Source organism: Apium graveolens, chromosome 7 (assembly GCF_009905375.1).
Source record: "Apium graveolens cultivar Ventura chromosome 7, ASM990537v1, whole genome shotgun sequence".
In the NCBI taxonomy this organism is placed as follows: domain Eukaryota; kingdom Viridiplantae; phylum Streptophyta; class Magnoliopsida; order Apiales; family Apiaceae; genus Apium; species Apium graveolens.
Genome location: NC_133653.1, coordinates 182,669,152 through 182,741,240, shown reverse-complemented (window position 1 = coordinate 182,741,240; position 72,089 = coordinate 182,669,152). Strand labels below are relative to the sequence as shown.

General features: G+C 37.5%; 2 protein-coding genes across 2 annotated transcripts; one reads left to right on the top strand and one right to left on the bottom strand.

Annotated features, from left to right (window-relative positions):
- Window positions 1-15,379: 15,379 nt before the first annotated feature.
- LOC141670744 (kinase-interacting protein 1) lies at window positions 15,380-19,349 on the top strand. The gene is made up of 2 exons (XM_074476730.1): window positions 15,380-15,710; window positions 16,320-19,349. The coding sequence occupies exons 1-2, from the start codon at window positions 15,617-15,619 to the stop codon at window positions 19,217-19,219; spliced, it is 2,994 nt and encodes a 997-aa protein (XP_074332831.1). The 5' UTR covers window positions 15,380-15,616; the 3' UTR covers window positions 19,220-19,349.
- Window positions 19,350-23,939: 4,590 nt separating this feature from the next.
- On the bottom strand, window positions 23,940-33,205 carry LOC141675289 (uncharacterized). Its single transcript, XM_074482002.1, has 2 exons — window positions 33,061-33,205; window positions 23,940-25,239 (listed from the first exon to the last, which is right to left on the bottom strand). The coding sequence occupies exon 2, from the start codon at window positions 24,526-24,528 to the stop codon at window positions 24,010-24,012; it is 519 nt and encodes a 172-aa protein (XP_074338103.1). The 5' UTR covers window positions 24,529-25,239; window positions 33,061-33,205; the 3' UTR covers window positions 23,940-24,009.
- Between the last annotated feature and the right edge of the window lie 38,884 nt (window positions 33,206-72,089).

Genomic DNA, 72,089 nt, shown 5'->3' with positions numbered 1-72,089 from the left:
TTTACATTCAACCCCCCTTCTGTAAATCTCATTGTTAGTTCATTAGGAATAACAGATGATGAAATTGTGTGCTCTTATGGTAAAGGGTATCACAAAGATAGCCTACAGGAAATTCAGAAAAGGCAAGAAGTTTTTCAGGAAAAGTGGAAGTTCTGATAAGAAAGGGTTCAGAATGTCTGAAGGCAAGGGAGGAAAGTCTGACAGAGGAGACAACTCAAATGTCAAATGCTACAACTGTGGTGAAAGAGGCCACATATCTCCTGACTGCAAGAAAGGAAAAAGTGACAAAGGAAAGGCACTTGTCACAAAGAAGAAAAGCTGGACATACACTTTAGATTCTGAAGATGAGAAGAACTATGCCTTGATGGCAAATGCTGATAGCAGCCCTGAGACTGCTGAATTGAAGGTACCTCAAACAACTTATGCCTTTCATACTGATGATATTACTAAGTTGAGATTATATCTTAAAACCATGTTTATTAGTTATAGAGATCAGACTTTAACATGTGAAAGATTAACATATGAAAATTCTGCTAATAAAAAGAGAAATGATTATTTAGAAAAGGAGTTAGTTGTTCTTCATCAAACTAAGAAAGAAAAAGATGATGCTTTATATGTTAGAGATGAAGTGTAAAAATTGAATGAATCTCTAAAAGCTGACTTAGAAAATGAAAGAGAGATTATCAGAACTTGGACTAACTCTGGCAGATCAACTCAAAATTTATTAAGTAGTGGAAATTGGAAAGAGGGCTTAGGTTATGGAGATGATAAAAGTGAAAAAGGAACTGAACAAATTGAGCCAATTGTTGGTAAACAGACTGCTAAGCAAAAGGTAAATCCTGTTAAGTTTGTAGCAAAAACTGTAAAGTCTGATTCTGAAAAGATGAAAGAGTCTAGGACAGAAGTCAAAGAAAAGTCAAATCTGACAAATTAAAACAGGATAAACCTACAGAAGTCAAAATAGGCTTAATGACAAAGAAGCAGCTTAAGCATAAGCTGAAAGAGATTAGGAATGTCAACAAGGTAAAGGAAGCTAGGAAAAATAGGAATGGAAAGGAAGGTGTGAATAAAAGTATTAACTATATGCCTGTTCCTAATGCTCCTAGAAAGAAATGTTATAACTGTGAAAAATCTAACCATCTTGCTTCTTTTTGCAGGAAAAATAAAGATATAAACTCTTTACCTTCTAAATCAGGAGTTAAGAGTCAGTCTGTTAGGTTTAAGCCACAAAATCCTTGTTTTCATTGTGGTAGTTTATGGCATTCCATTTATACTTGTAAGGAATATCATAGTTTTTACTATGATTATTATCAAATAAAACCTTTTTCGAAGAAAGTTAGTATTATTCCTTCTAGTGTAAAGTCTGATGCAAAGTCTGATATAAATTCTGATAAACAACATGTTAGCATAAACTCTGAAATTAAATCCACTGCAAATGCTAACAAACTTAAAAAGGCCAAAGGATCCAAGCAAGTCTGGGTCCTTTAAACTAACCATTAGTGATCTTTGTGATTACAGGGCAATATGAAAAACATCCTAGTTCTGGACAGTGGATGTTCAGGACATATGACTGGAAATAAAGCCCTGCTATTAGACTTTGTAGAGAAAGTTGGCCCAGGAGTTTCTTATGGAGATGGCAACATGGGAAAAACTCTGGGATATGGCAATATCAATCTTGGGAATGTCATCATTGAAACAGTAGCTCTTGTCTCAGGACTTAAATACAATCTGCTAAGTGTGAGTCAAATATGTGGCATAGGTTATCATGTGGATTTCTTTGAAGAACACTGTGAAGTTATAAGCAATTCTACAGGCAAAGTGGTTCTGAAAGGTTATATGCATGGTAACATTTATGAAGCCAGACTTTCAACAAGTACTGATGGTTCTGCAATCTGTCTGTTGAGTAGAGCATCAATTGAAGAAAGCTGGAATTGGCACAAAAGACTCTCTCATTTAAATTTCAACATAAATGAGCTTGTAAGGAAAGATCTTGTGAGGGGACTGCCAAAATCAGTATTTGCTCCTAATGGCCTTTGTGATTCATGTCAAAAGGCAAAACAAAGAAAATTTTCATTCAAGAGTAAAACTGAATCATCAATTCATGAGCCTTATCACCTACTACATGTTGATCTATTTGGTCCAATCAATGTCATGTCTATTATAAAGAAGAAATATGCTATGGTTATAGTGGATGAGTTCACCAGGTACACTTGGGTGTATTTCCTGCACAAGAAGAATGAAACTACATCTATTCTAACTGATCATGTCAAACAGCTGGATAAATTGGTCAAAGATTGTGTCAAAATTATAAGAAATGATAATGGCACTGAGTTCAAGAATTCAATTATGGAAGAGTTCTGCAAAGAGCATGGAATCAAACAGGAATTTTTTGCACCTGGAACTCCACAGCAAAATGGAGTTGTAGAAAGGAAGAACATGAATCTCATTGAAGCTGCATGAACTATGCTTGATGAAGCAAAGCTGCCAACCTACTTTTGGGTTGAAGCTGTGCAGACTGCTTGTTTTACACAGAATGCTACACTCATAAACAAGCATAGAAAAACACCATATGAGATGGTGAAGAAAAAAAGCCAAATCTGAAATACTTTCATGTATTTGGATGTAAGTGTTTTGTTCTTAAGACTCATCATGAACAGCTGTCAAAATTTGATCTAAAAGCTGATGAAGGAATTTTTGTTGGATATCCACTTTTCACAAAAGCCTTCAGAGTCTACAATTTAAGAACAAGGATTGTCATGGAATCTATCAATGTATCTTTTGATGATAAGAAGAAAACTGGATTTAAAGATTTCAATGATCATGATCAGCTGAGATTTGAAAATGAAGATTTAAACTCTGATACTGTAAATTCCGATGACTTAAACTCTAATCCTGTAAGTTCTGACGGGTTAAATTATGATGTCATTGAAACTGTGGTAACTACTCCAAGGGAAAATGCACCTGTCTAGGGGGAGCAAGCTGAAGATTCTACCACAACTCAAGACTCACAAGAAGCATCAGAACCTGTCATTGGCTCTTCAAATTCCGATTCATCAAGTTCTGATAAGCCAAGTTCTAATAATTCTGGAAACTCTGATACTTCAAATCCGGAAGGATCCAACTCAAATTCTGAAGTTTCAGAGATCATAAATACAGGGGAGCATCAGAAAATACTGATGGAGACAACATGGATCATGGGGGAGGATCCAGTTCTAGAAATCAACTTCCATCTGCAAGAAAGTGGACCAAATCACATACACCTGACTTAATAATTGGAGATCCTGAAGCAGGTGTCAGAACTAGAACTGCAACATCAAATGAATGTCTCTATCATTCTTTTCTATCACAGACTGAACCAAAGAAAGTGGAAGAAACTCTTCAAGATGCTGATTGGGTGCAAGAAATGCAGGAAGAGTTAAATGAATTTGAAAGAAATAAAGTCTGGACCCTAGTGTCAAGACCAAAGAACAGATCAATTGTTGACACAAAATGGGTGTTCAGATGCAAAAATGACAGTGATGGCATAATTACAAGAAACAAAGTAAGGCTGGTTGCTAAAGTTTACTCTCAACAGAAGGGTATTGATTATGATGAAACATTTGCACCAGTTGCTAGATTGGAAGCCATAAGAATCTTTTTGGCTTATGCTGCTCACAAAAAGTTTAAAGTCTTTCAAATGGATGAGAAAAGTGTTTTTCTCAATGGAGAATTGGAAGAAGAGGTATATTTTGAACAACCTCCAGGATTTGAAGATTCAAAATTTCCAAATCATGTCTACAGATTAGACAAAGCACTTTATGGCCTTAAGCAAGCTCCTAGAGCATGGTATGAGACTTTAGCTCAATTCCTTCTGGAAAGTGGATTTCACAGAGGCACAATTGATAAAACACTGTTCTACCTCAACCATGGAAAGGACTTACTTTTGGTACAGATATATGTTGATGATATCATATTTGGTTCTACTAATGCCAAACTTTGTGAAAGGTTTTCAAAGCTAATGCAGTCAAGATATCAAATGAGTATGATGGGAGAACTTAGCTATTTTCTGGGACTTCAAGTCAAGCAAAATGAAGAAGGTACTTTTATCTATCAATCTAAGTACACCAGAAATTTACTGAAGAAATTTGGAACGCAAGATTGTTCAACTGCATCCACTCCCATGGCCACTGCAACCAAGTTAGATAAAGATACTGGTTCATCAGTAGATATTACTAACTACAGAGGTATGATTGGCTATTTACTCTATTTAACTGCAAGTAGACCTGATATCATGTATGCTACCTGTCTTTGTGCAAGATCTCAGGTTGATCCAAGAGAACCTCATCTAATAGCTGTGAAAAGAATTTTCAAGTACCTCAAGGGTACAGCTGATCTAGGATTGTGGTATCCCAGAGAACCAGATTTTAAGATAAAAGGTTACTCAGATGCAGAGTTTGCAGGATGCAAAATAGACTGGAAAAGCACTAGTGGAAGCTGCCAATTTCTTGGAGGCAGATTGGTTTCTTGGTTTAGCATGAAACATAAATCAATTTCCACATCAACTGCAGAAGTAGAATATATTGTTGTAGAAAGTTGTTGTGCACAGATTCTTTGGATGAAGAATCAGTTACTGGATTATGGGTTAGAATTTTCTAAAATACCTATTTACTGTGATAATCAAAGTGCTATTGCTATGACAGGTAATCCAGTTCAACACTCGATGATAAAGCACATCAGCATTAGGTACCATTTCATAAGGGAACATGTGATGGAAGGTACAGTAGAATTGCATTTTGTTCCAACAGATCAACAACTAGAAGATATCTTCACAAAACCACTATGTGAAGCTACTTTTACAAGACTGGTAAATGAACTTGTAATGGTTTCAGGTTCTTTCTCTAAATCTGCTTAGTTTTTGTTCTCATGCATCAGACTTTATGATCAGTGTTTACAAATTGTCTTATCTTCATGTAATCTGTGCTTAAATTGTAATACATTAAATGCTGATTGTTATCTGATGTGGATCTATATACTCTAATAGTGATTTGAATGTTCTGTGACTATTCAATCCAATGAGGATACATGTGCTAGATGCTGACCTAGTAGTCTTTAACATACTAGAAATCCCATGTTTGAATTAGTTGTTTATATGGAAACTCATTAACACAAGCAAATTTTGATGTTGAGCTTAGTCAAATTTACTCTGTGTATCTTATTACTAAGTCACAAACTAGATTCTTGCTTCTTATCTGTCAAATTCTGATGTCAGTAAATCTTAAGGATGAACTAAATGCTGATAAGCCTCACTTATCTGAAGAAAAGAAAAGAAAATTAAAGTCAGGTACTCCTTTGAGATCTAGAGTAAATATGTGGAAGGGAAGACCCAAGTGCATTGCTGGTATTAAGTTATATGCATTAGAAAAACAAATAAATTTTTCTTGGTGACTTTTCACATTCTCCGATTACTGGAGAAATACTCTGATAATAACATAAATTCTGATAGCAGTTGTGACTCATTTACACTGAGAAGCCACTGTGAAAAAGAATTCTAAAAGATGCATAAAATGAGCACAAACAGTTGAGGTGGACTCATGCACAAATTTATCCTATAGTAGACTTCAAAATTAATGACAGATTTTAAGCATTTTTCTTGGTTATGCCTTATTTCTAAGATATACTGAAGTTTATCAGACTTTAATCTTTATATGATATTTTTCTAAATGCACACACTTTCACTCCATATGAATGATGAAAATTACTGTGGTGATTAAGTTGTTTTTAACAAACAGTTAAGTGTCATTTGTATAAATTCTGAGGACAAGTTCTGATGGAAGTTTTGATGATTAAACTCTGAAGAAACAAGTCAGTATTTGTATGAAGAATCACAAATACAAACATTAACTTTTTGAGTACAAAAGCCATGTTCTGGTGACTGTTAAAATCTGATAATGGTCAAGTTCTGATATTAAATTCTGATGGAAACACTGATGCTTACGTGGCATTATTTTTTACTTGACTTATTTATGGTAAATACTGTAACAGTCATATTTAATCAGAATATAATTAGGCGAGATAAAAATAGTCATAATCATTTGGGTTAGTGGTAAACGTGTTTGTCTTGAACAACTGCATGTGCGCAGTAATTATTACTTATTTCCCGTGCCCACTAACTCATGCTTTAACTATTGACTATTCATGTATTGCCAGGTGTAACTGTCTGCCATATTTCACGTGGGTTGTATAAATAAGAAAGTTAAAAGATTTTACAATCTTTTACCTACATCTCTCATTCTCTTATCTCTCTTATTTTCTCTCACCCACTAATATTCTCTGAATCTCTTTTTCATACAAGCATTTTATCAAACACCTTGCAAACACTCTTTTTCTCACTTGATTTTTGACAGAAATGGCACCAAAAGATATTATTTTCAATGGAGCTAAGTTTGTTCCTAACAATTACTTAGCTATTCTCAGCAAGGATAAAGCCCCAACAGATCTTCATTTCATCTAGGATTTCCTTGCTAACAGTGAGATTGGGTATGCTTTGACCCAACCTCAATCTATCTCAGGGACTCAAATGCTGGAGTTCTGGAGGTCAGGAGTTTATGATGATGGTGGTGCCAATGGGTCTCCAAGTATAGTATTTACAACTAGGGAGAATGCCCATGTGGTGACTTTGGCCACAGTTCGATAAGCACTCCATCTGCCAGAAAACTATACATATTCAACAGTTGAAGAGCCAGTTCTTCAACAGCTAATGGCCAATCTTGGCTATGAGAAAACTCTGGCAAAGCTGGATCAATTGAAGAGACCTCACATAAGGAGAGAATGGAGTTTCTTCTTTGACTGCATCACAAAGGCCTTCGCCAACAAATGTTCTAATTTTGATGCAATCCCAATTCTCAGTCAAGAAATCGGGTATGCTCTCATAAATCAAACTCATTTTGATTATGCAAGTGCTATTTTAGGCTTTATTGGGGATAGGATGACAGAAGATAGAAACACTGTATATTTTGCTAGATTCTGTCAACTTATTTACAGTTTTTGTAACTTTGATGCACCCCAATTAGCAAGTGGGTTAATTGAACCTTTTAAACTTGCTAAGAGAGCACCTACCACAACTACACAAACACCTCAACCTTCTCAACCCACAATCAGAACTTACTTCCAACCATCAGCTCAATCCCAACAACAACAACAACAACCATCAGCTCAATCCCAACAACAACAAGAACCATCAGCACATACCATCAGACCTTCATCTTCCAAACCTAAGAGGACAAACTCTGTTCCTCAGCCTCCATAAAAGAGAAGGAAAATGATTCTCAGGGATGAATCTGATAGTGAAGAGGATGCACAGGCTCATGCATCAGAACCTGTGACAGTTGAAGCTGAGAATGTCACTTCTCATAAAGAAACTACAGCTCAAGATTTTGATACTTTGAAGAGAAAGAGAACTGCTAGTTCTGATGCTCACGCAACTCCTTCACTAGCAAGGATATTGAAGAAAATGAGGGCTAAGAGGAATTTGGCTAAGCCTCCATCAGAAGATACTAAAGAAGCCGAGGAAGGAGATCAGGAATCTCTGATCTCAAAAGAGCCAATTATCATTGAATCTCTGCCACCTCCGGCTAAAGACCAAGACACTGTTCCTGATATAGTGGTTATAATTCCAGTCTCTCCTCTTCATGAAAATGTTACAGTTGAAGATTCAGGCTTAAGTCCTAAAATTGACATCAATAGGCTGCACATTCCTACTATTCTTTATTTGGAAGCTCCTACAGCAGCTCAGCCATCTACTGATAATTCTCCAATCTTAAATGCTGACGCTGAGATACCATCTACACCAATTCTAGATCAAGAACCTGAAGATCATAATTTAGATGAAATTGAATCAGAAACTCCTATAGCCTCACACACTGCTGTGTTATCAGAGGATAATGAGTCTTCTTCTAGCTCTGGAGACAGTGTTTCTGTACTTACTCCAGCTCCTGTACTTGGAAAGGAAGCATTGGTCAAGAAATTTGTTGAACAGGATGATCCTGTACCTTGGGATGAAACTAATAGAGGAGTAGAGTGGATCGAGAAGTGGAATGATTCTGATTTCATTCCAAGCTCTAAAGTTCTGACAGAGCACATTGCTAAGGCTGATGAGCTGATGACTAGTACTGATTTCAAGACTCAACTTTAAATCACAGCTCTAACTACCAAAAGCCTTCAAGGTCTACATTCTGAAACTCAAGCAAATATTGATACACTACAGGAATCAGCTAATATGCTAGATATGCAGATCAAGCTTGACAAGACAAGGATTATCAGACCTACACTTGAGAAAGTAGAAGCAATTGAAAAAGCTCAAGAGAAGCAACAGGCCCCAATCTCTGAGGTCCTGGCTAATCAAGCTTCTCAACAGGCTTAATTGAATGATATTCAATCTTCAGTGAAACTTCTTCTCTCACTCCTACTATCAGATGATGCCAAAAAGGGGGAGAAGATAGTTAAGTCTAAATGCTTTAATGATCAAATACTGAAGAAGAAAGATGATGAAGCTGATGACCAGGGAAACCCTAGCAAGGGTAGAGGTCAAGTTCAAAGTAAAGGGTAGAGCAGCAAGGTTTCTTCAAGGAAACTAATTACTGATGCAAGCCAATCTTCTATTCAAAAGAAGACAAGTTCTGAAGCTGCTCAAACTCAAAATCTGATAGCAAGTACTGAAATTCAAAATCTGATATCAAGTTCTGATGAACAAAGTCTGATGACAAAGCCTGATGTTCTGATACAAGGTGGAAGTCAAGATTCTCAAAATTTCATGCAAACTCTGAAGCTCAAGGGGACACAGACTACAGTCTACTACAAAGATCCCAAGATTCAGACACTTGATGAGGAAATTGCTAGAAGATTGTTTTTGAAACATAATCCAGGAATGGATTTAGAAAATCTCAAGGAGGATGAAGCTAGATTTAAAGCTGAAAAGAAAAATCTAAAGCCAAAAGTTTATGTTGCAAAGAAACCTCCAAGGCCTAAGGAAAAAGGCATTGTGATCAAGGAGAAATTAAATACTGAGGCATTAAAGCCCAAAACAAGATCACAGATTGAGATTGATCCCAAAGACAAAGGGAAAGGAAAAGTTGATGAACCAATCAAGCCACAGGAGATGAAAATTCCTCAAATTCTGATAAAACCAGTGTGCAAAATGGTTCAAGTTACTGATGATATTCTTGCCGAAGATGCAGATGTTCAAATGCTGAAAAGAAAGAAGATTTCTGAAGAATCAAAGACAACCTCTGACAAAGCTCAAGTTGTTCAGAGTGAAGAATTGCAAGCAACAACAGAAACAACAAGTTCTGATAAAGTCATCAAGACATCAACCTCTGACAGTGCTCAAGTTGATTTAGACAAAATGGAAGTAGCTGATAAAAAGAAACTTTTGTGGAAAAATGTCAAACCATCAGATCTAAAGAAAAGCCAATTGTTTTCTACCTTCATGACTATTGGGTTAAATGCTAGAGAACCAAGAGACAGGGCTGGACTAGGTTCTGATGAAGCTAAGATCATGATATGACATGAAGTTGCTACTAGAGATCCATTTCTTTTGACTGACAGACCTCTTGAAGATTTTACACAGAAACACCTTGATAAGGTTATCTTTGTTCAAGTGGTACTGGATGTTCATGACAAGCACAATGTCAAGGAAAATCTGTTTCTATTTCTAGAAGATGGAAGGACATATCAGATGTCAGAATCAGATGTGCTAAACAAATTACTGAAAGAACTTCAATTCTTTCATTACCTTTTAGAGGTAAAGTCTGATATTACCAGGAGATGGTCAAACTTCATATTGAAGACCATCAGAGATAAAGCAAGAATTTCTGGTTCAAGAGTTACATAATTCATTCCTAGTATTGTTGAAGATGATGGAAGTGAAACTCCAATGAGGAAGGATTCTGCTAAGCTTGAAGTGTTACTGAATGATAAATGTTTATGCTACAATGAAGATTCTTCTCATCCAAGGGTAATTAGACTGAATGATGGTTTAGAAAGAAACCATATCTCTGCTTTAAGGACTGCAATCTATCAGATTAGAAGTCAGAATGAAGAGATGAAGCAAGTCAAGACTACAATAACTCAAGTCCTGAGGAGTAAAGAAGAAAAGCTGATATCAAACTTTGTCAAGAATCATTTTGGATTCAGATTGACTCAGTGAGATTGGTAAAAGCTACGAGAACTGTAAGTTGTAGTTAGTTATCTAGTTAAACTCTTATTTACATTTGTACTTAAATGTTTTTGACATCATCAAATCTATTAACTTGTATATTTTGCATAATTTACAAGTTGGGGGAGATTGTTAGATATATTTGAGATGTCATGTCTAATATGATTTGTGTTTAGTTTTCAGAACTTAACAACAGAACAAATCAGGACTTACTGAAATCAGGACTTACTGGAAGTCAGAACTTAATATCAGAACTTAAGGTCATATCAGAACTTAAATGTGAGAGGACTTACAGTTAATGAAGGAAGATGATTTACAGTAGAAGATCGAGACTAAAACAAAAGAAGATATGCATGAAAAGAGTTAGAAGACTGGAAGACTTGTAGAATATATCTGATTGATAAATTTTAGGAGACATAATTATATTTCATATCAATTAGAAATTATCTTGTAACTGTGTAGTATATAAACACAGACTTAGAGTTTACACTATATGTGTTATCATTATCGAGAAAATTATACATTATAACCTAGCAGCTCTTAGTGATATTTGTTCATCACTGAGAGAGAACAATAGTTCTTATTGTAACAGAGTTTATTCAATATACTTGATCTTTGTTACATACTTGTGTTAAATCGATTTGATTGTATTAACACTGTATTCAACCCCCTTCTACAGTGTTGTGTGACCTTACATATCAGACATCCACAAAAGAGATAGAAGCAGAATAAACACCAATTATATTGAGACCCTATATGTTTATAGAATTTGACAACATAACGGTTTAAGCAGAAGTTATCTATCTTGATTACACAGGCCAAGTAAGATGGTTAAAATTACCTGCGAATCATGCATATCAAATACATGAACTATGCTAGCATGGCAAGTTCTAAATCCTTAAGTTCACTTTCGCTTCATTAAGAATTACCACACTATCTTATAAGTTCGCGACGCTCATAAGACGAATACGCACAACCAACACTAGGATATCATACAATCATCACATACTAAGGCATCAAACAATTTAACTAAAGAAATCCATAAATAAATCCGCTAGAACCCTACGATAACGATTAGCCCATAATCAGACTCATCATCAATTTGGGTTCCGATGAAAGCATGGTATATAAAATGTAGTCTTTATAACGAATAAATAAAACCAAGTACAAAACAAGATTAAGGTTCATAAATAAGAAAACTAGCATCCAAATAAACTTAAAACAAAGGTTCACAAGTAAAAATAAGATCTTCTTCGTCTTTGTTGAATCGTGCTAAAAACGGTCTTCTTATGCTCCCTTGATATGTCTCTGGCTTGATTACCTATTAAAAATGACCTAGAGTTGTTTATATAGCAGCCCCATGAAGCATAAAAGTCTCCCAATTCGAATTAGAATAGAATCATAATTCTGCATCCCGACACGGCGCGGCCGCGCGCTTGATCAACGTGGGCGCGCTGACATTCTGTACTTCGGCGCGGCCGCATGCTTGATCAGCGCGGGCGCACTGGGCTTCTACCAAAACTGACTTCTTTATTTTTCTTGCAGCTTCGAGCCGGATTTCAACGAGAACACCACCTTGACACCAAATTAGCACCAAAATAATGCTAATGTACCTGATTACCTAGCTAATGCCTGAAATGCAAAAATACTCGAAAACACGTTAAAACACTTAACAACTTGAGTACAAAGGCATCAATTCAGAGCTTATTAGATCATTATAAAATGTCATAAATGCCACTCAACAACGGGCAACAAACTGCGTCACCAGATCTCGTTGAATCGCAAAATATAATCATAGAAATACGTATTCAGCCGACACTGCTGTCATTACATTCTTGTTCATGACTTTCTTGACTCTTCTCAGAAATTCAACTACATCAGAAGCCAAAAATCCAAATGTATCAAAAGCAAACAGTATAAAACTATGTTGATTATCCTTACACGTCTGATCATGCTTGTTAACCTTTTCTTAAGCTGCCTTAGTTGCCACCTAGCGAACTATAAAACCCCATTACCAAAATTGTTGAGCCGGGAAACTCCTTTAAGATCGATACAAGTATGTTTTCTTGCATTCCAGCTGTATACCAAAACATCGGTCGATCTAAGAGTTGATCTAAAGTCCCCGGAGGGGTAAGAAAGTTCACAAGTGCCTCTTTCTTAGCTGGAATCCATGCTCTCCAAAAAATATCATACAAAACATATCTGAACATGTCATGAAGTTACTTGAAAACTTGGGTGTTTTTTTACAGTGAACGACATGTTCTCCAAATACATTCATGTGAGATAAGCATAAAGGACAATGTGCACCTTCTGAAAATAAGGGGATCATAAATCTGTAGCACAGATCATCTGATCTCAGCTGGGGTCATAGTTGTCCTAAATCTTCTATAGGAGTTGCCAGTAGAAAGTCCTGCACATTTTTAGCCCCTACGCACTTAAATATTGTTGTTTGTCGGTCTGAAAAGTTAAATACAGTATGTAAATTCTTACAAACGCCGCTAAAGTAACAATCTGCCAAATAATGCATTGATTTTGGGGGGACAGACCATTTAGTAGTTAAATTTGTCAAATCTACATCTGTGAGTATAAGCTGTAGAGAGTCATTTACAGAAATAAACTGTTCCCTAATGGGGACCTCATTACATTTCCGCAATATATGATTCTGCAAATTAACATACTGTATTCGAGAGGCAACAAATGTAAATAGACTAGCATCACATGCAGTATACACACCTAACCCACCTACATGAATCAGTAAGGTAGCTAACCTCCACTGAAGAGAACCAAAACTAGGTCCTTCAGATGTCACAATTTTATCCAAACCTTTTCTCAAAGAAGCATCGAACCGAGCAAAAGTCGCTATAAAAAATTATGCGGAAAAGTATGTAAAACATAATAAAGTTTACTTAATCCCATACATGCCCTAAGAAGCACTAACTCACATTGGGGGTCATTAAGTTGCTTTAAGGCACCCATAATTTCTACGGACTTGGACACTATTTTATCAACAAATTTTTTAATCAACCCATCATCCATGCTTATAGCTCTCCCAAGGAGTCTACCACCATCTTCAGGTTGACCAATATTAGAAGGAAATAGCCCATCTTGAGAAATACACGGATCAATAACCGGCAAGAAAATCCCTGTCTTCCTGATGTTCAACTTTAATCCAAATTGAGGTCATTTTGATTGAATGATAGACAAAGCCTTAGAGGCTTCAATTGAATCCCCAATCATTGTGTCGTCATTCAAGTACGAATCATGAATAGAAAGATTGCAATTATCACGTATCTTTAGAATCAACGAATGCAATGTAAGGGCAAAAAGGAGATGACCCAATAGGTTTCCTTGTTATATTTCACAAGCCGACCAGATGAATCCCGGTCCCAAAAATAGTCTAGCTGGTTGTCCATAAAGAAATTCTACCTAAGGAGAGATAGACGGACATCTGAATCTAGCCTCTTATAACATCTTTCCCTTATCAATCGTATTAAATACATTTTTAAAATCCACCAAAAACATAGAGATTATTTTGACCCATGAGCTTAACAAATCGACCAACCGCATGCAAAACAGCCTCAACACCTCTGGAAACACCAACCCCAAACTAAAAATCTTCTAAACAAGCAACCACTTTGAAAACAAGACGTCTTTATATATATAATATTTAATAAATCAATCAAATCTATAATATATATACAATATATATCTATACAATTACAATACAACAATGCATGCATAGAATATTATAATAAATAAAATATTAAATGTTATTATATGATAGTACACAATTTTTTTGAATTATTCTTATTTATTGCTCAGTTGTTTATTTAGTTACCCTTAAGTGTTTTTTACATAAATACCCTTATTTAACTATTCTTAATATATATATATATATATATATATATATATATTAAGAGTCTAGGTTAAAATAAAAGTAAACCTCCATATATTAAAATAAATATATTACTCATTAGTCGGTTTAATGGACATATCGGAATAAAATGAAATACATATATATTTTAGGTATTAGCTAAAGTATATAATGAAACTAAAAATAATACATTTCATTGGTCGGTATAATAAATTGGCTGATATAATGAGCATAGAAGGCTAAAAAAATTGATGTATAACATGAATCTCGGCCAATATATTGAGCATAGAAGGCCAAAAAAAATTGATATATAACATGGATCTCGGCAACAACAAATTATAGTCAAACTGAATAATTCATTAAATAGTATAATGAGTTTAGAGATTTAAAATATAACTAATGTATTCACTGGAATTAGGTACTTAAATTACAATCCTCTAATTTTATATTTTAACTAAATTATGAATTACTATTTAATCAATTTTAACAAGAATATTTATTATAAAAATTTATCAAAAATAAATATTAAAAATACCTGTGCATCGTACGGGATATAAATTAGTTATTAATATAAAACACGGGTAATGTAAACCAAAATCCATATTGGACCAAAATTTTATATATATTTTTTTTTCAAATCATAATTTTGAGTAAAAGTAATAAATTGTATTAGGACCTGATTAACATTTTTTTATGGGTGAAATATGAAATCTCGAATATAGATTGTACCCAGATACAAAACAGAAAAAAAGGAGTTTTCTTCCCACAATAAAATTTATCATGGTCATGCATGATGACCTAACTTAGACAATAATGCCTGTGAAGAGAGAACACTAAAAAGTAGAATAAAATAAAATACTATTAGTTATCTGAAATCTTTAACGTTTAAATATTAGCTAAAACGTAAGTTTTTTACCTTCCATTATTTTGAGCTCCTATTTCCGACATTAGTAAATCACCTGTAATGTTCACATTTCAAATAATTAGATATCACAAATATGATCAATTATGATAAATATTGAAATCTCTAATGTATAGAAATATCATAATTATCGGCAATCAATTATGATAAATATTGAAATCTCTAATTTATAGAAATGTCATAATTATTGGCAATAATAGACATTTGTTCTTGTATTGAAATTAATAAGGAAATTACGAAATAAAAATATAAGAAAAAAAGTAAGGCAATAGGATTTTGAATTCTACTATACCTCAAAAAAAATGATTTTGAGTTATATTCGACTTTGTGGAGTTGTGTTTGACAAAGGTATAACGCAGGTCCTACGTTAGTTTCGTAGGAAAATAAAACAGCCAACCATCAACTTTATGATGGTGATGTAGTGGCCTCCACATTCGTTTTCTCATTCTTGATACAAGCCCTTTTTTTGCTTAGCTTAACCCCAGCTTTGCTGTATGTTCATCTACCTTACCAAAGTAACCTTTTTTTCTAATATTTTTGTAACCTTGCTTTATCAGATTGGATCTCCCTAACTAATTATACATACTTTGCATAGCCTAACAGAGTTTTTCTTGTACACATTCAAGAGATGTTGCAAAGAGCTGCAAGCAATGCATATTCATGGTGGTGGGCTGGTCATATTAGAACTAAGCAGTCTAAATGGCTGGAACAAAGCATGCAAGGTTACCATCTTTTCCATCTCTTTAAATTGAGGTTATTGATTACAAATTTGAGTTAAGATTAAGTTTTTTGTTTTGTTTTGATGCCCTACGTAGTGTGTAGTGATCTTGATTCATAACAAATGGTTAATATGACTATTTAATGTAAAGAATTGAAGGGATTTTGGTTAAGGTCTTGATTTTAAATTTTAATCTAAAGAAACTGGTTGAAGCGTGTGTTGAAAGATAACTGGTAGGTTAAGATATGCAGACAAGTCCATTGTTCAGTTCTACAGTACCAAACAAGCTACTTGATGAAAAGAAAATGCAGCTTACTAAGTTGTATTTTAGACGGTAAATCCAAGCATTAAAATGAACTCAGGTTCAATCCTCGTATGATCTGTTCCATGACATAGAGGATGAGAGCTGTGCTGTACTTCCTATTACCTTTGAATCTAGTCGTATATAATTCTAACTGACATCGATCTATAATAAATTTTATCATATCAAAAACAAGTACAAAAAGCTCCACAACCCTCGGATATAAGAGTGACCATATATATGAGACTGTTATTTAGTCGCTGTAAGGGCTGAGGTTACAATCTAACTTGTTCGTAATCGTTGGTATTGTAGACATGGAGGAGAAGGTGGATTATGCACTCAAGCTAATCCAAGAAGATGGAGACACCTTTGCCAAGAGGGCGGAAATGTACTACAAAAAAAGACCAGAACTGATAAACTTTGTTGAAGAGGCATTTCGTGCTTTCCGCGCCTTGGCTGAAAGATATGACAGCTTATCCACAGACTTACAAAAGGCCAACACCACCATTGCTACCTGCTTGCCGGAACAAGTCCAGTTTGCGATGGATGAGGAAGATGATATTTATGCGGCCAAGCATGCCAAGTCTAGTCATTTACAACAGGGGTCGCCAGCTCCAAATCTACCAAAAGTTCCCAGAGTTCCAAATCGACCTATGAAGAGTGTGATAAATGACGCCTCAAAGAAACTTGAAGCAAAGACATTATCTAAAGAAGCAACCACCAATACTAAACCTGCTAAATCTGGCTTGACCAAAAGTGAAGCGCTTGAGGAGATTGACAAGCTTCAGAAAGATATTCTTGCTTCACAGACAATGAAGGAGTATGTGAAGAGCTCATATGAAAAAGGGTTATCCAACTTTTGGAGACTTGAGAATGAGATCATGGAGAAGCAAGATAAGGTTATCAGGTTACAAGATGAGTTTGGTGTTAGCACTCTGATTGATGACAAGGATGCTCGGACTTTGATGGCAGAAGCAGCGATCAAGTCCTGCCAGGACACGTTGGCTCAATTGCAGCATAAGCAAGAGAAGGCTGCTGAAGAAGCAGAAGTTGAAAACAGGAAAATTGAGGATGCTCGTCAAAGACTGAAGTCACTCAAACAGGAGTTTTTCTCTCATGAGGCAGATGAGGTTGAAAGAGCAGACCAGGGTACTGATCACGGACTAGAAGAGTTGCAAATTCCGAAGCAAGACGTGGTTGGTCCTGAGAGACAGAAATTAGAAGCCCTGCGTAAGAAGATCAAAGAGCAATTTAGAGCAGGCACTGATGAGTCTCTTACAGTGTCAGAACTAGTAGATAAGATTGATGATCTTGTGAATATGGTGATAAAGCTGGAAAGTTCAGTTTTGTCACAGACTGTACTGATCGACAGATTAAGAACAGAAGCTGATGACTTTCACTTGCAAATTCGAAGCTTGGAAGACAACAAGGCAACCCTATTAGATGGAAGGAAAGAACTAGAAAGAAGGGTGAAGGAGACGGAGGAGAAACTATACAGTGTTCAGAATCTAAACAAGAATGTAATTATTCAGAGCACAGACCTCCACACACATTTTACTGAAGTTCATTGCAGTCTTGATCAACTCTCAGAGAAACTTCAAAGTGTTGAACCAGATGGAGAAATCAAGGAGATAAGTTCAGTACAAGAAGAAGTGGAATTAAATATCGAAGCAAAATCACAAGCAGCATTGACAAAGCAAATCAAAGGAGAAGAAGGCGGTGATAGTGGATTTATATCCAAAACTTCTGCAACAGAGGCAAGAGAAGATAGAATTGAAACGGATTTAAATGCACTATCAATTAACTCTGACAATTCAGGAAACGTAGAAAAAATGGAAACTACACAAAACAAAGAAGCGGGCGATAGTGGATTGGACTTTAAAACTTTTGGAACAGAAGAACAAGCAACTAGAACTGCTCAGAAATTAAGTACATCAACCGTTAGCTCCAACAATTTAGAAAAAATGGACAAAAGGGATGAGTCAACGGTTATTTCCAGCATTTCAGGAACAGAAGAAAAAGGAAATTATATAGACCGGTCTCTTAGTGCATTATTTGGTGAATCTAAAACACGTGTAGTCTCCAAGGGAAATGGCATGCCAGAAATTACAGAGAGACCTCCTAGCACAGAACAAAAGAATTTAGAGACGTTTGAAGATGAGCTTAACTGGCAGCAGCTGCTCTTGAATGGATCGGAAGATAAAGAAAGGATTCTTCTGGCAGAATACACAGCAATTCTCAGGAACTACAAGGAAGTAAAGAAGAAGCTGAGCGATGAGGAAAAGAAAAATAAAACTCTTTTTGAAACAATGCTGCAGTTACAAGATATAAAAAATTCTGTTACCAAGAGAGACAAAGAGATTCAATCCTTACGTCAGAAACTAGACCTTCTGCAACAAGAATCTGGTGGCATGCCTGCAGCAGATGACTCGGCAGAAAATGAAATCATTGTCATGCCTCCAACAGAGGAAGAGGAAGAAGTAATTAGATTTTTGATTAATAAGCCAAAAACCGTTTCAGCTGTCGAGGAAAAGCTCAGGGAAAAAATTGATGCAATACTCGATGAGAATCTGGATTTTTGGCTAAGGTTTAGCAGTGCATTCCACCAGGTACAGAATTTTACAACTGAAGTCCAAGACTTACAGGATGAAATAACACATTTAAAAAAAGACGGGGAAAAGAAGCAAGATGGGAAATTACACGGTTCCATTTCAACAGATCTTACAGCACATGTGCGTGCAGTGTGCAAGCACCTAAACGAGAAAAAGACTGAACTTACAGTGTGGTTGGAACAAAGTAATTTGCTGAAAGATGAACTGCACAGAAGAATATTGTCTATATCTGACATTCAAGAAGCAATAACAGTATCTTTGAAGGAAGGAGTGGAGACAGAAGAAATCACGTTCAGTACACATCAAGCTGCAAAGTTCCAAGGCGAGGCTTTAAGCATGAAGCAAGAGAACAACAAGGTTAATGAGGAATTGGTAGCAGGTATAGATCACGTAATTGCTCTCCGAGATGAAATTGAGAAGACTCTGGTGAAGTTAGATGCAGAATTTAAACTTTCAGAAGCAAAATCATCATTGAGAAGTGACAGCAGCCGTCCTAAGATTCCCTTACGGTCATTTCTTTTTGGGATAAAGGAAAAGAGGCATAAGCATTCAATTTTTTCATACATGCACCCCAGCAGCAAAAGAACATCATCACCATAATCTTAGAAACCCTTTTCTGTGTGTAATATATATGTCCCTGCTTCAGTTTTCTCAGTTATCTACTGGGCAGTATACTTTGTTATTTTATTGTGAAAAGTACAGTTGTTTTTTAGTGTACATTTTCAAGTTTCTCAATTTCTTGCGGTTTTTAAGTTACTCTTGCACTCTGGTGATCCTCTCAGAAGCTATCATCTCAACAAAGAATTGAATGAAAGAATCTATTCTCACACCATACCCTCATTTCACATAGTCTTCATTTTGTTTATTAAACTTTTTTGTGCAATGAGGGGAGTATAAATAAAATACTACATGTCCAAATTTGCCTAGGTTTGACGTTGAGGTGTTAATTGCATCAAGGAGCTTTGAAGAATACACCGGAGATAGAGTGTGATCTGTCATCCTTCCGGTGTAAACCATTAAATCTCCTACCACATGCTAGCAGCAGAAACGAACCAAGTCCAATTTGTGGCATCACCTGGAACAAGTCCAAAAATCATTATGATGCATAAATATCTAGTAATAAATTACCAAACAATTCAGTTTATTCCTATGAACCTGTTAGATCAGGGTTTATGTTTTTGTATATTTTTGTATTAACTTGGCACAAATCTTTCCATTGAATCAGTACAAGGGCAGTCGGGGCGTTGTTTTTCTTGATTAAACGACGATCGAGAATCTTGGCCGGAATTTTTCAAGAGTTCAATTGGTGGGTAAGAGTTATATCAGATGCAACCGTATCTCCAACCTTCTTCTTAAGTTAAGAGACATGGAACATATTGTTGATGCGGGCTGTGGATGGCCACTATATGGTATTAATAATTTGTGAATATAATGTTTCAAAAACTCTTTCTGCGAGGTTGATGTGTATATATGTTATCATTTTTGTGGTCTTTTAATTTTATTATTTGGTCATCTAATTTTTGTACGAGGTTAAATGTTGTGATTTTATCTTGTGCTTAACAATATGTACTATTGTGAATTTAAAATCTTAGGTTATGTTTGTTTAATGCTATTAAATAAGGGATAGAATTATAATTTTTAAAATTTTCCAATCTCATATTTATTTTATAAAAAATTAGTGAAGAGTTATTTAAAGATTTTAATTCTCTAAATTATCTCATCCCATGTTTATTTTGTTGGAAAAAAAGGATATGACTATAATCCCCTCTAATGCTTGTTGAGATGAGGTATTGTTTTATCCTCTCCTACAAGTCATTTTTTAAACAAAATATAGGATTGGAAAATTTAAAGGACTATATTCCAATTCCAAGTATTATCCCTCAAAACAAACATATGATAAAATTTTAAAGGATCCTACACTAATTCTTCCAAACAAACTTAAGATATGATTATTTAATCCATATGACTAAATTTGATGGGTTTAATTATCTCCGAATTATTATCCCGAGATTATAATCCAATAAAACAAATATGGTCGCAGGGACTATTATGCTTTATAGACATGTGGCTTGAGAGGAAATAGTTAAAATAAAAAATATATTTACTTTGCCAAAACACTTATATTAGAATATAAGGTTATTTATATTTAAATGTTAATTTTAAAACTTTATTGTCTAAATTTTCCGAGCCATCATGCATGACTTTTGATTAGATGATAAATTTTATTGTACGAAATAAACTTCTTTTTATTGTATCTCGGTACAATTTATGTACGAGTATGTATCAACCTAAAAAAAAATGTTTATCTTAGTAAATATTAGAATATAAGGTTATTGATATCTAAATGTTAATCTTAGTAAAAAATTGACTATGTAAGGATTAATGGAAGGGGTATTTGGCATTTTCTCTCCATATAAAATATCCTATCAGAAAAACCTCACACGTAGAGTCGCCCGTTCACATTTGGTGAACACATTGTTATTAATATTTAAATATTAATATTAAAAAAATGACTACTTAAGAATTAATGAGAGGGGGTATTTGGACTTTGTTGACCTTTAATTTTTAATGATTTATCATATTATCTAATTATAAAATAAATTTATATTATTTACCAGGAAAGATTATCGGGAGTAGGTATTTGGGCTGATTTTGGTAGGATGTATGGGATACGTGTATTTTTATAAAATAATTTATCATATTATCTAATTATAAAATATAAATTAAACTCATTTAGAGGGCGCTTGGATGCATTGAAAGAGAATCGAGAATATGAATGAGGTTAATGAGTATGAGAATAAATGAAAACTCAAAAATTATGGTGGATTTGATTTATCTACCAAGAGATAACGAGGTTCACATTCTCCACCACTAAATTGTTAATCCAAACTCTATCACTTAGTTTAGGGTTTTGATTTCCATTGACCGAACACATTAATCATCAACCAAGTACGCCCTTATAAATTAGGTATAATAGTATTAGTTTCTATAACAGATAATCCCGCATAAAATTGTTTGTGAATATAATGTCTCAAAAAGATAAATTGATGTGTATATCATATTTGTGGTCTTTTAGTATTGCTATTTGATCATTTAATTTGTGCACGAGGTTAAATGTTGTGATTATATCTTATATTTTACGATATGTACTATTGTGAACTTAAAATTTTAGGGACTATTATGCTTAATAGAAAAGCGGTCCTTGGTTTGTGTCAACTTGAGAGGAATATAGTTAAAAAAGTAATATTTATTTTGCCAAAATCCTTATATTAGATGGAGGATGTCGAGAAATTATCCTTTTATGAAATTAGTCTTTGTGAGTGGATTTGATGGGTTATATTCCTTGGCAGATAGAGTCCGAAAGAGTTGATTTTGAAACTGATGAGCAGTTAGATGAACTGAATGAGAAACGTAGGAGTAAACATCGACTTTGTTTCCATTGTGCGAAATATCCTGAAGAAATGTTATTTACCTTAGAATTGACTATTATGCCATGAGCCTATAAGTTTGATGATGAAATTTGTTACCTAAATCTGTTCACTGGTATTAGTACTTGACCAGGCCAAGTCGTGGTCAGTGGTAGTCACACTCCTTGGCTAGGTTGAAACTTGATTATACACCTGATCTGTTATCTGGTAGCTAAAATTGAATGGTAAGAGCTTCCTTATCATTAGCACCCCCGTCTTGAACATCCTTGTCTTAAAAAGTAAATAAATGAAGTAGCCTTTACATGAATAACTGATCGTCATTTAATCTATTTTATGGTCTCCACCGTGCAGGAGTTGGTGGATTGTGACAAAGGTTCCAATCAGGGATTCAATGGTAGTTTTTTTTTTTTTTTTTTTTTTAAGTTGCTGATCCTCTCTACATGACTGTCCAAGTGTGAATCTGTATTGGAGAAGAATTTTCTGGCTGCTTGCCATTTGCAAATGTGTGAAATTATCTATGAACATTTAATCATAATTATTTGCAATGTATTGGAGAAGAATTTTGTGCCTGCTAATGTATTTTTAATCTAATCTATCTTCAACAGAGCAAGAACAGTCCAATTGGCATAAAAGCTTTAAAGCGTAGTCCTGCAAGACTCAATTTAATGAATGTTGCCAGGAAGTTTTTAGGTGCCTGAGGGATGTTCAGAAGGATGTTGAAGCAGCTGATTCTGTTGCAGGCTCTAACTTATAATGGTCTGTTCTGTTATTCCCTTCTGGGATGTGGATTAATACTAGTACTGTCTATACGTGATCGATCAGAGACAGCGTTTTCGGCGTCTGCAAGCGTATACCCTCACTATTATAGTAGTAGTTGTTTACTCTCTTTTTTTCATTTTCAGCAAAATTAAATTCACCACACATGATTCATGTTAAGCGCGTCTGGAGTAGTTGATTAAGTGAGAATCAATCCAACAATGTAGTAATTACGAAGCCGGTATTGCCAGCAGGCTACACAAACAAATATCTTCCAACTTTTTTTTAATATTTTGTTTGCCTAGCTTAATCTTTACTAAATCAACATTGCTAGCCCTCAAAATACCACAAGCTAATTTATAAACTATCGTAAAGTAAATGTCAACAACATACCAATATATGGTCATGCGTACCTTGCCAGATTAAGTTATTATGAATAATCAAACTCGCTAAACGTTTTGAAGAGTCAGCTAAGACGTTTGAAGTACAATCTTAGCTATCTGGGGTTGCTATTATAGTTATAACAGGAAATACCAAGCCCCGTTGGGTTTGCTCTTAGGAGCCTTATCTGCAAATAGGAACTGACAATATAGGCTTTGCCAACAAGGTTACAACAGTTTTTGGTGACATTTCTTGGTCTTGGCATTGGGAATTGCCTTACAGTGACATTCTCGAAGTGAGAATGTCTACATCAGTAAATAATAATATACAGTCATGCTGTTCAAGAACAGATTAGATTCAATGTTTGATTAAGTTCTATCAAACGTGTCGCACCTAGCAACACTGAATGCTTTTAATTTAGCAGGCTTCATTTGATCATCGTACCAGTTTAAGAGGGTTCCTCAGCCTGCAATGATGTCTTAAACTTGTACCTCCCAATTAATCCAACTGAAATCAGGATAACACACACCAGTAGCATCTACTAGCCCAAAATAATAAAAAGTAAAATCAAAGTACTTAACAGACCAATTTGCTGCAAGTGTCACACATAGATGCATGGGAGGCTGACTTATATTAAATATTTAATCATGTCTAACTGATAATAAGCAACATCATAATATCCCACATGATTTAGAAAATGTAAAATGAAGTGAGGGAAATGAACGTAGAAATACAATACTAATTGAGATGAGTAATTGATCATTTACCCCCAAATCTGCGTTTTTTTACTCATTACCGTCTTCAGAATCTATGCAGCCTTCTTCATTAATGTTGCTCCTCACTGTCTTCAGAACCAGGCACTGTTTCCTCATCATCATCTTCTGAATCAAAGCTATTTCGCTCACTAACATCTTCATCACTAGACCACTCGACCAGATTTGATCCCGGCACTGAGAGCAGGCTTTCTCTGTACTTGAAAACTTCATCATAAGAAAAATAAGGATCAGGACGAATGTATCTGCCCACTTTGTTGTCGGAGTTATAGGAAAAATGCCCTGCAGTTGCTAGTAAGAATTCACTGTTGAAACAGCCTTGGACACAGTCGAACCTCTCACCTACATCAATACTAAGCTTGAGAGTCCATGATGCCTTCACTCCACCACCATGAAGGCATGTCTCGTCATCTAATGTCCACAATTTAATTGTTTCGCCTAGTTCTTCGCACTTGGAAATAATGACAGAGATAGAATCCTTGAAGTCGGCAATACGAGCATCATAACATATGCAGCTTACAGGGAGTTCAATATCTCGAACAAAAACTTCCTTGTTTAAATTAAAAGCCATAATACCATTATCTCCTAGGGCAAACAAAAATCCATGGAGGCAAATATCAAAATTATTTTCTTTGGGAACATCAGTCTCAGTCTTAATATTTTGCCACACATCTCTCTTCGCAGAATACACCTCAGAAAATATACAGGGAGATACTTCATCAGAAAATGTAGGGGAAGATACAACCCTAACAACCTTAAAATCAAAATTAATTGGATCAAATCCAAAGCCTAAAGCTTCTCTAATACTACCAGCACAACCATATCGAGTACGCCGTGCTTTGGCATAGTGAGTAGGCCGCGGAATGAGTTTGGATTGCTTAGTTGCAGGATTCCAAATGTAGATATCAACATATTTGCTAGGATAAGGATAAACACACACACAAACAATACCAGAAACGCAACCAACAAGACGAGAGGTAGGCGTAGAGGAATAATCACCTTCAGAGAAAGGAAATTTCAGATGAGCTAAATAATCATCAGAGCCGCCGAGTTGAAAGAGTGAATAAGACCCGTCCTCTTTAGGACAATGAGGTGTACAATGAGAGTAGCTTCTTTATCATCCCAGCATGTAACTGCATGTTGATAATGAGATTTAACGAAATCAGGGCTTGAAATGTGAGAGTACCATGTTTTGGACACAGCTTTGCATCGAAGTATGTACTTCACAGGGAGCCTACAAAGCACCTCGGTTAAAAGATCTGCGTCTGTTAACCTCTCCATCCTAAAGAATATTCTTGAGTTAGTCCATATGTTATTTGTACACAATAGGTGTTAAACAATATCCATGATTCTAAAGCTAATACAGTATGGAGAGTTAAACTTACATGAACATATCATGCATTACGAGATTATAAAGCAGTATTTTCATTTATATACTAAAACAGTCACCTGGCTTCTCTGATTTGTAAAAAGTAATACACATATTCCACCCCAATACTAGTCTACTCATGTCAAATATTAAGCTTTCTTTTATTCTAAATCAGTTCAGAAGAATTTACGAAGTTAACCATACATGACAATATTCTTGACCTTTCTGGAACCTCCAACATGCCTCACTGCATTGCCTATAACTCTTTCAAAGTTAATTTATTTAACCTAATTCTTTGTTCCGAGTAAACAAGACATTCAAGTCTACAATATATCCGAAATTTACTGCATATTACGAAGTACACAATTTATAGCAAGAGGTTGAAGTCAGCCCCAGTCTGCTTTAATTAGAAAGCTCTAATTCAAGTACATAAACATGAAAAATAAGTCAAGTCTGAGATTACAACTGCATAAACATCCATCCAAAAACAAGTCAAGTCTAGTTTTATCATTAAATCCCAACTCATCTTGCAAATTACATACATACATGTGTGTTTCTACTTTCTACACACAGCTCCACCCAATATCAATTCACCTAAAGATAAGTATATATGCAGATTTATACCTCGATAATGTGAGTATCTTTAATTATTTCTATACACATCTCCACCCAATATCAGTTCACTTAAAGAAACGTATATACGCAGCTTTAAAATATTCTAAATCAGTTCAGAAGAATTTATGAAGTTAACTATACATGACAATTTTTTTGACCGTTCTGGAACATCCAACAGTCTGCTGTACAGAATCAGCATGAAAGTGTTTTAATTAAAAAGCTCTAATTCAAATTCTACATTATATACTAGGTCAAATTCTAACACAACTGCATAAACATCCATCGAAAAACAAGCCAGGTTTAAAATTCCAATATTCTAGTCTAGTTTTATAATAAAATATGTGTCCAAATGTAACCCAAATCCTAACTTGAACATTGCTAAAATTTATAACAACATCTTGCAAATTACATACATATATGTGGGTGACATATCAATTCAATAAAAAGAAAAGTATATACGCAGATTTATAACTCGATAAAGTTGCTTGATTATACTAGTCTACTCATGTCGAATATGAAGCTTTAATATCAAGTTTATTCAATTAACCTAATTTTTTGTTCTGAGTAAGCTAGAAATTAAGTCTACGACCGAATTTTACTGTATATTACAAAGTATACAAATTATGGCAGAGAGTTAAATTCTAGTACATAAACAGCATGAAAGCGTTTTAATTAAAAAGCTTTAATTCAAATTCTACATTATATACTGCGTCAAATTGTAAGATTACAACTGCATAAACATCCATCGAAAACAAGTCAGGTCTAAAATTCCAAAATTCTAGCCTAGTTTTATCATTAAATATGTGTCAAAGTGTAACCAGTAACCCAAATCCTAACTCGAACATTGCTAAAAGTTACAACATCATCTTGCAAATTACATACATATATGTGGGCGTCTGTATACATATCAATTCACCCAAAAGAAAAGTTATACGCAGATTTATAGATCGATAAAGTTGCTTGATATACTAGTCTACTCATGTCGAATATCAAGCTTTAATATCAAGTTTATTCAATTAACCTAATTCTTTGTTCTGAGTAAACTAGACATTCAAGTCTACGATATATCCGAATTTTACTGTACATTACCAAGTACACAATTTATGGGAGAGGGTTAAATTCTAATACGGAAACAGCATGAAAGCGTTTTAATTAAAAAGAACTAATTCAAATTCTTCATTATATACTAAGTCAAATTCTAAGATTTCAACTGCATAAACATCCGTTGAAAAACAAGTTAGGTTTAAAATTCTAAAAAAGTAGTCTAGTTTTATCATTAAATCCTAAAATAAACATAGCTGAAATTAATAACATTATCTTGCAAAGTACAGAGTATGTATATAACTCTTTCGAAGTTTAATCAATTAACCTAATTCTTTTTTCCGAGTAAATTACACATTCAAGTCTCCAGTATATTACGATTTACAGCAATTAAATACATATACTCTGTTACAATGAAGTAACTATATGAACAGAAAACAAATCTAAGCTAACACTTTTTGGGGTTTTTCATTGAAGAGAGAAGATAACAAAATGCATAGAGATAAAATGTTCCAGCCTTCCTCAGACAATTGAGGGTGGTAACATATATAACAACCTAGTACAATGACTAACATGTGACACCCCACAACTGGGCCTGGACCAAGCAGTTACATAAGCAGACAAAAGATAACTTGACTGAAACGACATCGTTAACTAATGACTAAACGACCCCGTTTAAAAGAAGATAATTCCCTCCTTAATTGTTTTCTTCAGATTACTGGTTGATCATAACAATTGCTCCCTTCTTAAATTTATCCTTGTCCTCAAGGATGGAAGTTCGGGTATTTCTGTCTTAGTTTGTCCCATGATTCCCAGGTTGCTTCTTCTGCAGTACCATTCTCCCAGACAACTTGTACCATAACAGCTGGAGTGTTTCCCCTTTTGATCAACTTTATGTCGATTATTGCAACTGGTTGAGGATCTAATTCACCTGCATCAGTCATCCCTGGTAGAGTGGTCTGTATCACCTTGGTAGAACCAATCTTTTTCTTAAGTTGGGAAATGTGAAAGACATCGTGAAGCTTACTTCCAACTGGCAGCGCGAGTTTGTATGCCACCTTGCCAATCCTTTCAGTGACAGCATAAGGACCATAAAATTTTGCAGCGAGCTTCTGATTTCTTCTGTTCACCAAGGAATGTTGCCGGTAAGGTTGAAGTTTGAGGAATACTTCATCTCCAACGCTGAATTCCCTGTCGGTTCGCTTCTTATCAGAGTACCATTTCATTCTCTCTTGAGATTTAATAAGATTCTCTTTGAGCAACTGTTGAGTCTCCCATCTTTTCTGCAACATGGTATTCACAGAAGTGTCTCCAGTTCGAGCATACTGAAAATTGATAGAGGGGGGAGGGGTTGAGTATAAGGCTTGGAATGGAGACATTCCTATGGCACTGTGGTGGTTGGTATTATACCACCACTCAGCCAAAGGCAGCCATGTCACCCATTCCTGTGGTTTATGTCCAGTCATACATCGTAGATACATCTCAACACACTGGTTAAGTCTCTCAGATTGCCCATCCGTCTGGGGATGATAGGCTGTGCTTAACTTAATTTTGGTCCCTAGTGCCTTGAACAACTCCCTCCAGAAGGAACTTACAAACACTGGATCCCTATCAGAGATGATTGCCAACGGGGTACCATGCAGTTTGACCACATAATTGAGTAATTCTTCAGCTACTGATTGGGCAGTATAAGGGTGTGATAAGGCCATCAAATGGCAGTATTTAGTGAGCTTATCAATAACAACCAGAATCACACTTTTACCTTTTGACTTAGGCAGCCCCTCAATAAAATCCATCGTAATAATTTCCCAAGCTTGGTCTGGAATCTCAATAGGTTGCAATAACCCTGGGGAAGGAACATGTTCGGGTTTGTTTCTCTGGCAAGTATCACATTCCTTGATGAGATTGGTGATGTCAGTTCTCATTGATGGCCAAATGAAATTTCTTTCTGCCCTCCTGATAGTGGCAGCTATTCCTGAATGTCCTCCTTCAGTATTCCCATGTATTTCATTGCAGATTTTCTTTCTTAGTCCCGTGCCAACTCCAATATAGTACCTATCCCCCTTCTTTAGTGCTCCACTTTCCAAGATAAAGCCATCACTTCCTTGAGGATCAATCAGAAGTTGAGTTATCAGACCTTGAGCATAGCTATCATCTCTCAAACTGTCCAGCACTTCTTGTCTCCAATGGGGAATGTTTTGTTGCACTATTACAGAGAGTTCTGAATCTTCAAAAATCTTGGAGAGAGCGTCTGCAGCATGGTTTTCCTTCCCCTTTTTGTAATGGACTGAATAATCATATCCAATCAATTTAGACAACCATTTCTGTTGGAGGCTAGTTGATATTTTTTGTTCCATTATATGTTTGATAGCTTCCTGATCGGTCTTTACAATGAAGTGATGACCCAATAAATAAGACCTCCATTTTTGTGTGGCCATTATAACAGCAAGAAGTTCTTTTTCATATGTAGAAAGGCCCTGATGTTTGGGACTGAGGGCCTTACTTAGGTAAGCAATTGGTCTCCCTTCTTGCATCATCACAGCTCCAATCCCACTCTTACAAGCATCAGTTTCAATTATGATTGGCTTGCTGAAATCAGGTAAGGCCAATACAGGAGTAGTTGACATGATAGTCTTTAATCTAGTGAAGGCTTCATCTGCTTCAGTGGTCCAGTGAAAGTTCCCCTTTTTCAGCAATTGAGTCAAAGGCTTGCTGACCAGCCCATAATGCTGCACAAACCGCCTATAATAACCTGTTAGACCTAGAAATCCTCTAAGTCCTTTGATGGATTTAGGTCTAGGCCAGTTGATCATAGCTGTAATTTTACTCTGATCTGCGGAGACTCCTTCATAAGAGATTAAATGACCCAGGTATTCAATTTGTGGTTGAGCTATAACACATTTACTTTTCTTGACAAATAGTTGTTGATTCCTGAGCACATCAAACACTTGCTGCAGATGTATTATGTGTTCTTGAATACTAGGGCTATAGACTAGGATATCATCAAAGAAAACAAGCACAAATTTTCTCAAGAAAGCACTAAACACATCATTCATAAGAGCTTGAAAAGAAGCAGGTGCATTGGTGAGCCCAAATGGCATCACCATGAACTCAAAGTGACCTTGATGTGTCTTAAATGCAGTTTTAAAAATATCAGTTTCCTTTACTCTAATCTGGTGGTATCCACTTCTTAGATCAAGCTTAGTGAATACTCTATTGCCTTTTAGTTCAGCTAGAAGCTCTTCAATAACAGGGATGGGAAACTTATTTTTCACGGTTATAGCATTTAAAGCTCTATAATCAATTACTAACCTCCAAGTGCTATCCTTTTTTCTGACCAATAAGACTGGAGAGGCAAAAGGAGAGCTGTTATTCCTTATGACACCAGCAGCTAGCAATTCCCTTGTGATTTTCTCAATTTCTTCTTTATATGCTATGGGACACCTGTATGGATTAGAAGAAATAGGTTGGCTTCCCATCTTCAATGGTATGCAGTGATCATGAGATCTCTGTGGTGGGAGTGTGGTTGGTATTTCAAAAATATCAGCATAAGAATCAATGAGGTTTTGTATATCAGGATGCAAGGTGTCTGAATCTTTTGACTCCTTGTTTATAGCAGTAAGTTGAACAAGGAAATAGGCCTCCTCTTGATGAAATTTTACTGTCTTGGCACTTGTATGCATATGTACCTGAGGCTCCTTCACAAATTGTTGCAACTGCAATCTTTCACCTTGCCAATTAATTAAGATATTGTTTTGCTGATAATCAAAGGTAACTGGGCTTACAGTAGCCATCCATTTGACTCCTAAAATTAGGTCATATCCCCCTAGATGGATGACATTCATCTTGCAATGAAAAACATGATCAGACATTGTCCAACTGACCCTATCAATTTCAGTAGCACATTGCATTCTCTGTCCATTAGCCACTGTTATGTTAAAAGCATCACAGGGTGTAGTCTGTAACTTGAGTTGTTTCACAAGGGCCTGAGATATAAAATTATGAGTTGACCCACTGTCAACTAGGATAGTGATGTTTTTGCCCTTGATTTGGCCCTTCAATTTAATTGTGCAGCTCCCAACTGAACCTGTCATGGCATGGAGTGATATCTTAGCTATCTCCTCTCCTTCTGCATTGTTTTGAGTATTATCCTCTTCCCAAACAACTGCTAGGTCTTCACCATCAGATTTACAGTCCTCACCTTCATCACCCACCATGATTTTTTTCTTTCTACAATCATGGCCAGGTTCAAATTTTTTATCACAATGAAAGCATAAACCCTTGAGTTTTCTTTCATTAATTTCAGCAAGTGTCAATCTTCTAGAATTCTCGGGTGGTTTAGAGTAAGTGACAGGCTTATCAGTAGGCAGCTTGGTAATTGAATTGCTGTGATTAGTACCAGAAGGGTGAGAATACTTGCTAGCTCTGTACCTCTTGTCTAAAACAGTAAGGTAATATTCCTGACCTCGAGCTCTGTCTCTGGCCTCTTGCAAGGTTTGAGGTTTCTGGTAGTACAAGTGTTGAGAGATTTCTTCCTTGAGACCACTGATAAAGTTATCAATGTAGTACGACTCTCTATGGAACCCTTCCTGTAGCATCACATAATTCCTTAATTCATCAAACTGATTAATATAGTCATCCACACTACCCTTTTGAATCAGTTTATTGAATTGCCCTACAACATTTTCATAGCCTCCCTTATTAAATCTTTGACAGACTAGTTTGGAGAATTCAGGCCACAAGAGATTATGTTTTTCTTCCTCAACCGTTCTGTACCAAATATCAGCATCATCTTCCATATGGAGGGCAGCACAAAGAACCCTAGATCTCAAATCAACAGAAGGCATAAGCTGAAAGTACTTTTCACATTTAGTAATCCATCCTCGAGGGTCTTTACCGTTAAACTTAGGAAAATCAAACTTGGGTGTTTTTAACCCCTGGTTCGTGTGAAAATTTCTCTGGCTAGTGTTATCATGAGGTACCCATTGAGGAATAAAAGGTTGTTGGGTGACAGTTGGTTGGGTGAAAGGGATGTGAAAGGTGGGTGGTGTGTTTTGAAACTGACCTTGCTAGCTGTAAGGATAGAGTGGTGGAGCAAATGGGTTTAGTGTAGATTGGTAAAACTGAGGTATTAGTGGAGGGTTTTGAGTAGAAGGTATGATATTGAACATAAATGGTCCATTTTGAAATTGAGGAGGGATAGTTGCGTTTTTGAGCTCAGGTGCCGATGTTGGGTCTAGAGGTCTAAAACTTGGATCCAGAGTATGTGAGAAAGGTGTGTGTGAGATGGGTGGTGGGTGTCGATTCTCTCTTTCTGTGAGGTTCACATCATGAATACGTAAAACATCAGAAGCAATAGCGAATGTAGTAGGAGTAGGGGTAGAAAATGGTACCACTTTGTGTTGGCTGTGATGTCTGTTTGAGCTTTCACCTTCAAGAAGTTGATTATGAGATTGAAGCTTTATCAACGCCATAATATCAGCTAAGCTTTTCTTGATGTCCCTGTTTTCTAAGGTGAATTGCTCCTTAATCTGTTGAAGCTGCTCAGATGTAGAGCTCTGCGATTCCTCCACCTGATTTAGTTTAGCCTCCATGGAAGAAAGAGCTTGGTCGTGGCGGTGGATAGGAGATTTATCAGCCATAAGAAGGTGTCCAAGAAACTACTGGCTCTGATACCAATTGTTACAATGAAGTAACTATATGAACAGAAAACAAATCTAAGCTAACACTTTTTGGGGTTTTTCATTGAAGAGAGAAGATAACAAAATGCATAGAGATAAAATGTTCCAGCCTTCCTCAGACAATTGAGGGTGGTAACATATATACCAACCTAGTACAATGACTGACATGTGACACCCCACAACTGGGCCTGGACCAAGCAGTTACATAAGCAGATAAAAGATAACTTGACTGAAACGACATCGTTAACTAATGACTAAACGACCCCGTTTAAAAGAAGATAATTCCCTCCTTAATTGTTTTCTTCAGATTACTGGTTGATCATAACATAATCATAGCAATTCACCTAAAATACTCTTAGCAAATCACTCAAAAGAAAAGTATGTAAGCAGATTCTACCTCGATAAAGTGGCTTCATAATGCGATTGATGTGAAATCTCCTTTTCTTCTTCTACAATTTCTTAGCTCAAACCCTCTTCTCGTCAGTACAGATAGTGGTTGTATCTAAAAGCCTCGTTGAATTTTGGATCCGATTAATTCAGGGTAATTCAGGTTTTATTGAAGTGGGATTTTGAATGGTTTTTATGGATTTCAAAAATCATATGATAGTTGGATTTGGATTATAAATATTTTTTTAAAATTTGATGATATTCGAAAAGGAATGAAGATGGTCAAAAATTTCATTTTCTTAAAAATGATATGACAAAGAAAAATGTTACTTTTTCAAATTGTTAGTAAAAAATGTCCGCCTAATACGCATTTAAAAAATGAGTAACATAGCCTAATACATATTTAAAAAATAAGTAACATAATATCCATTTGATAAATAGGTATCATGTAAAAAATATGAAAAAGAAATGGGGAAAAAATACAGTAAAGGAGACACGCATTACCGAAATGCGTATCACAATTTTTAAAGTCATAATATGCATTTGTGTAATGCATATCATTATTTTATATTGTTCAATTTTTTTTAAAAAAATAACATTAGTTACCCATTTCTTATTTTATTTTTAAAGAAAATGCATTTCATTAAACAAGCATCATCATATAGTAGAGTCTCCAACAACTATTCAGGAGGAGACGAAAACACAGTGAAGCAAGCGTTTAAACAAGAAAAACGAGCCCTGTTTGCTTGTCTTGGAACAAAATCTAATGAAAAAGTCTGGTTTATCTGTAGCAAATGTACACAACTCTGAAAAACATGACCCACTTTCAGTTGATTACTTCCACCACTTCGCAAAACTTTGATCGTTAGAAGGGAATCTGACTCAAAAACAACATATGTCAATCCTTTATCTATTATGCATGACAAAGCCTCCCTAATACCAACCACTTCCGCTTCAAAGACCGATCCTACCTCGAGCATACAACAGGTTTGTCCTTGAACAAACTTCCCATTGTGGTCTCTAAGCACCATACTAACCGAACAAATCTCAAAACTAGATGACACATAGGCGTCTACATTAACTTTTAATTCCCTACATCTGGTGGTTGCCAACGTTAAGTGCTAGTGGATGAACGACAACTACTCTGTTTGCTGCATTTAGCATTTTCCTTCAACATCTTTTGAGTCACCCATCACCTTAGCACTCCAATCCATTGCTAAAGATTGCGTAGCTACTTTACCCTTCCAAACTTTATTATTCCTCCAATGCCAAATACCCCAAAGCACTTCTGCAAATTTGCAAACCTCAACACTTGCTCCACTATTAAACTTATCAAGTAACCAGCCGAAATTGAAGTAATCCGCTACAAGTTTTTAGTAACACCTGCATAAAGCCAACATTGAGAAGCAAATGAACAATTAACGAATACGTGTAAAAAACGCATTTCATTAAACAAGCATCATACAGTAGAGTCTCCAAAATTATTCAGGAGGAGACGAAAACACAGTGAAGCGAGCGTTTAAACAAGGAAAACGAGCCCTGTTTGCCTGTCTTGGAACAAAATCTAATGAAAAAGTCAGGTTCATCTGTAGCAAATGCACACAACTCTGAAGAACATGACCCACTTCCAGCTGATTACTTCCACCACTTCGCAAAGCTTTGATCGTTAGAAGGGAATCTGACTCAAAAATAACATATGTCAATCCTTTATCTACTATCCACGACAAAGCCTCCCTAATACCAACCGCTTCCGCCTCAAAGACCGATCCTACCTCGAGCATTCAACAGGTTTGTCCTTCAACAAACTTCCCATTGTGGTCTCTAAGCACCATACCAACCGAACAAATCTCAAAACTAGATGACACATAGGCGTCTACATTAACTTTTAATTCCCTACATCTGGTGGTTGCCAACTATTAGGGCAAAAACACGCACTAATATTCACGCAAGTATACGCGTTCGCAAGTAATATAGAATATTTTCTAGTTCGTTCCCTCAGAGACTCAGACTAAATTATTGTCTAATTAAACTTACTCACCAATGTATGATTACTTCTCAATGTTAAGATAATAACACTTAAAATTGTTGATTAAATATTAACTATAATTAACTACTTAATTAACCACTTAACTAACACTTCAATTTATCAATAATAAAACACTCATGAGATCACAACTTCATTATTACTTCCTTCTATAGCCATTGTTATTACCTTTAGCATGTGACAGTGATGATATTAATCGAATAACACGAAACTGATAAAAGCCAACTTTCATTGTACTAATACCATTCTACCAAGCATCCACAATTAAGATAGAAGTTGAATAGTCATCAATTATGTTGAGTTCCTATATGTCTACAGAAATTGACAACACAACGATTTAAACACAAGTTATTCCTTTTTTGATTACATAGGGCAAATAAAACTGTTAGAGTTACCCACTAATCATGCACAACATACATGAACCTATGCTAGCATGGCAAGTTCTAAATCTCAAGATCCACCGTCGCTTCACAAGAGATTAACACCCTATCTTATATGTTCGCGACGCACATAAGACGAATACGCACAACCAATACTAGATATCATGCAATCATCACACACTAAAGTATTAAACAATTAACTAAAGAATTCCATAATAAATCCATTGCAACCCCATGATCACGATTAGCCCATAATAGAACTTATCGCCATCATGGGTTCATATGAAATCATGATAAATAAACACAAGAAAATAATAACTAAACTAATTATATTAAAACAGAGTACTTCACAAGAGTAAATAAGTCAAAGCAAGAAAACTAGCATCCAACGTTACAACGAAACAAGAATCACAAGAATATATGTTTCCTCTTCGTTGCGGTGTGCTAAATCAGTCTTCTTCCTTATATCCTTCGCTTCTTGCGTAAAACACAATCTAAAACATAATCCCCTTAATACTCTCTGTGAAAACGTCTCAAATCTACCTATATAATAGTCCCATAAAACTCAGATTACATAGAAGTTGGAAGCCAAACAGAAGTAGAAGTCTAAAATAATTTATCTTTTTCCCCGACCCTGCGCGGCCGCTCAGCATAGCTGCGCGGGCGCGCAGGTTGCTGCGCGGCCGCTCAGCATTGCTGCGCGGGCGCGCAGGCCTCTACTGGAAAAAATCCAGTTTTACTCCGTTCCTTCGCCGTAATCTGCCCATTCCTTTCCTCTCGCAATGGTGAACACATGCCAAGGCTTATTCTTGATGATTCCTCCCCCGAAATGCAACTAATACCCTGAAATGCATAAACACTAGAAAAACGCATCAAATACACAAAATACTTGATTTCAAGACACCAATTTAAGCCATTTTAAGACGTTCTAAGTGGTATAAAATGCCACTTATCACACCCCCAAACTTAAATCGATGTTTGTCCTCAAGCGTCACAGACTCAAAAACAAATAAAAATATGCATGAATGCAATCTATATGAAAATGCAACGATCCCCCTTACTACAATTAACCAACCAAATTGTCACATCTCAACGAATGCAGTTAGACAACTAAAGATCAATAAACTCATGCAAACGGACATACAGCCAGAAATGTGGTGTGTGCAAATGCTTAACAGATATGCTTCGGAACTAGACCAATTACTATGACTAGACTATCCTCAAGGCAATCCTACGATTATACAAAGAATAAAAATTCTAGGCACAAAGTAATATACAACACTACAAGAACTCTGGAGCTTACTACGGAATCGTGCTTTTTATTTACAACTCAAATGCTTATTTGACCGTGCAATGAGTGAGGTCCACAAAAGACTTATACAATGGTATCCATGTAACGAGCGTTAGGTTAGCGGATCCCAGACTCTAAAAGCCTTAGGTCGCTAGGCACAAAGTCCCCTAAGAACTTAATAACTCGAATACCAAAGAGCCCACTCTTGATCAATTATGCCAATTTTTTTTTTTTAATAACTTCTGAGCAAGTGCGTTTCGCTCCATCTTGCTCAACCCTAGACTACTCGCAATATATGCGAGCCGGCTACTAGCCATTTGACGCCTAGCCACAACTAGCAACAACTTCCATATTTTTTTCTCCAAAATTTTTCTTTTTCATGTCTTTATCACTAAGAACCTATAATCGAATTCTAAGCATAATAAGTAGATTGACCTTGAAAACAACCAAATCATAACAACAATCTAGCCCTTACGCATTCTTTAAGACTTAGTGGACTTACAATTGTTTCTAGCATGCATATCAACCTACACAACTTAATATCACTTTAATGCTATCACTACACTCACATCAATATCACAATTCAGTCGATAACTTATTGCAAAAGGGATCATGGTAAATGCATGAGCTACATGACATTCATAAAAAAAAAACTAAATGGCATAAATTATGCAACTATATGAACTAAACTATCATGAATATGCAACTAAATGACACACACACAATATTCCTTAACTACCACCCCCAAACTAAAAATCTTCACTGTCCTCAGTGAAAGTAGTAGAAAGGAACACAGGGTATACCTACTCGGAGTCATCATCATCATCACCCTCAGTGGGTGGAGTATCAGGCGGCGGGTATGCAGAGTCCTCACCAAAAACTGGCCACTGGATATCAGCTCCAAGGCCTCAAAAAGCAGTCCCTAACGCAAGGGTGAGCTCCTGAGCAAACCTGCTCTGCGTCTCATACATGGCATCCATCCGCCGTGAAAGCCTCCTATACTGGGCATCACCCATCCCAGCACCCTCCTGAGCTCTCGAAGAACCAGCCTCACCACGCCCTGGCCTAGCCATAGTAGCACCTCGTGCTGGACGCCCTCCTGGAAGACAATAACCCAGCCCATGCTCCTCAGGCTCACCACCGGTCCACTCCTGCATCCCATTCAGAGTGCCAGAATCAATCGGAGCGGCTGGCAACTGTAACTGCTCATGAGCCGGCCAGTTCACTCCTACTGCTCGGCATAGCTTTGTAACCGTGGATGCATAAGGGATGTTCATATGCTTTGCTCCCCTCAAAAACTTCAGAATTCCTTGGTAGATAAACTCACCAAGGTCCACATAGTACTCATCATGCAGAATTCCCCACAACAACTGTGCTCTCTCAACTATGACCTCGTGTGCATGTGAAGAAGGCAAAATATTAGCACAAATAAATGCATTCCATGCACGGGCATACCTGTTCATGGCGATTGCCGGAAAGTGAAGATACTCATTATTGCCTGGACTGCGTTTCCAAACTGTGCCCGGTCGACAGAGAGTCGCACAAATCAAATCCAAGTCAAAATCCTCAGCAGTCTTTTCATTCCAGTTCTCCTCCTCGGGCTTCCTCTCTCGCTGTCCAATCACACGGCGAATCGCCGCAGGATGATAATCAACCGTCAGCCCACGGACTACAGAAAACCCATTCTTTTCAGCCTTCGCGTTCGCGTAGAACTCGCGAACAACGCTCATCGGTACTGCTTCGGGTGACTCATAAAAAGCTATCCACCCCTTCTCTGCAATCATGGGCAACAACTCACCATCCCTCCCTGATGGTAAAAACCCCCTCTCCTTCAGAATCGGCTTCCCTAACATCCTAGTGTACTCCTCCTCCGCAGCTCTGTCAGTTAACCGAGGCCTTGCAGCAGTACCCCTCGATGAATCAGCAGTAGGAACTGTGCTGCTGCTGTCAATAGTGCGTGCTCTCTTGGGTGCCATTGATTCGTGAATAAAAGTGTGTAAGAACTGATTTTTGATGTTTGTGAGAGGGTTTAAGTGTAGGAAGTTTTGTGGGAGATATGTAGGATAGGTGTATGTATATATAGGGTGTGGATTAGATTAGGGTTTGGGAATTAAGGGATAAAATGATGGGGTAGTGGGAACAATTCGTGGGTTTATGGGCTAAAACTGATTTTGTGTTTTTGTTTTTTTTTTTTTTTTTTTTTGAACTGTAAAAAATTTTCTGGAACTCGACCCCTGCGCGACCGCTCAGCATAGTTGCGCGGGCGCGCAGAGGGTCTCTGGAATTTTTTTTTTCAGCCCCTGTTTTCTGATTTTTTTTGTGTTTTTGGATAGGTTATTAACTTCTAAGGGTTCCTGTAACAACAATTCATGGGTTGCCTCCCACGCAGCGCTTCTTTTTCGTCATTAGCTTGACGTTCCGTACCTTTCTCAAGTAGTCAACAAAATGGCACTAACCACCTCTCGGTTTGCCATGTCCCCATAGTAGTGCTTCAACCGCTGACCGTTAACCTTGAATGCTTGGTCCGAATTTTTCTCAAAAATTTCCACCGCTCCATGTGGAAACACAGTTTTGACAATAAAAGGTCCAGACCACCTTGATTTCAACTTCCCAGGAAAAAGTCGGAGCCGAGAGTTGAATAAAAGAACTTGTTGCCCTGGCACAAATAACTTAGGATGTAGCTTCCTATCGTGCCACCTCTTCACCTTTTCCTTATACATTTTGTTATTCTCGTACGCTTGAAGTCGAAATTCATCAAGTTCATTAAGCTGAAGCATTCTTTTCTTACCAGCTGCATCTAAATCCAGGTTCAATTTCTTCAATGCCCAGTAGGCCTTATGCTCAAGCTCCGCCGGTAGATGACATCCCTTACCATACACCAACTGAAATGGTGACATCCCAAGTGGAGTTTTGTATGCTGTTCTGTAAGCCCAAACAGCTTCATCGAGCTTTAAAGACCAATCCTTCCTTGACGGACAAACAACCTTCTCTAGAATACGCTTTATCTCTCTGTTAGACACTTCCGCTTGACCATTTGTTTGCGGATGATAGGCAGTAGCTACTCGATGATTCACATTATAACGCTGCATCATAGAAGTGAACTTACGGTTGCAAAAATGCGATCCTTCATCACTTATGATTACCCGAGGTGTTCCAAACCTTGTGAAAATTTGCTTATGAAGAAAATTTAGTACTGCCTTTGCATCATTTGTCGGTAAAGCTTTAACTTCGACCCATTTTGAGACATAATCGACTGCCAGCAAGATGTACTGATTATTGCAAGACGAGATAAAAGGCCCCATGAAATCGATTCCCCACACATCAAAGACCTCGACTTCAAGCATCACATTTAATAACATCTCATCCTTCCTTGACAAATTTCCCACTCTTTGGCAACGATCACACCTTAAAACAAACTGATGAGCATCCTTGAACAAAGTAGGCCAGAAAAAACCTGCTTGCAGAATACGAGCTGCCGTCTTCTCACCTCTATAGTGTCCACCATAAACCGTGGAATGGCAGTCTCGTAATATCCCCTCCATCTCACAGAACGGGATACATCTCCTGATGATCTGGTCAGCTCCCTGTCTAAACAAATATGGTTCATCCCACATATACCACTTCACCTCATGCAGAAACTTCTTCTTTTGGGCGGATGTTAAATTAGGAGGCATTATGTTGCTGACGAGATAGTTTACAATATCTGCAAACCATGGTTCTTCCTCCTATATTGCAAACAACTGCTCATCCAGAAAAGATTCATTGATTAACGTCCTATCTTGTGAAGTAGAATCGGGATTCTCCAACCTAGAGAGATGGTCAGCTACTTGATTCTCAGTACCTTTTCTATCTTTGATCTCTAACTCAAATTCCTGAAGTAAAAGCACCCAACGAATGAGTCTCGGCTTCGAATCCTTCTTAGAAACCAGATAGCGAATAACTGCATGATCAGTGAATACTGTTACTTTCGTACCAAGTAGATACGATCGAAATTTCTCAAAACCAAAGACTATAGCCAAAAGCTCCTTCTCAGTAGTGGTGTAGTTCAATTGGGCATCATTTAAAGTCTTACTCGCATAGTAGACCACATGGAAGAGATTTTTCTTGCGCTGTCCCAGAACTGCACCTACAACATAATCACTCGCATCACACATCATCTCAAACGGTTCTGTCCAATCTGGTGCTGTAATGACTGGTGCAGTGATCAAAATCTTCTTGAGAGTCTCGAATGCTGCCAAACATTCATCATCAAATTTGAACGGCACATCTTTCTGATGATCTGGTCAGCTCCCTGTCTAAACAAATATGGTTCATCCCACATATACCACTTCACCTCATGCAGAAACTTCTTCTTTTGGGCGGATGTTAAATTAGGAGGCGCCAAAAACTTGTTAGGGCGAAAACACGCACTAATATTCACGCAAGTATACGCGTTCGCAAGTAATATAGAATATTTTCTAGTTCGTTCCCTCAGAGACTCAGACTAAATTATTGTCTAATTAAACTTACTCACCAATGTATGATTACTTCTCAATGTTAAGATAATAACACTTAAAATTGTTGATTAAATATTAACTATAATTAACTACTTAATTAACCACTTAACTAACACTTCAATTTATCAATAATAAAACACTCATGAGATCACAACTTCATTATTACTTCCTTCTATAGCCATTGTTATTACCTTTAGCATGTGACAGTGATGATATTAATCGAATAACACGAAACTGATAAAAGCCAACTTTCATTGTACTAATACCATTCTACCAAGCATCCACAATTAAGATAGAAGTTGAATAGTCATCAATTATGCTGAGTTCCTATATGTCTACAGAAATTGACAACACAACGATTTAAACACAAGTTATTCCTTTTTTGATTACATAGGGCAAATAAAACTGTTAGAGTTACCCATTAATCATGCACAACGTACATGAACCTATGCTAGCATGGCAAGTTCTAAATCTCAAGATCCACCGTCGCTTCACAAGAGATTAACACCCTATCTTATATGTTCGCGACGCACATAAGACGAATACGCACAACCAATACTAGATATCATGCAATCATCACACACTAAAGTATTAAACAATTAACTAAAGAATTCCATAATAAATCCATTGCAACCCCATGATCACGATTAGCCCATAATAGAACTTATCGCCATCATGGGTTCATATGAAATCATGATAAATAAACACAAGAAAATAATAACTAAACTAATTATATTAAAACAGAGTACGTCACAAGAGTAAATAAGTCAAAGCAAGAAAACTAGCATCCAACGTTACAACGAAACAAGAATCACAAGAATATATGCTTCCTCTTCGTTGCGGTGTGCTAAATCGGTCTTCTTCCTTATATCCTTCGCTTCTTGCGTAAAACACAATCTAAAACATAATCCCCTTAATACTCTCTGTGAAAACGTCTCAAATCTACCTATATAATAGTCCCATAAAACTCAGATTACATAGAAGTTGGAAGCCAAACAGAAGTAGAAGTCTAAAATAATTTATCTTTTTCCCCGACCCTGCGCGGCCGCTCAGCATAGCTGCGCGGGCGCGCAGGTTGCTGCGCGGCCGCTCAGCATTGCTGCGTGGGCGCGCAGGCCTCTACTGGAAAAAATCCAGTTTTGCTCCGTTCCTTCGCCGTAATCTGCCCATTCCTTTCCTCTCGCAATGGTGAACACATGCCAAGGCTTATTCTTGATGATTCCTCCCCCGAAATGCAACTAATACCCTGAAATGCATAAACACTAGAAAAACGCATCAAATACACAAAATACTTGATTTCAAGACACCAATTTAAGCCATTTTAAGACGTTCTAAGTGGTATAAAATGCCACTTATCACCAACGTTAAGTGCTAGTGGATAAACGACAACTACTATGTTTGTTGCATTTAGCATTTTCCTTCACAACATCTTTTCAGTCACCCATAACCTTAGCACTCAAATCCATTGCTAAAGATTGTGTAGCTACTTTACCCTTCCAAACTTTCTTATTCCTCCAATGACAAATACCCCAAAGCACTTCTGCAAATTTGTAAACCTCAACATTTGCTCCACTATTAAACTTATCATGTAACCAGTCCGTAATTGAAGTAATCCGCTGCAAGTTTTTAGTAACACCTGCATTGTTAGGTCACACAACACTGTAGAAGGGGGTTGAATACAGTGTAGAATATAATCAAATTGATTTCGAATACAAGTAACAGTAAACATATATATTCAATATAATAAATTCTGTTACAATGGAACTGTTTTCTCTCAGTGATGAACAAATATCGCGAGAGCTACTAGGTTACAATGTATGATCTTCTCGATAATGATAACACATATACTGTAAACCTATATTTGTGTTTATATAATACACAATTACAAGATAACTTCTAATTGATATGAAATATAATTCTGTCTCCTAAAATATATCAATCAGATATCTTATACAACTCTTTAAGTCCTCTAACTCTTTCCATGCATATCTTCTTTTTGTATTAGTCTCGATCTTCTTTCCTGTAAATCAGCTTCCTTCCTTAACTGTTAGTCCTCCAATACTTAAGTTCTGATATCCATCTTCTGATATTTATCTTTTGATAATCTAAGTCTTGATATCCTTAAGTTCTGACTTTCAGTAAATACTGATTCCAGTAAGTATTGATATTTCCTGTTTGTTAAGATCTGAAAACTAAACACGAAACATATTAGACATGACATCTCAAATATATCTAACAATCTCCCCCAACTTGTAAATTGTGCAAAATATACAAGTTAATAGATTTGATGATGTCAAAAACATTTAAGTTTAAATGCAATAAGAGTTTAATATGACTATTAACTACAACTTACAGTCCTTTTAGCTTTACCAACTTCACTGGATCAATCTGAATCCATAATGATTCTTAACAAAATCTCTTACCAGCCTATCTTCGGCTTTCATCAGAATTTCAACTAACTGTGCTTTGAACTGCATCAGTTCTTCATCTTTACTATCACCAATTTGATAAATGGCTGTTATGAGAGCTTGAATTGATGTTCTTTCAAGTCCATCACCAAGTCTGATAACTCTAGGATGTGAAGAGTTTTCATTATAACATAAGCATTTTCCTTTCGGAATAACTTCCACCTTAGCAGAATTCTTCAGCATAGGAATTTCTCTTCCATCATCTTCAGTAATCATTGGTATATACTGAGAAGTCTTTGTACCAGAGATTCTAAATAGATCTCTTATAGCCTTCAAAATGTATTCTGACCATCTTCTTGTAACATCAAATTTTACTTTCAGAAGATAGTGAATATGTTGAAGTTCTCTGACAGACTTCTTTAGCACATCAGTATCAGCTAGTCTATAAGTTAATCCATCATAGAGAAATAAAATCAATTTCTCCTTTAGATTTTCCTTATCATGAGCATCTATCATGATTTGAGCAGACAACACCTTGTCAAGGTGCTTTTGTTTGATTTATTCATATGGTTTGTCTGTCAATATGAAAGGATCTCTTAGAGTAACTTCTACTCCTGTTTGTATTTTCTCTTTATCAGAACCTAATCCAGCTTTATCTCTAGGTTGCTTGGATCTCAATCCAAATGTTGCAAGTTGATTTATCAAGAGATTGGATTTTGGTTCAACTGGAGTAGTTTTCTTCCATAACAGCTTCTTCTTACCAGCAATTGTCATCTTTTCCAAATTAACTTGATCAGAATTTGTTGTTTCTTCTGTAGCTTGTTGTTCTTCATTCTGAACAACTTGAGCAGTGTTAGAGGTTGTTTTAGATTCTTCAATTACCTTTCTTTTCTTCAGAATTTGAACAGATTCATCTTCTATCAAATCATCATCATGCATTGTAGTTTGATAGACTGGAATGGAAGAACTTATCTTTTTCTCAATCTTTAAAGGTTCACCAACCTTTTCTTTCCCTTTCGACTTAGGATCAATCTCAGTTTGTGATCTAGTCTTGGACTTTGAAATCTCAGAATTTGACTTTTCCCTGATCACAATGCCTTTTTCCTTAGTCCTTGAAGGTTTCTTTGTATCAAAAGCTTTAGACTTAAGATTTGTCTTCTCAGCAGCAAATCTAGCTTCGTCCGCCTTGAGCGTTTCCAAATCCATTCCTGGATTTTGTTTCAGAAATAATCTTCTAGCTATCTCCTCATCAAGTGTCTGAATTTTAGGATTTTTATAATAAACAGTAGTATGCTTCCCCTTTAGCTTCAGAGTTTGTAAAAACTTCTGAGAGTCTTTAGATCCTGACTGAATCAGAATATCAGTATTTGACATCAGACTTTGTTTATCAGAACTTGACTGCAGACTTTTAGCATTCACAGCATCAGAACTTGACTTGTTCTGTGTAGAAGATTTTCCTTGAACTTTTCCTTGACCTCTACTCTTATTAGAGTTTCCCTGGTCATCACTTTTATCATCCTTTTTCTTTAGTATTTCAGTAGGTGAGCATTTGGACTTAACTACCTTCTCCCCCTTTTTGGCATCATCAGAAAGTAAGAGAGAAAGAAGAAGTTCAACTGAAGATTGGATTTCTTCCAATTGAGCTTTCTGATAAACTTGGTTAGCCAGGACCTCATCAATTTGGGTCTGTTGCTTCTCTTGAATCTTCTCAATGGCTTCAATTTTCTTAAGAGTAGGTCTGATATATCTATTTTTGTCAAGCTTAAGCTGTAGATCTAGCTTATCAGCATGTTCCTTTAGTGTATCAACCTTCTCATGAGTAGAAGAATGTAGACCTTGAAGATGTTTGGTATATAGAACAGTGATCTTGAGTTGTGTCTTTAAATCAGCATTTGTGAGCAACTCATCAGCTTTAGCAATATGCTCTGTCAGAATGTTAGAACTAGGAATGAAATCAGTGTCATTCCACTTATTGGTCCCCTCCACACCTCTGTGAGTATCCTCCCAAGGAATAGGTGCTTCCTTTTCAACAAATTTCTTCACCAATTCTTCCTTTCCTAGTATAGGAACTGGAGTCTCAGCAGAAACATTGTCTTCAGAACTTGAGGAAGACTCATCATGTTCTGACAGCTCAACAGTCATTGAAGCAACTGGAGATTCAACTACAGCTTCATTTAAATTCTGAACATCAGAATTTATCTCCAGAGCTGGTGTGGTTGATGTAGATGGTATCTCAGCATTTAAAATTGGAAAATGAGTTGAAAATTGCTGAGCTTCTGTAGATGGAGCTTCCAGATAAATAACATTTGGTATATTCAAATTATGAATATCAATTTCAAAAGTTGTAGTTTGTTCTTCAGCATCATCTGTAGCTTTAATAGGAGAGATAGGAGGGGTTAAAACTGTATCAGTAGCAGTGTCTTTGGCTTGAGCTGGAAGGGCTTCAATGATAATCGGTTCTTGTGAGATCAGAGATTCCTGATCCCCTTCCTCGGCTTCTTCAGTATCTTCTGATGGAGCCTTAGCCAAATACCTCCTAGCCTTCATTTTCTTCAATCTCCTTGCCAATGAAAGAGTTGCTTTAGCAGCTTCAGAACTTACATATTTCTTCTTCAAAGTATCAGAACTTTGAGCTACAATTCCTTGCTGAGAAGTAACATTCTCAGCTCCAACTATCACAGGTTCTGATGCATGAACCCGTGCTTCAAATGTTTCCTCTTTATCACTATCATATTTTTCTCTGAGAATCATCTTCCTTCTCTTTTGCGGAGGTTGAGGAATATACTTTGTCCTTTTTGGCCTGAAAGATGAAGATCTGATGGTATGTGCTGATAATTCAGGTTGAGATGATTGAGGTGATGGTTTAACAAATGTCCTGATGGTAGATTTTGGTTGTGGTTGAGAAGTTTGAGGTGTTTGGGTAGTGGTGGTAGGTGCTGATGGTTGAGGTTCAGATGGTTGGACATCAGGATATAATGCAGTGTATGTAACTGGATCATAGATTATTAAGGCTTGTTTGACAGATAGAGGAATTCAGAGGGGTCTTAACACAGCCTTCTTATTATTAGTAGATAATAAGTCATTAAAAGCTCTTTTAGCTAGTCTAAATTATGGAAGTAATTCACTAGCTAATTGGGGCTTATCAGCACAACAAAAACTATAGATAAGCTGACAGAATCTAGCAAAATAGACAGTATTCCTATCTTATGTCATCCTATCCCCGATGAAGCCTAAAACAGCACTTGCATAATCAAAATCAGTTTGATTAATGAGAGCATACCCGATTTGTTGACTGAGTATGGGGATTGCATCGAAATTAGAATATTTGTTGGCAAAGGTCTTTGTAATGCAGTCAAAGAAGAACCTCCATTCCCTCCTTATGTTGGATCTCTTCAATTGACCCAACTTTGTCAATGTCTTTTCATACCCCGGATTGGCCATCATATTTTGAAGAACTGGCTCCTCAACAGTTTTATAAGCACAGTTCTCAGGCAACTGTAATGTTTGGCGTACTGTAGCCAAAGTCACGACATGTTCATCTTCCCCTATTGTAAAGATAATACTTGGGGACCCTTGAGCACCACCACCATCATAGATTCCACTTCTCCAAAACTCCAGCACTTGGGTTCCAGAGAATTCTTCAGGTTGGGTCAAAGCATTCCCAATATCAGAATTAGTAAGGAAATCCTGAATAAAGTGAAGTTCCGATGGAGCGTCAGCCTTGTTAAGAATAGACGAGTAGTTGTTTGGAACAAACTTAGCTCCATTGAAAATAAAGTCTTTTGGTGCCATCTCTGTAGAAATTAAGTGAGAAAGATAGTGTTTGCAAGGTGTTTGATAAAAGTCCTGAAAGAAAACGCTTCAAAGAATATTAGAGAGAGAGAGAGAGAATAAAAGAGATTGAGAATAGAAAAGTAAGTAAAAGATTAGAAAATATTTTAACCCCTATATATATACTCTCTCCACTCAACAATTATATTTTTGAAGTATGGGATACACTTTACACCTGGCAACGTGTGAACAGTCAGTAAACAAGTAAAGCAGGAGTTAATGGGCACGTAAAATAAACAATAATTACCGTGCACATGCAGTTTTTCAGGACAAACACGTTTATCACTAACCCATAATGATTATGACTGTTTTTATCTTACCCAAATATATTCTGATTTCAATTGTTTCAGATTTTACCATAAATAAGTCAAGTAAAGAAAAATGTCACGTAAGCATCAAGGATTCCATCAGGATTTAATATCAGAACTTAACTTATATATCAGATTTTAACAGTCATCAGAATATGGCTTCTGAACTCAAAAAGTGAATATCTTTTTCTGTGATTCTTCATACAAATACTGACTTGTTTTCTTCAGAGTTTGATCATCAGAACTTGTCCTCAGAAATTATGCAAATGACACTGAACTGTTTGTCAAAAACAACTTAATCACCATAATAATTTTCATCATTCATATGGAGTGAAAGTGTGTGCATTCAGTAGAATATCTGATAAAGATTAAAGTCTGATAAACTTCAGTACATCTTAGAAATAAGGCATAACTCAGAAAAGTGCTTAAAATCTGTCATCAATCATGAAGTCTACTATAGAACAAATTTATGCAAGAGTCCACCTCAACTGTTTGTGCTCATTTTATGCATCTTTTGAAATTTCTTTTTACAGTGGCTTCTTAGTGTAAGTGAGTCACGACTGCTTATCAGAATTTATGATGTTGTCATAGTATTTCTCCAGTAATCAGAGAACGTGAAAAGTCACCAAGAAAATTTATTTACTTTTCTAATACATATTACTTAATACCAGCAATGCACTTGGGTCTTCCCATCCACATATTTACTCTAGATCTCAAAGGTGTACCTGACTTTTCTTTTCTTTTCTTTTGATAAGTGAGGTTTATCAGCATTTAGTTCATTCTTAAGATTTACTGACATCAGAATCTGACAGATAAGAAGCAAGAATCTAGTTTGTGACTTAGTATTAAGATATACAAAGTAAACTTGACTAAGCTCAAAATCAGAATTTGCTTGTGTTTATGAGTTTCCACGTAAACAACTAATTTAAACATGGGATTTCTAGTATATTAAATACTACTAGGTCAGCATATAGCACAGTTATCCTCATTGGATTGAATAGTCACAGAACATTCAAAACATTATCAGAGTTTAAAGATCCACATCGGATAACAATCAGTATTTAATGAATATCACTTAAAGAACAGATTTCATGAAGATAAGACAATCTGTAAACACTGATTATAAAGTTTGATGCATGAGAACAAAAACTAAGCAGATTTAGAGAAAGAACCTGAAACCATTCCAAGTTCATTTACCAGTCTTGTAATAGGTAGCTTCACATAGTGGTTTTGTGAAGATATCTGCTAGTTGTTGATCTGTTGGAACAAAATGCAATTCCACTGTACCTTCCATCACATGTTCCCTTATGAAATGGTACCTAATGCTGATGTGCTTTGTCATTGAGTGTTAAACTGGATTACATGTCATAGCAATAGCACTTTGATTATCACAGTAAATAGGAATTTTAGAAAATTCTAACCCATAATCCAGTAACTGATTCTTCATCCAAAGAATCTGTGCACAAAAGCTTCCTGCAGCAATATATTCTGCTTCTGCAATTGATGTGGAAATTGGCTTCTGTTTCTTGCTAAACCAAGAAACCAATCTGCCTCCAAGAAATTGGCAGCTTCCACTAGTGTTTTCCTTGTCTATTTTGCATCCTGCAAAATCTGCATCTGAGTAACCTATTAGCTTAAAATCTGATTCTCTAGGATACCACAATCCCAGATCAGCTGTACCCTTAAGGTACTTGAAAATTCTTTTCACAACTATTAAGTGAGGTTCTCTTGGATCAGCCTGAAATCTTGTACAAAGACATGTAGCATACATGATATCAGGTCTACTTGCAGTTAAATAGAGTAAAGAGCCAATCATACCTCTGTAGTTAGTAATATCTACTGATGAACCAGTATCTTTATCTAACTTGGTTGCAGTGGCCATGGGAGTGGATGCTGTTGAACTATCTTGCATTCCAAACTTCTTCAGTAAGTTTCTAGTGTACTTGGATTGACAGATAAAAGTACCTTCTTCATTTTGCTTGACTTGAAGTCCCAGAAAATAGCTGAGTTCTCCCATCATACTCATTTGATATCTTGACTGCATTAGCTTCGCAAACCTCTCACAGAGTTTGACATTTGTAGAACCAAATATGATATCATCAACATATATCTGTATCAAAAGTAAGTCCTTTCCATGGTTGAGGTAGAACAGTGTTTTATCAATTGTACCTCTGTGAAATCCACTTTCCAGAAGGAATTGAGGTAAAGTCTCATACCATGCTCAAGGAGCTTGCTTAAGGTCGTAAAGTGCTTTGTCAAGCATGTAGACATGATTTGGAAATTTTGAATCTACAATGCCTGGAGGTTGTTCAACATAGACCTCTTCTTCCAATTCTCCATTAAGAAAAGCACTTTTCACATCCATTTGAAAGACTTTAAACTTTTTGTGAGCAACATAAGCCAAAAAGATCCTTATGACTTCTAATCTAGCAACTGGTGCAAATGTTTCATCATAATCAATACCCTCATGTTGAGAGTAGCCTTTAGCAACCAGCCTTGCTTTATTCCTTATAATTATTCCATCACTATAAGTTTTGTTTCTGGACACCCATTTTGTGCCAACAACTGATCTGTTCTTTTGTCTTGGCACTAGGGTCCAGACTTTATTTCTTTCAAATTTATTTAACTCTTCCTGGATTACTTGCATCTAATCAGCATCTTGAAGAGTTTCTTCCACTTTCTTTGGTTCAGTCTGAGATAGAAAAGAATGATAGAGACATTCATTTGATGTTGCAGTTCTAGTTCTGACACCTGCTTCAGGATCTCCAATAATTAAGTCAAGTGTATGTGATTTGGTCCACTTCCTTACAGATTGAAGTTGACTTCTAGAACTGGATCCTCCCCCATGATCCATGCTGTCTCCATCAGTATTTTCTGATGCCCCCTGTAGTTATGCTATCTGAGACTTCAGAATTTGACTTGGATCCTTCAGGATTTGAAGTATCAGAGCTTCCAGAATTATCAGAATTTAACTCATCGGGACTAGATGAATCAGAGTTTGAAGAGCCAGTGTCAAGTTCTGATGCTTCTTTAGAGTCTTGAGATGTGGTAGGATCTTCAGTTTGCTCCCCTTGGACAGGTGCATTTTCCTTTGGAGTCATTACCACAAATTCAATGACATCATTACTTATAGGATCATAGTTTAAGTCATCAGAATTTACAGAATCAGAATTTAAGTCTTCATTTTCAAATCTCAGCTGATTGTGATCATTGAAATCTTCAAGTCCAGTAATCTTCTTATCATCAAAAGATACATTGATAGATTTCATGATAACTCTTGTTCTTAAATTGTAGACTCTGAAGGCTTTTGTGGAAAGTGAATATCCAACAAAAATTCCTTCATCAGCTTTTAGATCAAAATTTGACAACTGTTCAGGATGAGTCTTAAGAACAAAACACTTACATCCAAATACATAAAAGTATTTCAGATTTGGCTTCTTTTTCTTCACCATCTCATATGGTGTTTTTCCATGCTTGTTTATGAGATATGTGGCCTCTTTCACCACAATTATAGCATTTGACTTTTGAGTTGTCTCCTCTGTCAGACTTTGCACCTTTGCCTTCAGATTTTCTGAAACCTTTCTTATCAGTATTTCCATATTTCTTGAAAAACTTCTTTCCCCTTCTGAATTTCCTGTAGGCTATCTTTGTGATACCCTTCACCATAAGAGCACACAATTTCATCATCTCTTCATCAGCATCTATTTCAGGTAAACTTTCAGTTTCTGAATCATCATCATCAGAACTTGATGATTCTGTATCAGACTTTGTGATGACAGCTTTTCCTTTGCCTTTCTTTTGAGATAGCCACTTTGGGGAATTCCTCCTCATCCTTAAGAACAACTGTCCTTGATTTTCTCCCTTGTCTCTTGCTTCTTTGATCCATCTCAAGTTCATAAATCTTGAGCATACCATAAATTTCATCAAGAGTAGTTTCATCAAGAGCATAATTGTCTCTTATAATAGTAGCCTTCAAATCCCAACTTTCAGGAAGAGCTAAAATGAATTTCATATTTGAATCTTCAAGATCATATTCCTTGTCCACCAGTGACAGATGATTCAAGAGTTTGACAAATCTATCATATAAGCCAGTTAATGACTCGTCACTTTTTGAGTCAAAGTGCTCATAATCTTGAGTGAGTATAGTCCTCCTGTTCTTCTTGATTGCATCAGTTCCCTGACATCTTGTCTCCAAAGCATCCCATATCTCCTTTGCAGTCTTGCAATGAATTACCCTGTTTGATATGACATTATCAATGGCACTATGCAGCAAATGCCTTACCTTTGCATCCTTGGCAATGGATGAGATATCTTCAGCTGTATACTCACTTTTCTCTTTTGGTATGGTCTTTGCTGGCTGATCTGCAACTACAACAGAAAGCTTGGTTGGCTTATGCGGTCCTTCATTAATTATGTCAAGGTATTCTGGATCAGTAGCTTCCAGAAACATAGCCATCTTCACTTTCCATATGGGGTACTCAGAAGGTCTCAGCATGGGAACCCTAATGGTCTCATATGGACTGTGGATTTGAGTCTTTTGAGTTTCTTCAGTTTTGGCGGGCTTGGTTGGATTTTCTGCTTTTTCAAACATGATTGTTTTGGATCTTTACTATATGTATGTTAACAGATAGGCTCTGATACCATTTGTTAGGTCACACAACACTGTAGAAGGGGGTTGAATACATTGTAGAATACAATCAAATCGATTTTGAACACAAGTAACAGTAAACAAATATATTCAATATAATAAACTCTGTTACAATGGAACTGTTCTTTCTCAGTGATGAATAAATATCACGAGAGCTTCTAGGTTACAATGTATGATCTTCTCGATAATGATAACACATATAGTGTAAACCTATGTCTGTGTTTATATAGTACACAGTTACAAGATAACTTCTAATTGATATGAAATATAATTCTGTCTCCTAAAATATATCAATCAGATATCTTATACAATTCTTTAAGTCCTCTAACCCTTTCCATGCATATCTTCTTTTTATATTAGTCTCGATCTTCTTTCCTGTAAATCAGCTTCCTTCCTTAACTGTTAGTCCTCCAGTACTTAAGTTCTGATATCCATCTTCTGATATTTATCTTCTGATAATCTAAGTCCTGATATCCTTAAGTTCTGACTTCCAGTAAGTACTGATTCCAGTAAGTACTGATATTTCCTGTTTGTTAATATCTGAAAACTAAACACGAAACATATTAGACATGAAATCTCAAATATATCTAACATGCATAAGGCCAGCATTGAGAAGCAAATGAACAATTAACGAATACGTGTAACAAAATGCATTTTATTAAACAAGCATCATACAGTAGAGTCTCCAACAACTATTCAGGAGGATACGAAAACATAGTGAAGCAAGCGTTTAAACAAGGAAAACGAGTCTTGTTTGCTTGTCTTGGAACAAAATCTAATGAAAAAGTCAGGTTCATCTGTAGCAAATGCACACAACTCTGAAGAACATGACCCACTTCCAGTTGATTACTTCCACCACTTCGCAAAGCTTTGATCGTTAGAATAGAATCTGACTCAAAAGCAACATCTGTCAATTCTTTATCTACTATCCACGACAAAGCCTCCCTAATACCAACCGCTTCCGCTTCAAAGACCGATCCTACCTCGAGCATACAACATGTTTGTCCTTCAACAAACTTCCCTTTATGGTCTCTAAGCACCATACCAACCGAACAAATCTCAAAACTAGATGACATATAGGCATCTACATTAACTTTTACTTCCCTACATCTGGTGGTTGCCAAAGTAAAGTGCTAGTGGATGAACGATAACTACTCTGTTTGCTGTATTTAGCATTTTCCTTCACAACATCTTTTCAGTCACCCATCACCTTAGCACTCAAATCCATTGCTAAAGATTGTATAGCTACTTTACCCTTCCAAACTTTCTTATTCCTCCAATGCCAAATACCCCAAAGCACTTCTGTAAATTTGCAAACCTCAACACTTGCTCCACTATTAAACTTATCAAGTAACCAGTCCGGAATTAAAGTAATCCGCTACAAGTTTTCAGTAACATCTGTATAAAGCCCACATTGAGAGGCAAACGAACAATTAATGAATACGTGTAACAAATATTCTTCATACCCATTACACATCTGACACATGGTAGAAAGTTTCACCCCTTTCTCTCTTAGTCTAACTTTAACTGGAATATTATTGCGACCAACCCTTCATAAGAAGACTCTAACTTTATGAGAAATATTAAGCTTCCAAATTTTGCTTCATCTTTCACTCTGTATAGCTCTGTTCATTGTCATGTCCTGACCTTGCGATACTGTATACCCAGATTTCACACTATAGTGCCCATCAACAGAATGACACCAAGCCAGTCTATCTATCACATCGCCTTGAGGAATATGAATAGCTAAAATTACAGTTGCATCTTCTTCAGACTAGCCACTGTTTCATTTCTACCCTAATATTTATGATTATTCTCTACCTTATAGTCCCTCTTCTTACGAATCCAATGATCCTTTGTAGCCACTATATTTTCTCCATCACCTATTAACCATTTAAACCCTTTAGCCAACGCCTCTTTTGCTTCAAAAATACCAGACCAAATAAAGCTAGCTCTTGTACCTTTTGATGTCTTTATAATATGACAGTTATCAAAATAGTGCGCTTTAAACACTCGAGAAACCAGCATTTCAGGTTGGTGAATAAACTTTCAACAATGTTTCCCTAACAGAGATACATTAACATCCTGGAAATTCCTAAAGCCCATGCCACCTTTACACTTTGCAAAACTCATGGCATCTCAAGACAACCACTTAATTTTCTTATTAGTACCATTATTCGAACCCCACAAAAAACTATTCAACATTATTTCTATTTCCCAACAAAGAGATTTAGGAAGCAGAAAATAAGACATACAATAGGCCGGTATAGACCGAGCTATATTTTTTTATCAAAACTAGTTTACCTGTTTTTGACAGAGGTTTCTTCTTCCAACTTTGAATTCATTGCCATACCTTCTCTTTTATAAAAGCAAAAACCCTCTTCTTTGATCTCCCTATCAGCGAAGGCAGACCCGGATACTTTCTATCACTCAAATCTTTATCCACCCCAAGAATTATTGTCAACTCCACTTGTTTATCCCTACGAACATTCGAACTGAAGAAAATGCCCGACTTTTGGAAATTAATGGACTGGCCAGAATTCCTCTCAAACGCATTCAATACCTCCTTAACTGCCCCTGATTCATCTTTGCTTGCTCTAAAAAATAAAAAAGTGTCATCAACGAATAAAAGGTGAGTAATAGAAAGAGCTTTATGACTAACTTTACACCCCTTAATCGTTCCCCTTGAAACAACACAAGGAGAATTATTTCATGATCCAAGTTTATACAGATGCATTATTGAAAAACTAAATTCCCTAACTCACACCAGGCCTGATCTATCTTTCATTGTACAACATCTTATCCAGTTCCTATAGAATTTCAGAGTACCACACTACATGCACTAGTTCATACACTGAATTATGTTGCAGGAACAACAGGGTAAGGAATCATTTTGAATGGTAGTTCACAACTCACTCTGCAGGCCTTTTCGGAATTTGACTGGGGAGCACGTATGGATACAAGAAGGTCTGTGTCAGGATATTTGATGAAGCTTGGCAATTATCCAATTAGCTGGAAGTCTAAAAAATAAAGTGTAGTGTCCAAAAGTTCAGAAAAAGCTTAATATAGATCCATGTATGCAATTGTTTCTGAGATAACATGGCTAGTCAGATTGTTACAAGCACTAGAGGCAACAGATTTGAAACCTGTCAAGTTACGTTTTGATAATCAGAGTGCAATTCACATTGCCAAAAATCCAGTGCAACATGAAAGAACTAAACACATAAAAATAGATGTACACTTTACCAGAGATAAAGTGTTAGATTGATTGATCCAGCTGATCTAGTTGCCTACATCAACCAGACTACTGATGTGTTTATCAAAATATTTCCATCTGGCTCAATTCAAGGGGCTACTTAACAAACTGGGAATGTCTCAGTGCCATTCGAGATTGAGGGTGTTGAGATAAATGATAAACGAAACAATGTCAGCTTAGCTCAAGAAGATGACTCAACATCTTACATCAAAGACCTGACAGCTCATGATTAGTTGGAACATACCAACATTTAATCATAATGTTATATATATAGACAATAGATGATGCTTAAGAAGTTAGTTAGAAAAATATTCTCTTATAACACACACTACTGTATGTTCTTCATCATCATGTAAACAACCAGTAGATATGTTGTAGATTGTAACTAGTATCAGATACACAAAATCATGGTTTGATATCAGTAATTCTTCATATACTACTTTACATTCTGCATAATCTGCATTTGTAATAAACCTTTTGTTGGTGATATGTGGTTTGTCTTGCAAACTTCTGGTAAATTAGACACAAACTCGATCTTCACAGGCTATTATTCATTTTAACAAAAAGGATCATAACCGGGGAAAAATATTGTTGTGATAAAAAGGGTGAACAATTTCCTTTTCTCAATTTTATGTGTTACTTTATGAGCTTGACCGTGAGTATTGCTCTAAAGAAATATACACTAACTTGGTTTTATCATTTTTTTGGTTAATCCGGTATCCGAAATAGTTTTCGCGTAACTCAACTAATTCGAAGAAATGTTAGTGTTGGTTATAGGCCCACCAAGGCCCATCGAACGAAGGCCCAATATGTGATTGAGCTATTGGGCCGAAGGACCTACAGGCCCGCGAGACGAAGGCCCACGAAAGCCCAGGCCAAGGCCCACTACTCGCCGACCGTTGGAAAGAACAAGGGACATAATGCCCCGTTTTTCACTCCCTCCCTAATGATTGGTAACGGCTGAACATTCATGGCAGAATTGGGTATAAAACCCTTGTGAAGTAAGACAAAACATAGACACATTCTCGCATACACTCTGCTTTTCTTGTATTATTACCACACCCTTACTACCAGATTCTTATTCTCACACCGGAGGTGATCGGGGGTACAAACCCTCGCATTCTCTTCACTTTCAGGTATCAGCCGAAGCAATCTTCAAGGCAGTCGAAGCCTGTTCAAACTCCCGAAGGAATCTGGGCATAATATTTGGCATCGTCTGTGGGAAATACGAGAGGTATAAGCTGAAAACGAGAACATGACAGAAATATTTCACGAGCATTCCCTAAGATGAGCGAGTTCAATGGAAAAGGAGACCCCGAGGACCACTGTGAAAAATATGAACTCCTGATGGTTGGGATGGGCCATAATGTTATTATGTTGTGCAAAATGTTCAAGACTTATCTCAAAGGGTCTGTGTCAATGTGGTACAAGTCCCTCAAGCCCCGGTCCATTGGGTCCTACGAGCAGCTGAAGAGGAAGTTTTTGAAGTACTACTCGCACCTATGCCGAAAGGCGAAGGATACTGAAGCCCTGGTCCACTGCAGACAGAGGGTGAATGAAGAGTTGGGGGATTATCTCGCTCGGTTCAAGGAAGAAGCTTAGATGGTCACTAACTTGGACAAAATCAAAGTAATGGGCTTCCTAACGGCGGGGTTGGACCTCTATAAAGGTAAAAAGCTTCGCTCATCTCTTTACGATTTTCCCCCGAAATCCCTGAATGATATATATGTAAGAGGTGAGAATATTCACCGAAAGATGGAAAGTATTGAGGGTATAAAGATTCAAGAAGAGACGACCGATCAAAGCGAGCCGACAGATATGAGGGCTCAAGATCAGGCTCTGACCGAAGGGATATCAGGAAAGAAGGAAGGAAATAAACGGATCGTGGGGCCGAACGGCGACGAGATAGAGATTCGGCCGTATTCACCCCTTTGAATGTGCCGATCTCCAAGATTCTCCATGAGATCAAGGGAAAACCAGGATTTGTCCGCCCCGCCAAAATGAAGGTCCCGAACCACAAGAAGAACCCTGATAAATACTGCGACTATCACAGGGATAAGGGGCATAATACCGATGAGTGCTATCACCTCAAAAAGCTCATTGAGCGTATGATCAAAGACGGCGAGCTTAATCAGTTCGTCTGAGATCTGAGAGATAGGTTGGGGCCGAAGGAGAACCAAGAGGAGGGGGTAGAGGCCGATGAGCCAGAGCGAAGGGACATGATAAGGGGCGAAGTAAAAACTATATATGGGGGAAGCATCCTGGATAAGGATAGTAAGACAACAAAGAAAAAGTATGCCCGACAAGTGTACAATATGTATCAGTTCGGACAGGCAAAGCCCCATATGCCCATGACCTTCCGCACTAAAGACTACGAGGATGTCATTCGCCCACACGAGGACCCTCTAATCATCAATCCCATCATCGGGCAAAACAAGATATGGAAAGTGATGGTGGATACAGGCAGCTCAACCAACATACTGTTCCACAAAACCTACTGCAAAATGAACTTGGCTAGAGAGCAACTAGAGCCCTGCAACGAGGCTCCCCTTAATGCCATCGGAGGGCATCCCATTCAGTTCGAAGGAACAATTACTCTACCGGTCCTCCTAGGCAAGTTGCCGTATACAGTCGAAAAGCTGGTGGAGTTCTATGTAGTTCGGATCGAAAGCCCGTACAATGCAATATTTGGCAGGCCCTTCTTATCAACCTTTGAAGCAGTGGAGTCTATACCCCACATTAAACCCAAGTTCCCCACTGAAAAAGGGGTAGGAGAAATAAGGGGCGATCAAAAAACCGCCCGAATCATAATGCTCGAAGACCTTGAGAAGGATCAGGAATATGAAGGACCGGAAGGAACCGGAAAGAGGAAGCGGGCAGAGTCCAAACCCAGCGGAAGCCGGGAAATATTAAACATTGAGTTGGAGAAATTCAGGGCCGATCTCTCGAGCCCGATCGCCGAACCCGCCGCGGAAACCGAAGAAGTGGAATTGTATGCGGGCCATTCAGGAAAGATGGTTCGGATTGGAAAAAATATGGGGGCGGATCTGAAGATAAAGGTAATAGCTGTCATTCGGCAATACCATGACGTGTTCACCTGGGGGCCGGAAGACATGCCCGGATTGGATCCCAAGACGGCAAAGCACTGCTTGAATGTGCAGCCCGAGGCCAAACCAGTAAAGTAGAAGAAGAGGACATTTGTAGTCGAACGACAGAAGGTCATAGAGGCCGAAGTGGAAAAATTGTTGGAAGCCAAATTTATCGAGGAAATTGAGTATCCCGACTGGCTAGCCAATGTGGTGGTCGTCAAGAAGTCAAATGGTAAATGGAGGATGTGCGTGGATTACACGGACCTCAATAAAGCATGTCCGAAGGATCACTACCCCTTGCCTAGCATCGACCAACTGATAGACGCCACGGCAGGATATGAGGTACTTAGTTTTTTGGATGCTTTTTCTGGTTATCATCAAATTGCTATGAATGATAAGGATGTGCCCAAGACAGCGTTCATAACTCCGAAGGGGACTTATGCTTATATTAAAATGCCCTTCGGACTGAAGAACGCTGGAGCCACATTCCAGCGAATGGTGAATAAGGTCTTTAAAGAGCAGATCAGAAGGAACATGGAAGCATATATGGATGATATGATTGTAAAATCACTATTCCAAGATCATGCCGAAGACTTAAAAGAATGCTTCAAAACGCTCCAAAAGAACAACAAGAGAATCAATCCGAACAAATGTACCTTCAGAGTCTCTAGTGGCAAGTTTCTTGGTTACATGGTCAGTGTTCGAGGAATAGAGGCGAACCCAGAGAAGATCGAGACAGTTATTAATATGGAACCTCCCAAATGCATCAGAGACATCCAGAAATTGACAGGCCGGCTTTCCGCCCTTCGGCGTTTCATTTCCCGGTCAGCCGAGAAGGCACTCCTCTTCTTCGCCGTGCTCATAGGGTCAAAGAATTTTGAATGGGGGTCTGAATGTCAAAAGGCATTCGAAGAAGTAAAAGAATATCTTACAAAGGCACCACTCTTGATGAGGCCCGATCCGAAGGAAACCCTTCAACTTAATCTAGCCGTGTCCGATAGAACCCTGGGGGCAGTACTTGTGAAAAACTACTAGGGCAATCAGCATCCCGTGTTCTACGTGTCACATGTCCTCAAGGATGCAGAGACAAGATACCCCAACGCCGAAAAATTCGCATATGCGTTGGTTATGGCCTCCCAAAAATTGCGACATTATTTCCAAGGCCGGACGATCCAAGTTGTTACCATCCAACCTCTGAAGAAGATTTTAAGAAGGCCCGAAGCCTCTGAAAGAGTCGTAGCATGGTCCATCGAACTCGGGGAATTTGATCTCGAGTACGTTCCCCGAACGGTAATTAAGGCTTGTTAGGTCCCAATGTGTTTGTAGAAGGGGGGGTTGAATACAAACAGTACCAAATAATCGAATAAATGCGGAATAAAAAATGTGAAACAAAATTCAAGTTAAATAAAAATATTATTAAACTTGAAAGGTGTTACAACAACTGTATCAATTACAAGGTATTAATCTCAAATCAATTATCACAAATCTAGAATAAATTTGACATGAACTTTTTCTATTTTTGTAATAATTAGAATCAAATGCTAAACGCGATTTGAGATTAAGTTCTAGGGATTTTGATCCGCTAGATTGTTACACAAGAACAAGATAAATAATTCTAGTGGTTTGGATTTAACATTAACAAACTAGAATTTTGATCTTGATGTAAGCAGATGAAAAATGAAATATTTGCTGCGGCTGCTGTGTTCTTGACTTGTGTGTTGGATGGATAAAAAATGAACTGCTGCTTGTCTGCTTCTTTTTAATCAACAGAATAGAATTGAACTGGCAAGACAATCCTGAGCTCAGCAAGACAATCGGTAGGACAATGGATTGAACTAGCAAGACAATCTGAATGAACTAGCATGACAATCAGAATGAACTAGCATGACAATCAGAATGAACTAGCAAGACAATCCTCCTCCCAGTGTAACTTTCGGTGAGACTATTGTTTGTACTAGCATGACTTTCGGTATGACTATTGATTGTCATACCGATTGTCATACTAGTACAATCAGTTTGACTTGCTGAATTTAAATGAATTTTAATCCAATTTAAATTCTGAAAATTCCTAAAATTAATTCAGAATTAATTAATCAATTAATTCAATTAATAAATAAATTATTCTTCGCAGATATAATTTATTTTCTTAATTAAATTAGATGACTTAATTAATTAATAGAGAATTAATTCTAGTCTTGAGCAGCAACCATTCTTCTGCAAATCTTCTGAAAATCACTGAAAATTATGAATCAATTCCACCACTTCAACGTTGACACTCGATGTACTGTCTGGTTTATGAGTGACTAACTTCCGTGACGTTTCTTCATGTGTTGACTTTGATACTCTGATTTTCTTCAGATTAAATCCTTGTAATTAATGATACTCTGACGAGATCTCTGTCACTTGATTAAATCCACGATCTTGATTTATATCACTGAGGCATGATCAACTTCTTGAACTTCTTCCAGTGAATTAACTCCTCAAGTCTGTAGATGAACCTTGTTTCTGAATCCTTTGACAGATATTACTTTGCGAGATCTCTCTGACGGTCGATCCACTATTTACTTATTACATTCTTATTTGAGTTGAGTTGAATCCTCGAATATACAAATAGGCCTATGATATATGACTTACAATCTCCCCCTATTTGTTTGTTAGACACTAACACACAAATACCTAGAGGATAACTCAACTAACCAATAAGAAAAAGATATAAACATACATGCAAAGTAAATAGCAGAAAAGTTCTGGATGAGATTTAACATTTTCCAGATTCCAAGTAGATGTTCCTCTAGACTGAACATATCTTCAAGTAGTTCCATCTTCTTTTTGTACAACCACATTTCCTGTTGAGAAGCCCATATCTCTCTTGCTTCTCCCCCTATGAGAATCAACTGATTAAAGAAGATCACCTTCGTTTACCACCTCTCCCGTACAATAGGATCCGCAGATAAAAACCAATGGTACTCCCTTAACAGCTTCTTCCCTTATCAGAAAATCACCTTGTGTTTACCACCTCTCCCGTACAATAGGATCCGTAGTTAAAAACAACAATGGTGTGGTGTAGTGTACATATAGGATCTTTTTCTTACTCCCTGCTATTTCTCCCCCTTAGTTGAGGAATCCTCCAAACTATTTCTTAAGCTTTTATCTCCCCCTTAAAGAAGGAATGTATGCCGTTGTCTGAAGGAGTTCTCATATTTCACTTGGTTGGAAAAGAAATAACAAGTAGTTTCTCTTTCTACCTCACTGTGAGTGTGTGATTCTGTTTAGTGTACCTCACATGTGTTTCACTCTTCTCTCCACTCGTGTTTACACTCATTCTCACAAGTGTATCACTCTTCTCTCATAGCTCCATACTCCAGCTGTACCTGCAAGGAAAATCACCTTAGCCATCCTTAAGGAGGTCACAGGTGGTGCAATGGGAGTTCTCAAATTCCCATCCTTGTTAAACTCGTCAGATAAATCTGAGTCATAATCTACAAGTTGCTAGTTTCCCTTTTAGGGTTCCAGATTTGAATTCTGGGAAGGTAAACAATGATCCACAGAATTTAGCATAAAGATCAAGGTTCCCTTCTAATGTCTGTGAAGACATTTCCTTGTGACTTATCAGGTAATATCTGAATCATTGTCAACAAGTTGCCGATCTGCACCTATGTCAGATCCACTATCCGCAGATGCATCCAGGGGATTTAAGCCTGGGGAGGTAGACACTGACCACTGACATATGGCTTTTGGATCAGTATCCTCTCCTAACACCTGTAAAGGCAATTGGTCCACTAACGAACCTTGAACAATCGAATCTGACCTTAAAATGGTCGAAACTCTTGTTTCCGTCAACTCATCCTTTGTGTGTGTAACCTCTCCTTGTGCATCAAGAATTGATTATGTTTGAAGTGGTGACACTACATCGGATACCTTGGCCGATAGGCAAAATTCAATAGACTCACCCTGTTGAGAGAATGAATCTAGTAACTGTTTTTGTGCCTTTTCAGCCATTACATCTTTTTGAGAAGATGTATGGGGGCTAGCAGTTGTCTCGGTTTAAATACTACTCATCTATGTAGGAGACAGAGCTACTGGGTTGACTACAGAACCTTCCTTATGTGGTGCACTAAGGCACTATCTCCCTCACGCTCATTCATACTACTTTTAGTGGTAAAAGAGTGTTGGTTGGTTCTGTTTTTGTGTTTGTCTTTACAGTCTGGGATAGACGTTGTGGGTTTTCAACCTCATGACTGTCAATGAAAGAAAGTCATTGGAGACTGAACCTGTATCATAGAACATATGGTAATAGAGAGAAAATGATTTACAATGGTGATTTCAAAAGATTTTACATGAAATAAGAAATCACTAATGTAGAGAGAAGTTTAATTTTTGTTTTTCAAAATGAATGAGTTTTTGATAAAACATTGATCACTTAGGGTAAAGTCTAAGTAATTCTCATTCATGTCAAAAGCTTACAAATATCTGCAACATAATGTTAACAACATATCATTGACCGATACTTGTCAAGTACTTTAGATACTAATTGTTATGTTGCATAATTAATATATCACTGCACATATAAAACAATATGATTGTGCTTAGTGATAAGAGAGTTATAAATATGACGACTCTACTAGTTCATATAAAATTGTAACTGCAGTTAGAGTGCCATACCATGTCCTTGACGATTGCTTGAGCAGTATACTAGTTCATACCAACCTGAAGTGAGATTGTGAAGAAGAGATTGCATAGCCCAATAGATCTGCAACTGCAAAGTTCATGAACTGTGGTGCACTGACTTCCTCTTTTGACTCACCAACCAGGAGTACACTTGTACACATCGTACTAGAGTACAATTCCAAGTGTAATGTGCAGCAGGTGCTTGATATGTCGTAATATTCTCAAGTCTCGTCACTGGTGCTATATGTTGGATACTGCTTCCTGATAATAACCTAGCACAATATACAAAATTACAATGATAACATTCCCAGCTTGCAAACAACCATATCCCTCGGATACACCTTTGCTGTTATCTCCAAAGGTAATCAGGGGGCCAGCTTTCTCAATCCACATTTGATAGCAGGGCTCTATCTCCGGTCATATGTCTTGATGATCCATTGTCAAGAATCCACACTTCCGGTTTCACCTGTTTTAATGCCCTGCAACACAAATGGATTAACCCTTCTTCGGAACCCAAACTTGGTTGGGCCCGGCATACTTGTAGAACTGTCCTTTGTCAGGCAAAACAACATTTTTAATCTTAATGGTCTCAACTTTCTCAATGACTGAACATTTGACCTTGTAAACAGCCTTAACAAATTTCTGTTTAAGCTTAGGCACAAATGTCTCCTTTCTAGCCTTAGAAGGACTAGCAGTCTTAGACCTATCATGTTTCTTGTTATTCACATGCTGACGAGGAGTAGTCTTATCATTAGACACATGCTTACCATTAAAATAAGCATACATCATATTAAAAGTACAAGACATACAATTAGCAACACCACATGCTTTATGAGAGTGATTAACAGCAGGCAATTTATGCATGGTAGACATGACATTATTGTTATCCAACTCATGTGTGTCTGAGTTAGTCTCAGTTGCTTTCACAACTTTGACCGGAACTTTCGACTCACTTGACTTGGAAACAATCTTCTCATTAGCATGATCCTCAGCACGTATTTCTTCTTGAATAACAGAAGAGGTCGCATCAAATGGTTCAGCAATTGATGCTTTATAGAGGGGTTCATCAACACCCTTAAGCACATGTGGTACTTCCCTCCCTTTAGCACATACATGAGGAGGGGAGTTTATGCCTAATTCTCCAATAGCAGCATTGTAATTATAACCTATTCCAGATGTTTGATTAACAGCTTGCTTACTGTAGAACTCTTTAGCCTTCGAACAAGAATTGAAGTAGGCTCTAACCTTAGTCTCAAGACCGGTGATCTTGTCTTTGAGAATAGTTTCGAGTTTTCTATAACAGTCAACTCTATTCTCTAGAAAAGATACCTGTTCTTTTAATTTGTCTTGATTAATATGCACAAGTCTTAATTCATTGACCTCTTTCTCAAGGTCTGTGATCTGTAAACTTAACAGTTCATTATCACGACGTGCACAATCTAAGTTACCTCTTAGATGATAAACCATTTCAGCATCAGAAATTTTTACCTCTATTCTTGACGATGAAGCTTTTCCATCAATAGCCATAAGAGCAAGATTTCCTTCATCTTCATCTTCACTGTCAGTATCATCCCAGCTTCTTCCCTTTGCCAGATAAGCCCTTTCAGAGTTCTTTCTTACTTGCTTTGGCTTCCTACATTCTGTGGCAAAGTGTCCCAACTCATTGCAGTTATAGCATCTAATGGTGCTCCGATCAACCATCCCTGTTTTGTATCCACCACTGCTGGTGTTAGAGGATGAAGATCCACCTTTCTGGAATTTATTGTAGTTGGACTTGTACTTAAGCTTGGGATTCCTCTTGAATCTGACATGGGAGAATCTCTTGACAATTTGGGCCATTGACTCGTCTTCCAATTGCTCCAGCTCTTCCAAGGAATAAAAATCATCACTTGATTGATTTGTAGTAGGAGGATCATATTCTGCTACTAACTCATTTTCCTCACCCTTGGAAAACTGTACCATTCTTTCTAACTGTTGAGATTGTTGTTGTTGTTGACCTTCAGCTACAAGTGCAGTAGATGTGCTGACCATTCTATCCTTCCCGTAGACTTCCTTCTGTTGAATCTGCTCCAACTCATAGGTTTTTAACACTCCATAGAGTCTGTCCAAAGAAATCTCACTCAGATCTCTAGCTTCTCTAATGGCAGTGATTCTATGTTCAAGATGAGTTGGCAGTGTTAAAAGGAACTTTTTGTTGACCTCCCTGATTGAATAATACTTTCCATTGATGTTCAGGTTGTTGATCAACGCATTGTATCTCTCAAACACTTCAGTAATTCCTTCTCCTAGATTTGATTTGAAATGTTCATATTCAGAGGTTAGGATTTCCAACTTGTTCTCCCTAACTTCCTCTGTGCCTTCATTAATCACCTCAATAGTTTCCCACATGTGTTTGGAATTTTTACAGTTCATCACATGTCTGTTCATCAAGGGATCAAGGGAATCAATTAATATTAATTGAAGGCTGGCATCCAAGGAGGCTTCTTCCTTCTCAGCAGGAGTAAAATCTTCAGGCTCTTTTGGATAGGTTCTAGCTTCAGTAGTCACCACACCATCTATTATTACCTCCGGTTCAATAACCATCGGAGTTTTTATACCCTTCTTTAACAAGTTTGAATATTTGGGATTTGCAACTTGTAAAAATAATAGCATCTTCTTCTTCCACATGATATAATTCTCTTTATCAAATTGTGGAATTTTAACGGTTCCAACTTTATGTGAAGTCATTATGAATTTTTGAATAAATAAAAAATTCAAGGAGTTGAAAAATCACAAAAGTCTAGGATCTTGATTTGTTCGTTAATCAGAAGGCTCTGATACCAATTGTTAGGTCCCAATGTGTTTGTCGAAGGGGGGGTTGAATACAAACAGTACCAAATAATCGAATAAATGCGGAATAAAAAATGTGAAACAAAATTCAAGTTAAATAAAAATATTATTAAACTTGAAAGGTGTTACAACAACTGTATCAATTACAAGGTATTAATCTCAAATCAATTATCACAAATCTAGAATAAATTCGACATGAACTTTTTCTATTTTTGTAATAATTAGAATCAAATGCTAAACGCGATTTGAGATTAAGTTCTAGGGATTTTGATCCGCTAGATTGTTACACAAGAACAAGATAAATAATTCTAGTGGTTTGGATTTAACATTAACAAACTAGAATTTTGATCTTGATGTAAGCAGATGAAAAATGAAATATTTGCTGCGGCTGCTGTGTTCTTGACTTGTGTGTTGGATGGATAAAAAATGAACTGCTGCTTGTCTGCTTCTTTTTAATCAACAGAATAGAATTGAACTGGCAAGACAATCCTGAGCTCAGCAAGACAATCGGTAGGACAATGGATTGAACTAGCAAGACAATCTGAATGAACTAGCATGACAATCAGAATGAACTAGCATGACAATCAGAATGAACTAGCAAGACAATCCTCCTCCCAGTGTAACTTTCGGTGAGACTATTGTTTGTACTAGCATGACTTTCGGTATGACTATTGATTGTCATACCGATTGTCATACTAGTACAATCAGTTTGACTTGCTGAATTTAAATGAATTTTAATCCAATTTAAATTCTGAAAATTCCTAAAATTAATTCAGAATTAATTAATCAATTAATTCAATTAATAAATAAATTATTCTTCGCAGATATAATTTATTTTCTTAATTAAATTAGATGACTTAATTAATTAATAGAGAATTAATTCTAGTCTTGAGCAGCAACCATTCTTCTGCAAATCTTCTGAAAATCACTGAAAATTATGAATCAATTCCACCACTTCAACGTTGACACTCGATGTACTGTCTGGTTTATGAGTGACTAACTTCCGTGACGTTTCTTCATGTGTTGACTTTGATACTCTGATTTTCTTCAGATTAAATCCTTGTAATTAATGATACTCTGGCGAGATCTCTGTCACTTGATTAAATCCACGATCTTGATTTATATCACTGAGGCATGATTAACTTCTTGAACTTCTTCCAGTGAATTAACTCCTCAAGTCTGTAGATGAACCTTGTTTCTGAATCCTTTGACAGATATTACTTTGCGAGATCTCTCTGACGGTCGATCCACTATTTACTTATTACATTCTTATTTGAGTTGAGTTGAATCCTCGAATATACAAATAGGCCTATGATATATGATTTACAAGGCTCAGGCTTTGGCCGACTTCATGGTTGAATGCACATTCTCGGGTCCGAAGGATGTTCCACCCGATGAACAACTAATCCGGATCCCAGGGAAGTGGAAACTTTTTGTAGATGGTTCGGTAGCCGAAAAAAGTATGGGGCTAGCTTAATCCTCTCCAGCCCCGAAGGATTCGAGATATGCCAAGCCATAAGATTCGACTTTCCTTTGATAAATAATGAATCCGAATAGGAGGCACTCCTCGCAGGAATGGAGTTGGCCCGAAGCCTTGAGGCGAAGCACCTAAGAGCCTTCAGCGACTCCTTGTGAAACACTTGACGGGGGAATATGAGCAAAGAGATCCCCGAACGAAAGCCTATGCTGCCAAGGTACGAGATGCTTCTTTATCATTTGAAACCTTTGAACTAAGTCAAATTGGCAGAGAGAACAATGCTAGGGCAGACGCCCTTTCCAGGCTAGCTTCGGCCGAGACACAGAACTTAACTGGTTCTATTTATCTCACCGAAGCCAAGATGCCTTCGATCAAGAAGAAAGAATGTCTTGAAATTCACCAGGGAAGCGACTGGATGACCCCCCCTCAGGAACTTTCTGGAGAAAAGCATTCTACCCCCAGAATGAAAGGAAGCCCTGAAAATTAAATACAGAGCATCGAACTACACAATCATTAATGGGCGGATGTATCGCCGGTCAGTCAGTCAGCCCCTTCTGCGATGTTTGAACACAGAAGAACAACGGCAGGCTCTGGAGGCAGTGCATGAAGGAATTTGCGGCGAGCAACTGGCTGGTCGGTCACTCACCTTTAAAATTATCCGAAAGGGATTCTTCTGGCCCACTCTGAAAGCCGACGCCGGCGACTATGCAAAAAGGTGTGTACAGTGCCAGTTGTTCGCCACTGTCCCGAAACAGCCCCCAGAAGAAATGACCTCTGTTAAGTCCTATTCCATTCGCCGTATGGGCGGTGGACATAGTCGGCATACTCCCAACTAGCACGAAGCAAGCAAAGTACTGCATAATCGCCATCGACTACATGACCAAGTGGGTCGAAGCCCGTCCTCTATCATTCATAACCGAAGAAGCCGCAAAGAAGTTCTTCCTAGAACATGTCATTCTCCGATTTGGCATTTCAAAAACTTGCATCTCAGATAATGGAACTCAGTTTATTGGGAACAAGTTCCGCAAGTTTCTGCACCACTTCAGAATCGAACAAAAATTTAGCTCAGTCACCCACCCTCAAGGAAATGGGGCAATCGAAGCGGCAAACAATGTGATATTTCGAGGAATAAAAAAGAGGTTGGGCGAGGCCAAAGAAAGATGGGCGGAAGAACTCCCTTGGATCTTATGGGCTTACCGAACGACCCCTAGGACATCAACATGAGAAACTCCCTTCAGAATGGCCTATGGAACCGAAGCCCTAGTTCCTGTCGAAGTGGGCTTGGAATCATATCGAACTGAGACCTACAATGTGGAAACTAATAGCTTCGGATTGAGGGCGAACGTAGACTTATTAGAGGAGGAATGGGAAGCCGCCCACCAAAGGAACATGGGGTACTTACTACAAGCGGCACAACACTATGACTCTAATGTGAAGAAAAGGTCTTTCGGAGTCGGAGACCTAGTCCTAAGGGAGTTGGCCGCATCTATGCCGGCCAAACAAGGAAAGCTTCAGCCTAACTGAGAAGGGCCCTATAAGGTGATCGAGGTCGTTCACCCCGAAACGTACAAGCTTGAAACATTGTCGGGAGAAGCAATCAAAAACAATTGGCACGCCAGTCGCCTTCGGAAATTTTATCAGTAAGAAATTTCTTTAAAGTTTGTATTTGAATTCTATATGAAGAATGTAAGCAATTCGATTATAAATAAAGATGCATTTTATGTCACATTTCTTTATTTACCAAACCGCGGCCGCATGAGTGTTATCTGAGGGCGATCCCGAAGAAGATAAACCCTTCGGCCGCCGCCCTTGTCTAATTTGTTAATGAAGCATGTAACTTAAGGGGTAATCACCCAAAATTCAAACATCCTCCACTACACTGTTATGATTTAATTTGCATATGGTAAACACGAATTAAGGGCCTCAAGGGGCAATCCTAGAATAATGCCCTATCATTCGTCTTTCCCTTGTTCGTGTGGTATTAAAAAGTCCGAAGGAAACCCTGTCCAGGGGCAATCTAAAAGAAGAACATGGTCCTTCGGCCTCAATCATGAGTTCTTAAAAGGACAAAAACCTGGTCTAGGGGCGATCCCGGAGAAGACCTCTTATTGACCGAACGAACAATGACATGCTGACCTAGGGGCAATCACTGAACGATCAACATCCCCGTTCCTTCGCCCAAGTGCAGTAGAAGAATTAACAGCCCGAAGTCACCTTCGGCCTTTAACCCTTGGGGCCATAGGGGGTAAAAGCCCGAATTCATTTTATTAAAATTATTAAAATTGCTGAGGCAAAATCCGAAGATGCGATTCATTTCTTTAAAATTGTTAAGGCAAATGAAGCCGAAAATACAATTTATTTCGTTAAAATTGTTAAGGCGAATGAAGCCGAAAATACAATTTATTTCGTTAAAATTGTTAAGGCAAATGAAGTCGAAAATACAATTTATTTCATTAAAATTGTTAAGGCAAATGAAGCCGAAGATACAATTTATTTTATTAAAATCGTTAAGGCATCAATAATGCTGAAGAGGCGATTCATTTTAATTGTTAAGGCGAATGAAGCCGAAGATACAACTATTAAAATCGGTAAATAAGAGACAATGCTGACGAAAGATGAAAGATGCATTAAAATATAAAAGCCCAAAGGCTAGTTAAATTACAAAAGCTCGAAGGCAGGAGTACCAATTATAACCTCAGTGTTGAAGGCTTAGGCATGAGGGTCTTCATCCGAGAGCTCTTCGTCTTCGCCGGAGGAGACAGGAGGGACTTCAACTGCTGGTCGGCCGATAAGATCCTCCAGGCTGTCGTCCAGCAACTGCTTATAATCCCAGTTTAGGCCATGGGCCTTCTCCAAGACTTAGTCAGCGCCGAACTGGAAGCAGCGCTCCTCTGTCTGGTCCAGCTGCTTCTGCTTCTTCCGAAGCTCCTTTCGGGACCTCTTCAGCTGGACGTTCCGGTGGGAGATCCTCCTGTTCGCCTTCTCCAATTCCTTCTCCAGTCGGGACTTATCCCCCTTCAGCACGGTGGCCTTGCCATCCAGGACCTCGTTCTGGGCTTTCACCCTTACCAGTTCCTCCTCGGCCACCGTGGCCCTCCTCTCTAGCTCCTTCACCTCGACCATCCGAGTCTCCATGTCCCTAACTTTATCCTCCACAGCTGCGGCCCAAGGAGCAGCCTGCAAAAAAGACAAGGCAAAAACATTAGAAAAAGGTGTCGAAGGAAAAAAGGACGAGCGAAAGAAAAAATGAAAACTTAAAAACATACCAGGGACAAGAAGGACAGAAGTTCAGTGCAAGCCTCGGTTGGAGAAGCCGAAGCAAAGGCCGGCAGATCGGCCGGGAGCTGGAGGCCATGGCACAGGTTTGAAGCAACCTCCTTCGTAGACTGCCTCGCCGGGTAGACAGTGTGGTCGGATGTCAGCACACCTCATCCAGGGAGATAGGAGTGAACGACCACTTCCCGGCTGCGGGTCCTCTTGGAAGAGTTCCCTTCCCTCACCACCACCGGCTCATCCTCGTCCCTATCAGAGGCCGCCGGAGCCTGACGGAGCGGCATGACCCTCTCCGCCTCCGATCTATCCTCCGTCTCCTCGGAAGGATTCGACGTGGATCATCCATCAACAGCCTTCTTCTTCACCGCCTCTTCTGCATCCCTTTTTTCGGCCGCCCTGGCCTTCTTCCTCTCTATCAGGGCCTCTCTTGAAGACACTGAAATGTAAATATTTAGACAAGTCAACACGAGCAGGTATGACAGAATGCATAAAGAAGACAGATCATATCGACGGTGGAACAAAATAAATAATGAAAGAATGAAGGAAGAAGTTTTGTTACCCCCACCCCACAAGCTGAGGAGCCAATCTCTATCCCGAAATCCTCGGGAGTCAAGTTGCTCACATTGACGTCTGCCAGGGCCGCGTAGTCCTCTTCTACCTCTCTGTTACACTCAGAGCGAGGAGCAGCGAAGGGTTCACGTCCCGCCTGACGCCCAATGGAGCCAATTTCCGACCACTCACAAAATACCAGTGAGTATGGGTCTGCTTGTTACTGGATTTGGTGGCCGTCCAATCTGCCTGGCCAGCCCGACGAGCAATGGTATAAAAACCCGGGCTCTTCGGGTTCTTTCGAAAATCATAATGCCACCAGAATAGCCTCGGAGTTGGGCGAACTCCGGCATGAAAGCACCTATTCTAGAAGCAGTTGATGTGGATGAACCCATTGGGATCCATCTGCCCCAGGGCGATCCTCATCTGTCTGAAGAGGTACTTCACCATCTTCAGAATTGGCACTCTGAAGCCACATATGAAGGCCGCCTC

What these genes read in the sequence shown, in the direction of transcription:
- LOC141675289 (XM_074482002.1), bottom strand. Translation starts at nt 24,528, where the DNA reads ATGGCTTTTAATTTAAACAAGGAAGTTTTTGTTCGAGATATTGAACTC.
- LOC141670744 (XM_074476730.1), top strand. Translation starts at nt 15,617, where the DNA reads ATGTTGCAAAGAGCTGCAAGCAATGCATATTCATGGTGGTGGGCTGGT. An exon ending in GCTGGAACAAAGCATGCAAG is followed by an intron (nt 15,711 to 16,319) that starts GTTACCATCTTT and finishes TTGGTATTGTAG; the next exon opens with ACATGGAGGAGAAGGTGGAT.